This window comes from Podarcis filfolensis, assembly GCF_964270895.1.
Source record: "Podarcis filfolensis genome assembly, chromosome: 17".
In the NCBI taxonomy this organism is placed as follows: domain Eukaryota; kingdom Metazoa; phylum Chordata; class Lepidosauria; order Squamata; family Lacertidae; genus Podarcis; species Podarcis filfolensis.
In genome coordinates, this window is record NC_139621.1 from 24,240,461 (window position 1) to 24,312,549 (window position 72,089).

Genomic DNA, 72,089 nt, shown 5'->3' on the forward strand with positions numbered 1-72,089 from the left:
CTGTTAGAGCACAAAGCAAGCCATTGTGACCATGTTTTCATTTAAAAAATCGTGGGAGCTCTGTGGATAGAAACAATAGCATTGTCTACATGTCTGAACTAAAATGGATGAAAAGATAAGTCTCCAATAAATGGACAGCTCATTCTCTCCATTCTGCAGAATGTCTTTCTTATCCCATCTTCTGATCATCTCCTGAAATACTCCTGATTTTATTTTCTAGTGTGAAAAGCTGGATATGTAGTAAAGTACAAAGCAAAGTTCCTCTCCACCTTCTGCAGGTCTTCCTTTTGTCAATGAATCGATTCCTGTTTGTTGCAAAACACCTGCTGTCTTGACAGTAGGGGGGGGGGCATCTCCACGGTGGCCATGCTTTTGCCAATATGAGATAATCCCATAGCTTTTTATTTGCTTTGACTTCTGCATTCATCCTGATTTGTAATGAACTTTTTAGTGGCATCCATGGATGATGTTTGACATGGTGCCATCCTAGCGAGTGATGATGTGCTCTCAACAGGTTCTCAATAGGAAAATATGAACTTTGATAGCTAGGTACAAGACCTTTAGACAAAGGGAGATTTGTAAATTTAATCAATCATCACCATCATTTCATGGTAGATAAAAACTTAGGGTATACAGTCGTACCATGGCTCCCGAATGCCTTGGGAGTCGAATGTTCTGGCTCCTGAACGATCAAAAAACAGAAGTGAGTGTTCCGGTTTTCTAACTATTTTTGGAAGCTGAACATCCAATGTGGCTTCCACTATTGTTTCTGGTGAGCCTGTGCAATCAGGAACCAATCGGAAGCCGCGCCTTGGTTTCTGAACTTTTTGGAAGTCAAACACCAAGTGGTTGCTGAGACCATATAACACTGGTCCTGAAAGACCCACATTGGCTCCCAGTACGTTTCTGAGCACAATTCAAAGTCTTGGTGCTGACTTTTAAAGCCCTAAACAGCCTCGGCCCTGTATACTTGAAGGAGCATCTCCACCCCCATCATTCAGCCCGGAGACTGAGGTCCAGCTCCGAGGGCCTTCTGGCGGTTTCCTCACTGTGAGAATTGAGGTTACAGGGAACCAGGCAGATGGCCTTCTCAGTAGTGGCGCCTGAGATATCAAGGAAATAAGCAATTATCATACTTTTAGAAGACATCTGAAGGCAGCCCTGTTTAGGGAAGTTTTTAATGTTTAATGCTGTATCATGTTTTTAATATTCGGTTGGAAGCCGCCCAGAGTGGCTGGGGAAAACCAGCCAGATGGGAGGGGTATAAATAATAATAACAATATATTATTAGTTACAGATAGGTAGCCGTGTTGGTCTGCCATAGTCAAAACAAAAAAAAAAAAAAAAAAATTTCCTTCCAGTAGCACCTTAAAGACCAACTAAGTTAGTTCTTGGTATGAGCTTTCGTGTGCATGCACACGAAAGCTCATACCAAGAACTAACTTAGTTGGTCTTTAAGGTGCTACTGGAAGGAAAAAAAAATTTTGTTTTGAATATATTATTATTATTATTATTATTATTATTATTATTATTATTATTAAATGGACTCCGGAACAGATTCCGTTTGACTTCTGAGGTACGTCTGTATTTGTAACCTGCAGTTCAACACAACATTCATATAACTGCTTTCATTTCCAGATGGAATTTCCCTCCCCCCCCATGTTATAAGTTCTTTATTAAGCATAAAGCTTAAATGATATACACAAACAGATTATTCTACTTCTCTCAGTAGTGTATGTTGGGTGGTGGGCATACATGTGGTGGACATGTATGTGGGTTCAGATGCACATCTAGTAGCAACCCCCATATCTACCTTTTCTCCAACTTCCCAAGGTCCTTTTACTCCTTCTCCTTCTTCCCTAACCACCTCTCCATTTTTTTGGCCAATGTCTGCAAACCAACCTGCAGCAATCCAGGGCTGTCTCCAACCACCTTAGGTGACAGCCAGGTCTCCTTGAATTGGCTTGTTTCAGTTCAAGCTTTGGCTGAATTTAGTGCAAAGCCCTACTGATTAGCTCCTTCAGACAGATACTGCCTAACCACTGTAAAGTATGGGGTCTATGGCCCTTCTCTGTTAGGTTCATGTCAAACAAAATGTCAGGACCACCTCTGATACCTGACAAACCAAGAAGAAGAAAAAGCCTGGTCCTACTCTTTGGCTTTTTATTTTTGCCGTGGACCCTGCGAAGGAGACAAGCCCCTGGAACTTAAAGCCAAATTCCAACAGCAGCCAACTGTACCAATTCTTTCTTTGTTTTCTTTATTTTATTAGATATTTACCTGCCACTCACCACAAAGCCCCAGGGCAGGGTACAACGATGAAAGGTACAATTGTAAAACAAATGCAAGAGTTGCAAGCATAACACAAGTGCCAAAGCAATAACAGACCATTCCATATACAACACAATTAAAAACAATTCCATATAGAAAAACAAGAGGCTGGATTCAACTAATGAGTATCGCTAACAGCCAGTTCAACATAGCTTTCCCCACTTTTCTTCTCCTCTCCCCCTCCCCATTACCTTGGGGAAAAGTTGGGAGAATCTCTAGAACAGGGGATGCTTCTGTCTGGCTAGCTGAAATGCTGGTCCTGATAGAATGATTCTTATAGCGCTACGTTGAATTTCTCCCAGTATGAACATTTAAAAACTTGTCTGCATCTAAAAAGGCTCCACCCTTAGACTTTTCCTTTCAGTTCCTTTCAGCTTCTGCCCATTATTGTCCCAGCAAATAAACAGCATGGTAACTGGCCTGCAAATAAAGGGAGCAGGAGGCTTATTTTTCACGCGAGATGGTACTTTCTACAAAACTCAGAGCTGTGGCCTATCAAGTCTAATGACCACTTGCACCCACTGCCTGAGCCCAGGCAGGGCGATTCCTATCTTCACTTGTGAAAACTTGGAAAGTTCAGTGGTGGGACGCTGTTGACCAACCATGGATTTAATTTTGATCCTTTCATCTTTCAATCTCCCAAACATCTCTTATCAACCTCCTTGAAACCCTGTAAGTTCTTATGAACAGATCTAATCCTTTGCCTTCTCAAGGAAATAGCCTCATTCAAATCTCAGTCTAGCTCAGCTTTAAGCTCTGAGCAGCAACTGACTTTACCTGATGCAATCTTCCGATGGCAAGGGAGCAAGACACAGAGGCGTGTGCACAGTCCTCCTCTTTGATATGAAAACTGCTCATCCATCACCTCATATATCTATGAAGTCTAATTCACCTTCCCCCCTGTCTTTCTTCTTTTTATGACTAATGCCCTGTCAAAATGCCATTTTTCTGAATCAAAGCAATTTTTGAGCAATATGAATGGCCTGAAAGCTTCTCCTCGGATATCCTTTCATATTCAGACATAATATTTCTGTCTGCTATAAGGCTTAATTACTTCATTTTTAAAAAAATAAATATATAATAAAAATAAAATAGCAACAAAGGACTTCTTTCAAACAGGGAGGTGTGTAATGGAGGTGCTTAATGAGACAGCCTTAATGACATAAAAGGAGCTGTCAGGATAAAGTGGCATGGAACAGGCCAGATAATGATCCTGACATGAAGGCTTGGGTGAAATAACAAGAGAAATCACAGGGATGACAAGCAAGGCTGAATGAGCCAACACAAGTTCATTAATTAATCTAGGATGATGATGCCTCCTTCACTATTTGTGGCTCAGGAATCTGGGCATAGCCCATCTGCCATCAAGGCCTGGCAGACCCATTGCGATGGTGCACAACCAGGACTGGTTACTGAGCCATGCTAAGCTGGGGATCTTCATTCACCTTGAAGGATCAACAAGCTCTGGAGGTCCATCCTAGGTGCACGCACAAACCCAATTGTTTCAGGTTTGGAGAGTCTTTGGGCAAGATATTCTTAGGACATATCAGGGGACCTCAATTCAGTTTGAAGCGTCGGATGCTGTACAAACCTATCTCAGATGCTCACTCAGAATCAGTGCTTGTTTCTGGTTTGGGATGCTAAGAATCTTCATTCAACTTGAAGGTTGGCAACTGGTGTAGGTTTACCCCAGATGCATATTCAGATTAGTGCTTGTTTCGGGGGTTGCCCTCTTCTCCTAAGTGTGCCCACCTAATTTTCATCTACCTGGTTGCTGGCCACAGCTTATTTTCTTGGGCAGAGTTAACATCACCTTCCAGAGGAAGAGGACAAGCCATGAAGATGGGACAGCTCCTTCTCACTTGCTCATGGAAGGCAGGTGAACAGGCAGCCATGACAACTTTTTCTTTTTAATTCCTCCTCCCGCAGAAACTAAAAGTTTGAAAGAATGTTTGGCTCTGTTCAATGTACAAAAGCTCTGTATGAAGCAAAGCAGTAAACGGAGGGTGACATTAGTGCATGGATAACATGAATTCCTGTCTTTGACAACTCCCGTGAAATTGCAGGAACAAATGTTTCAGTCTGAAATTATGTAAACAAGAATAATCTAATCTTTTTATGGGGGGGGGGCTAAAACCCAGAGCACAAGATCTGTTAACATTGTTGCCCTTGCTGGTCTAGCAGCAATCAAAAGAATGGATGCAGCGGCCAGTGAGCTGCTTGCAATGTCAAGAGAACTCCCCGTATTTACGAGCCATATGAAAATGAATCTGACACGGCTTATTATGGAGCTGCTGAAAGGCAGCATGTGTGTTAGCAGAACAGCTCTGCCACTGGGCTCTGTGCTGATGAGGGCAAAACAGTCATACAAACGAAACAAAATAGAGGAGAATGGTTAAAACCCAATGTAGCACAAGTGCGGGTTTTCTACTTTCTGTTGTACGCCCTGCAGTCCACGCCCCACCCAGCAACATGAAAATATTCTCTGGGGGGTTGAGATCTGCTCTGTAGCAGGTGGGGAGGCTCTGGGATAAGGGAAAGAGAAACTAGAAGTCCCATTACATAGGCAGATTTCTATTGTGCAAGGAGTCAAAGAGTTATTGGATGTCACCCAATATACAAATATATTTTTTTCTGAGGAGTGAGTAATATGTAGAGGGGATGCAAATGTTTCCTGAGAATTGTCCATGGCAGGCATAGAGTCATTGTTCCTTTCCAGAAATGTGATCTCTGTAAGAAATCCAGAGTGCACATGTTGCTTTTCAAAGTTAAAAGCGGCATGAAAGAATAATTGTAATGTACATTAAATGTTTGCAAGAGCTGGTCAAAAGGCATTTCTTGAAAGTGGTTGTGTTTTGGAGAGTGGTCAGTTACTTCTTTCTTATAGTAAGCATAAAATGGGATTATTTTACACTGCTGCTGAGGAAGGCATTCCAGAAATGCATTGGAATTTCCTGCACCTTTTTGAACGTATTTCTGCTGTTTAAAAATGTGAAGATCCCTGCTGTGAGTGCACCTTGGCCATCCTGTGTGGTTTGTGACACGATGTAGCGAAAGCTTACCAAGCACTACCCTTCACACACCCTCTTGGGGAAAGCTCCATCAGCCTTCAGCAACCTGTCAACTGCCAGATTCTTGGACTGTAGCCCCATCTAGTAGGTGTTGGATGAAGCTCATATGAGCTGTGGTCCAAACCTGGAGGGCACCAGGCTAGAGAAGGCAGTCATAGATTTACAAAATGAATGCATAAACCAGCAGACTTTAAATATATAGATAATTATTGTAAACTTGTAAAGACACTGGCAGGACTGAGATAAATCATGCAGTGTTTATTGGAAGAAATTTTCTATTTTGTGCATCAAGTTTAGGATAAGTTAGGGTAAATGTAGAATTGAGATGGTATAAATGTGTGAAACTAAGATGTGTTCTATAAAAACCAGACAACAGAACGGAGGGAAGTCGAGTGGCTCAGTGGAGCTAAAAACGTATTAATGAGATATGATGTTATAATATTGTTAAAAATGGAAAATTAATTTTAATTATTATTTTTTAAGGAATTGTAGCTCTGGGATGGGAATCAGGGCCTCTAACCATCTTCCAGTACCCTTAACTAATTATACTTCCCAGAATTATTTTCAGGAAGTCACGACTGTTTAGAACTTCTATCATACTGCTTTAAATGTATGGCATGAATGTGGCCTAAAGCTTGTAATGAACTTCCATCCATGAGAGAACCTACATAATGACTCTGAGACCTTGAACTGACTGACGTACAATGTCAATGTGATGTAAATTCAATTCTGAATTACTGTATGCTTTCAAGAGAAATTGCTTGGCACTTGCCTATTTCTGAATTTCTCTCACTGTGAATGTTTTGAGTTCATTCAGCCTGTGTGCAATTCAGCAGGGAGCCTGAAATCCTACATGGATAGAAACCAAAGAAAATGCACTTATTCCTAAGAAAACAGCTGAGTTTTGCTCAGCTGTAGACAGCAAGTCTACCGAGAATTGTCAACATAGCATAGCTCCAATATTAGGAATTGTCTCTGAGGTTCATGGAATTTCACATAATTTAGTCAGACAAAGCATGAGAGCTTGACTGAAGATAATGCTGTGACTACTGAGATAAGTAAAACATTGTAGAGATTTTCTCAGAATGAATATTCAATTGAACTGAATTCTGATTGAATCGCTTTAGTTTAGGCAACCACGCTTGTCTGTGTTCAGTATTATTTGGGGGGTTATTGAAATAATGAAGTACTACTGTGCTAATAAAACATATACGATCATAGAATCATAGAACTGTAGAGTTGGAAGAGACCCCCAGGGTCATCTAGTCCCTGCAATGCAGAATACACATGCTCATAGAACTGTATGCTCAAAATACTACTTTGTTCCTTATAGCATGGGCCTGCAACTCAGTGAAACCAAAATAAATGTCCTAGCATCTATTGTACAGATTGCATGGAAGTGCAGAGAACATTGCAAATAGTCTGAATACCAAGGGCATTGCCAATTTCGTGGATTATCTTCTGATCAATCATAGTTCATTCTCAGTTTCACTATGTGACTCCGAGATGTGTAATTATTGATCAGCATAACATTGATTTAGAAACATTTAATTATGTGCAACATCCTTGAGTTGGAATCAACCACCTGTGTCACTAGTCTAGGGAATCCCAACCTACTTCATTCAGATAAACATCTGCCCAGCAATACTAAATACACTTTCCTAGAACTGCCATTGAACTCCAAGAGACTCAGGTCTAATTGACAGATTCATGTAGACATTTTTGGTTTTGTCTGCCATAACTTGCCACAAAAGTGAGCATTGAAGACAAATGGGCAAAGCATAGCCATCACTCCTTCCAACAATGGACCAAGGTGGTGAATGCTGACAGGATTGCATCCCAAAAATGTTGTTGTTATTGTTTGCTTTGGTATTCCAAAAGAGCAGGAAATGTATTAGAATGTACATCGATGAATGTAATAGTTGTGAATGAAAGTGCCTTTCCTGCTTTTAGGAACAGCTGAAAAACAGGTTAAAATGCGTGCATGTGTGTGAACATACCTTTGTGTGCAGGAGGCTATTGGGCATGTACCCTGTAATTTTGAGATCTCTTGTAACACACCTTGTTCTCTTATAAAGGCAATGGTGCCCACCTGAGAGGTTTCGGAACTGAGTTCCAGTGAGTTACAGCTGGAAAAAGCCCTGCTAACATCATATATATCAACAGAGATTTCAGTTCTCTGAATGTCAGTCCTTCTATTGCCAAACTGCACCATATGAACACAAGAGGGAGGAGCATCAGCAAACTTTGTCGAGCTCCAGTATATGCAGGATTCCAGGACACAATCCAATGAAAACTAACAAGGCTCAATTACTGTTAGTGAGGCAGGGCAGAGAGGGCAAACACCAGGTGGGAGAAGGAATGGAGCAGAACAAATAAAAAGATCCATCATGACATGACAATGTGTGTGTATCACACACCCACACACATCACTGTATCATAACAAACTGAAATGGTTTACAATAATATCTCTATATAATAAAAAGACTTGAACATTTAAAACCAGAGAACATCATCTAACTATTATGAAAATACATTTTCTTAATTGCTTGCATAGCCTGATGGCATAGAAGAACTTTCAGCAGGCGTTTAAAGGCTGAAACAGAAGGTGCTTGCTGAATCTGTACTGGAAGAACATTTTGAATGACTGGGGTGGTGACACTTAAGACACTATTTTGCGTTGATGACAAATGAACCTTGCTGAGTCAGGGGACAACCAACAACAACCCCATAGATGATCTCAGTGATCAGGCTAAGATATAAGGGTCTAGATCAGGCATGGCCAAACTTGGCCCTCCAGCTGTTTGGGGACTACAATTCCCATCATCCCTGACCACTGGTCTTGTTAGCTAGGGATGATGGGAGTTGTAGTCCCAAAACAGCTGGAGGGCCAAGTTTGGCCATGCCTGGTCCAGATGGTCCTTAAGATACACTGGGCCTAATTTGTTCCGAGTTTTGTATATTATTGCAATGACTTTGAACCTGGCTCAGTAATAGATAGGCAGCAGAAGTTTAAACAGTGGTGTTACATATTGTCAGCTATGTGCCCCCATCACAGTCTGCACCAAGTCCAAGGGCAGCTCCCTATAGAACACATTGCAGTAGCCCAGCCTCAAGATTACCAACGCACAAGCTATTCCTGTCCAGGAATGGCTGCTGTTAGCAAACTGGGCAAAGCTGGTAAGAGGCACTCTGAGCCACAGAGGACACTTAGCCTTCTAGTGACAAAGATGTATCCATAAGTACCCTCAGGCGTCATACTTGTGCCTTCAGAGGGAGTAAAGGTAAAAGGTAAGTAAATGACACATGGATGGTTAAGTCCAGTCAAAGGTGACTATGGGGTGTGGCGCTCATCTCACTTTCAGGCTGAGGGAACCAGCGTTTGTCCACAAAAAGCTTTCCGGGTCATGTGGCCAGCATGACTAAACAGCTTCTGATGCAATGGGACACCATGACGGAACAGAGCACACAGAAATGCCATTTACCTTCCCACCAGAGCAGTACCTATTTATTTACTTGCACTGGTATGCTTTCAAAGTGCTAGGTTGGCAGGAGCTGGGACAGAGCAATGGGAGCTCACCCTGTCACGGGGATTCGAACTGCCAACCTTCTGACCTTCTGAGCAGCAAGTCCAAGAGGCTCAGTGGTTCAGACCACAGTTGCTTATCTGCCAGACACTGGACCCACCCACCCAAAGAGCCTTCCCAGGATGCAAACACCATCAAATGGCCCTCATGCAGTCTGGCACTGCATTCAGACACTGAACCAGAGCTTTCAGAGCTTCTTCTGATTCAGATGTTATGGAGAAATAGAGTTGTGCATATATCAGGTTCATGTTACATTTGTTGCCTCGGCTATAGCAAAAACATGGGGTTTATGTTGTTGTCTGGCTTCCCTTTTGGATTAAGCAGGTGAATAAAATGTATCAACAATGGGAGCTTTCATACTTGGTTTCTAACAGTTCGTAGCCAGTCAGTGTTTCAGGTTTTCTAAAATAAGCTTAGATAAGTTATTCACCAGAGTGAATATCGCTTTGCAGCTGTATTCAAAAGGGATTTCCCCCCTCTCATTTCCAACATGCAGTTACATGATGAAAGAAGTAGCATAATCCAACACTTATCCCCAAACAGCAGGGGGAGGGAGGAAAGGAGGGAAGGGAAAATCTGACACAACTATACCTGATTTTCAATCTACTCCTCACAAACAGCATATGAACATAGGAAGCAGCCTTATACAATCAGGTCAGACAATTGTTCTATGTAGCCCAATATTGTCTCAGGCAGAGAAGAGTCTTTTCCATCATCAGCAACTTTTTAACTGGCGGTGTCAAGGATCAAATCTATGACCTTCTGAAAAACATGTGTTCTACTATGCTGGTGGCCCCTGAAGTGGAAAAACCTGTCTCTTGACTACAGTGGTACCTCAGGATGCGAACGGGATCCGTTCCGGAGCCCCATTCACATCCTGAAATAGAACGTAACACGCAACGGCGCATCTGCGTGTGCGCAGGTCGTGTTTTGCCGCTTCCGTGCATGCGTGTGACGTCATTTTGAGCATCTGCGCATGCACAAGCAGCAAAACCTGGAAGTAACATGCTCTGCCGCGGGGCGCAACCCAAACCACTCAACCTGAAGCACATTCAACCCGAGGTATGACTGTACAGTAGTACCTCAGGTTAAGAACTTAATTCGTTCTGGAGGTCTGTTCCTAACCTGAAACTGTTCTTAACCTGAGGTACCACTTTAGCTAATGGGGCCTCCCACTGCCGCTGCAAAATTTCTGTTCTCATCCTGAAGCAAAGTTCTTATCCCAAGGTACTATTTCTGGGTCAGTGGAGTTTGTAACCTGAAGCTTTTGTAACCTAAAGCGTTAGTAACCTGAGGTACCACTGTATAAGACTTCACACAGTAGGTGGGAACTGTGTACGTGCAGCTACTCACACAGAGGTTTGGCAGACAGCCAGAAGGTCATGTGATGGAGTAAGTCTGCCTGGTGATAACAGAGACATGGAGACAGCTCCCTGATTGGTCAAGCTCTCTCAAGGGAGTGATAATTAATGGCCTACTAACTGTTAGTTCAGTAGTTCAGAGTTCTGTGTGTCAGTGGGTGTAGGAGTTGTGAGTCGTGTCAGAGAGAGCTAGCTAAAGATCCGTGTTCTGTTCCTGTAAATAGTCCACTGTATATAATAAACACCTAACTACAAGTTCCTGGTTTCTGCTTCATCTATCCTGTCTGCAGCCAAGTTGCCAATTGCTTCCGTGGATTCTGCGTGTACTCTGCTAGGTCGGCTAAGGTCCTGCAACTAGTCAGAAAGTTGCAAAACACCAAATAGGTTTTGCCAATAAGCTCATCATCTTCATCACCAAAATCATCATCGTCATCATCATCATCACCATCAAACTCTCCCCACAGAGAAAACTAGCAAAGAAAGAGATGGGTTCTAGCACAACTTCAGGATACAATCATTTTCTACGTTCGGGGACTCTTCCTTGCCCCTCTCTGTGGTCTGAAACGGTACATCCCAGAAACTAATCTACCTCCTGCCGTTTTTGAGAACTTGGTCTCAAGCGGAGGAGCAGCATGAGCAATGGACTTACCTTTGTGTATTAAGCATTTCTTTTTGCACACCTGACTTTCACTCACGTTGGCTTTGGCAAGAGGCCAAATCTCTTTGAGAACACAGAGAGCGGAAATCAATAACACCATTCCTTTCCCTTGTTATCTCTATATTAGCACTAAATACACATCATCCCTGCCTCTCATGTAAAATTAAAATTAAAAAAAAGGTTGTGAATAAATGGGATGGCCAACTATGTAATGCAGCAAATAAAAATACCTAGGGAAATCCGAGAAAAACTCAGCCATCCCTTCTGTTCCCTTAGGAAAACTAAACACAATTTATTTAGAAAACTATAGCAGTTGATGTGAATGTAGAATTCAGTATCACTTTATCATACCTGTTTATCTATTTTATATATCCTGCCTTTCCATCATGGCTTTCAAAGATGCTTACAGTACTTTTCAAAGTGAAGCGCAAAATATAGAGCAATGAAAAATGAACAGCAAAATCCCATACATGCTTCCTTAGAAGATAGGATGGGTGAATCTGTCAATTCCTGTTACTTTCAGTTATTTCGGCCTTCCATTCAGTTTTCCACATCGGTATGTGTTTTGTTTTTAAAGAAAGCAATCATGAAAATTTATCAGGTTTTGTCCATGATCCGCCCCCCGCAAACATATGGATGTTTATATGCAAATATGCCAAAATACACAATTTTCCCATTTTGAATGTTCTTTTCATGAATACATATACACTTTATCTAGCACATGCATTTTTATACACATTACTGCAAAATTCAGAGAATTTCGAAAAGACGGCTGTGTTTCAGTATGCATGCTGCTTTGGAAACTCCATATTTGGTAGGTTCAACTTTAAATACAAACTGAATCCAATTTCTCCTCCATCCCTACTCAGGGGTATGTCCCACTTGTGTTCAGTGGGGCTTACACTCAATAAAGTATTATAGGATTGAACACCAGCAGAAAAATGAATCAAGCCAAATACCCAAACTTAATTGGGGAGGCAGCTTTATTGATTTATTTGTGTGGGGAATAACTTACGAACCAGCTCAGGTGCCAACAAATGTTGTACAATGCAAGATTTTGAGACAAATTTTAAGGTTGCTGTTCAGGAGGCAGACACCAGGAACATTGAAGGAGATGTAGCACCTCCTTTGTGTGCAGAAGGTGCAAAGTTCAGTTTCTGGCATCTTCAGGTAGAGATGGAAAAATGTCTTTAACAGTGAAGACGTGAGGTGAGACGGAAGCTGAGAGTTACCATGCTGTTATAGTAACAATTTTCAATTGTGAAACATTCCAATTTTGAGAGGGAGGGAGGAGTGAATGAGAGACAGGACTTGGAAAAGGGAAAGTGCTTACACCAGGGTTGGGGAGAGAGGAAGCATTATGCATGAAGAGGTGCAAACAACCATCCAACTGTTTGAATTCACTGAGCACAAAGAAAACTTACCAAAATGTGATTGTATGCTAATATGATAGCAATCCAATCTGCACAAGCTCCACAAGGCTACCAACAGATATGATTTGAAAAGGCCTCAGTGGAATATGCTGTTTGTGAGTCTTTGCATGCTTTATATTCTAGCATTCACCAAAATTACTGTGGGGGGGTGCTTTTTCAGATCAGTTTGTGAACATAGTGTAGAAAAAAACCAAGTATCAGGGTGAAGCACATACATCTGATTGAACTCCTTCTATGAAGAAAATATTGATGAATTAAAATAACACTCTGTGTGTTTGAACTGCCAAGAAACAGTGATTTGATTAGAAACACGAGAAGCTGGCACAGTAATTCAAAGGAACAGTTTTGCGAAATTGGTCTGCCACAACTTCGTTCCGCTAATATGTTTCATTGTTTATTCAACACGTTTACTCAGGAATGAGTCTAGCTGAACTTCTTCCACTGACATGTGAAATATCATAAGGGAAGATTGCCAGTTTCAATGGAATTCTGGGACTGGCTGCAAGTTGTACGAGCACAAAACAGATTCAGGCCACAAGGCACCATTCAAAACAAAGGGTGGACTGATTATCTGAATTTGGCAGCAGGACCATCACTGTTGGGCAACCACAAGTCCCCATGGCGTACTGCCTACCCTGTTGTTGTTTAGTCGTTTAGTCGTGTCTGACTCTTCATGACCCCATGGACCAGAGCACGCCAGGCACTTCTATCTTCCACTGCCTCCCACAGTTTGGTCAAACTCATGCTGGTAGCTTCGAGAACACTATCCAACCATCTCGTCCTCTGTCGTCCCCTTCTCCTTGTGCCCTCCATCTTTCCCAACATCAGGGTCTTTTCCAGGGAGTCTTCTTTTCTCATGAGGTGGCCAAAGTATTGGAGCCTCAGCTTCAGGATCTGTCCTTCCAGTGAGCACTCAGGGCTGATTTCCTTCAGAATGGATAGGTTTGATCTTCTTGCAGTCCATGGGACTCTCAAGAGTCTCCTCCAGCACCATAATTCAAAAGCATCAATTCTTCGGCAATCAGCCTTCTTTATGGCCCAGCTTTCACTTCCATACATCACTACTGGGAAAACCATAGCTTTTACTGTACGGACCTCTGTTGGCAAGGTGATGTCTCTACTTTTTAAGATGCTGTCTAGGTTTGTCATTGCTTTTATTTCCTACCCTGACTCTCACCCAAATTGCCAGCTACAACCATACATGTATTAAGGCAACACAACCAGTTCCCTTGTACAGCGTGCTGAGCCAAGGGGGCGCTTCCTGCCTCCTTCCCAAAGCCTAGTAAGTTGTTCCTTTGGGAAGGAGGTGTGATGGTTCTGACAGGGTTCTGGAGTCTTCCTTCCCCCTTCCCAAAGCCTAGTTAGTGCTTCCTCAGCTATGGAAAAGGGATGGGAGGACTCTAGGGCCCTGCCAGAGCTTTATGACTCATTCCCAAAGCACAGTACTTCACTTAGTTGACAGACAGGAGTGTGTGCAGGAGCCAGGCCCTGGGACCAGTAGGGCTTTGCAGGACTGGGGCCTTCCTAAGTTTGTTCTGGAGAGGCAAGGCGCGGCCACACAGGTGAGGCTGCTTAGTAACTCGCTGCGCCTGGTGGCAAGAGCCGGGAAGGGATATAAGGTCAGCATTTCCCTTCGGCTCTTTGCCACAGCAACACATTTCCTGCCTTGCTGCATTTGGCTTCTTGCATCCTGATCCTCAGACCTCGGCTTCTTGACTCCTTGCTTCTCAACCCTCAGATCCTTGACTTTGTGACTCCCTGCTTCCTGACTCTCGGACTCCTGGCTTCTGGACTCTCATTCCTGCTTCCACCCCGCCATCTTGCCCCCGGTCCCGACGTCCTCAGCCGAGACTTCGATCGCCCGTAGACCGGACCGTGACACTGACTTTCGGAAGGATGCACAAGGGCTGGGGGGAAGTGATTTTGGCTTCACACAGGATGCCGTATTACCAGAGTCCACCCCGTTCCTCAGCTCTAGAGCCCAGGTAGCTGTAGCTGCCATTTTGTAAAAAAATAAAGGTGATGTTGCTGATTTGAGAGTGACTCCAAATTAAAAAACTTAATAACTTGAAGGGCATTTATTTGTCTTGATTCGTTCACTGGGGCAATGAAAAAAGTAAGTACAGTAGCTGGTTTTGTTCAGTAGATCAAACCACATAGTGCTGTAATACCTTTATTAGGGCTAACTAAAATATCATTAAATTGTGGTTATCACTATCACTGGCATTTCAGCTAGAGTGAAACGTGGAGGTGACATTTCATCTAGAGTGAAAAGTGAAAAATTAAAGGCAACACCAAATATCTTCGGTCAAATTGGTCAAATTTATGAAGGGCATTCAGCATATTTTAAAGGCAATTTTTCCTAAAACAGAAATTGAAGGTTCCTTTTCAGATAAATGCCAGAGGAGACGAGGCCAAATTAATTTTGATAATATTAAATTCCACACATATCTAGTTTATGTACTATAAACAGGAAGAGAGACCAATGTTAAAGCGTATCATATTGCTTCAAATGGAAAATATTTAATGTGTCAATATGTTTTCTATCTTTGAAAGTTATTCGAGTATCCCTCCCTATCACATTAGTATGAATGAATTTACATCCAAGCAGCATACCCCACACGTAGGAGTTTGCTAAATTTCCACTTAATTACTCTATGCCACAAAATCACTAGGCAACTTCATCATGATTGCTAGAAGTTAATGGAAAGGCAATGAAGGGTCAGCAGGAGCCTAGAATTAGAGTATCAGGCATGTTGGATGTCTAGAAGTGCAAATAATGAGGTGTGTTGGCGGAACTGTGTGAGAAGACTTCCACAGCTTCAGTCAACTGTGCTGAAATTAATGTAATCAGAGCCAACAATTATGCAGTGCTTACAAATGTTAAATTCAGTCACTAAGGATTAGCCTGGGACAAACAGGTCCTTGGCTGCCTTTGTCCAAGATAGTCCAGCAGAGCTATCTCCTGTTAAGAGAGTTCCTAAACAGTGATGGACCTGGGCGTCTCAGTTTTCGAGCTCTTCTGAAAAGGAGGGAGCATTTAAGAATGACTCTCCATTTACTCTGATGAATACAGATCATGGTGATCAACTGAAAGAGGTTATTGCAATGCGGAGTTTCAGTAACATTCTGTAGCTCTCTGTGTGTTACTGGCGAGAATAGCTAGCCCAGCCATGACACTGGAAAGTCTGGCTTCGGCGCTGCTAGGAATGCAAGAGTTTCTAAGGTGTCTCATGTGTCTGTGTTTTGGTAGTGGGGATATTTTATTTATTAAATCTGTATAAATTTTGGTTACAACATAAAATCACAATACAACAGCAACAATAACAAACAACAACAACAACATAATAAATTTTATTTATACCCCGCCCTCCCCGGCCAGAGCCAGGCTCAGGGCGGCTAACACCAATAAAATCACAGTAAAAACATAATAGGGGGGGAAGAAAAAGAAAAAAGAGGGAAAAACCAATTTAAAATACAGGTTAAAATGCAATTTAAAATGCAGCCTCATTTTAAATGTACCCAGTAAATCAAGACCATAAGGGAAGGGAAACATAAGGGTCAGACTGAGTCCAAACCAAAGGCCAGGCGGAACAGCTCTGTCTTGCAGGCTCTGCGGAATGATGTCAAATCCTGCAGGGCCCTAGTCTCTTGTCACAGAACATTCCACCAAGTCAGGGCCAGTACTGAAAAGGCCCTGGCCCTAGTTGAGACCAATCTAAGCACCTTGTGACTTGGGACCCCCTCCTCCCTAACACATTTTAAAAGGACATTGGATGTCAATCAGCCAAAGGCCTGGTTAAAGAGGAATGTCTTTGCCTGGCAGCTAAAGGTGTATAAGGAGAAGGGGACGACAGAGGACGAGATGGTTGGACGGTGTTCTCGAAGCCGCAAACATGAGTCTGACCAAACTGTGGGAGGCAGTGGAAGACAGGAGTGCCTGGCGTGCTCTGGTCCATGGGGTCACGAAGAGTCGGACATGACTAAACGACTAAACAACAACAAAGGTGTATAATGAAGACCTACCCAGCCGCACCTTCTTGGGAAGAACATTCCACAGATGGGGAGCCACTGCAGAGAAGACCTGTTCTTGTGTTGCCACTCTCTGGACCTGTTGTGGAGGAGGCACATGGAGAAGGGCCTCAGATGATGATCTCAGTGTCGGAGATGCCGACGATAAGAGAATGGCAGATAAAGTTGGTTGAGTATGCTGAGATGGCTAAATTGACACACAGAATTCGCAATCAGGAGGAGAAAAAGTACCAAAAAGAATGGAGTAAATTTATGGTTTATATAAGGGAGAATTGTAGAAATATGAAAACGTTGGCAGGATTGAAATAAATCTCATGTCATGGTAAAATTTATAATTAAAGAATCTGTAAACTATAGAATGGATTAGGAAAACTGGTGGAAGGGAAGGACGGAAGCTAATGGATGTATGAAACACAAAGTAGGATACATGTAACAAGATGTGATATTTTGGTGGTGGGTGGTGGGGGTTGGTTGGTGATTGTAAATTTCAATAAAAATCATTAATAATAATAAAAAAGATGATGATCTCAGTGTCCGGGTAGGTTCATTTCAGAAACCTCAGAGTTTCATGATGCTTTGACAAGGTCCACCTTTGGGATGATTTGTGCATAGTAATCACAATTGTGCATGAAAGATTGGAAGGGTCTCACATGTCGGAGGGTATGGTGAGCCTGTTGGAGTCTGTTACTGCGACAAAGACGCCCCAAAAGTGCTCAGAAGTTTCCACATCCACCTGTCCCTTTTCACAAAGGAAACACGCTACGCGGACTACAGTCTTCATAATAAAAATAATAATAAAAGTGATATATAATTTGTCGTGATGCTCCACTGAGCTTTTGCTCAGAGCCTAACACCCAGCAGTGCAATGCCGTAGAATTGCCTTTGAATGACTCCCCAGTCCCATCAGTAACCATTGCCACCTTTTACTTTCCAGCACTCAATACAACATTCAGGGAGAAGAAAATCTTTTGTTGCTTTGTCACTCAGCGAGAGATTTAATGGCAGTGTCACATTGTTCAAGGGTGAATTGGCATATGCATAAGCAATTTCTTGCCCTCCACCAGAAGGTGGGCTTCTATAAGCATCTATCGCTGTGGCAGACACCAGAGCATGAAATAGTGCTTACAATGCTATTCCCCCTGGACGTTTGAAAGGGAATAGTTACATAGCTAAGCACCAGCTCATTTTCTAGATGGCAGCATCTTGGAGGTTCTATATTTTATTTACAGCTCACGGTGAGAGTGGATTTTTGATTGAAATATAATTTACGGAATGAAATATATTTCACTGCCAAGAGAAGGGAAGGTGAGAATATTCATAACAGAAAACATTTCTAAGGACAGAGAATGTAAAAGTTGCAAGGAGGTGTCAGCCCCCTCCTGTTTCTATTGTCTGCCCTACTCCTTAAAAGGAAAGAAAACATGCAATTCAAAATCATTGGGGGCTGTCTTGTGGTTTGTGTATATGAGGTCAATGATAAATAGATGGCTATTAAATAGTTAAGTGTGTGTGTGTGTGTGTGTGCGCGCGCGCACGCGCGCGCAATCTGCTCCCCAAAGGAAAGAGAGAGAGAGACTTCCAGAGTGGTTTAGAGGTCACTACAAACAAGGCAGTCACTGCGTTCAGACTTTCAATAAAAAAGACACACCAAAGGAAAATTGATTGGGAGGGAGGGTGAAGTAAACAAGCTCAGATATAAATTATTATGTTTGGGGTGATGGAAAATAATGTTAACATTTTGGAATGTTGACAGAGTTACCTTATTCGCTGAAGCTATCTGCAGTCTTGTTTTGGAGGTTATGGTCACCTTAATTGTGATATTTGTATTTGTTCATGCTGGGGTTTTAAAAAATGAAACTGGTTGCGTTGTTTTATATTTTTCCTTGCAACCTTCCCTGGGATTGGTGGCAATGAAGGGAAGGCTACAAATGTGCTAAGGTAATGAATGAATAAATAATTCTGGACCAGGTTAGCTCAAGGCATTTTGCTGCTTGGAGGCAGAACAACAAATTCGGGCCCCAGCCCTGAACTAGTACTGTGAAAGGAATGTGGCTGTACAGTCATACCTTGGGTTACAGACACTTCAGGTTGTGCATTTTCGGCTTGCACACCACGCCAAACCCGGAAGTACTGGAACGGGTTACTTCCAGGTTTTGGCGCTTGTGCATGCGCAGAAATGCTAAATCACGCTTTGTGCATGCGCAGAAGCGCTGAATCGTGACCCGTGCATGCACAGACGCAGCTTTGCGGGTTGTTAATGCTGTGGGTTGCAAACGTGCCTCCCGCATGGATCACGTTCGCAACCTGAGCGTCCATCCACTGTATCTGAAAAAAGTAGAAATCCAGGCTGTTCAAGGCAGCTTCAATGCACAACAGTCTGACTGTGCTGCCCTTACAATAAAGTACAAGAAAAGTCAAGTCAAGGTGTACAGTATTCACTGAAAAGCCAATTGTTGCCTGAGGATGTATTGTATACTCTGAACCAGAACATTTTCCAGCCTAGTAAAAGGCACTCATTTTGGGTGGTGGTTACTTGAGACTCCAGCAGCGATGGTTCAAGTGATCGCAAAAATGCTGCCCGTCTTGAATGAGGTTTTCGCATTTGTTCAGTCAATTATTTTTGTTCACTCAGCCACTGTTATTTTGGCGGGGTGCTTAAACAGAGCTAGAGATCTCAGTCCGCTGGAATTTCCACAGGGAGTTTTAAAAATGCCATTTCAATTCAGTGGTTTTTTTTTTCCCTTTTGGCCATCTTGTCATATTAATAAACATAGACAAAAAAAATATAACTTGGGTAATAATGAGCTTGGAAATCTATATGGAGACAGTGGACATTTCAGAAGGGTGGAAGTCAGGTGGCTTGAATTTGGAACATGGCCGCTACATTTTTATAGGATGGAAAAGCTGCCACTGTGTTTTGATATTTTGGATTTGGGTTTGTTTGTCTGTTTAGCCAATGCTACTATTGTAAAAAAAGAGAGAGAGAGAGAGGCCCTTTTTATTGGAATTTTCATGTCACAAATTAAAACATTTCCCATCCAAAGAAAGAAAGACAAGCTAAATGCTCTGAGGAGTGAACTGCTCTCAGCACAATTAGGAACTGAGTCAGTTGCAAACACCATCAGAGATCATTCTCTCATGTACAACAATCTCAAATATGCAGATGACACAAGTTTGATGGTAGAAAGTGAGGAGGAATAAAAGAACCTCTCAATGAGGGTGAATGAGGAGAGCGCAAAATATGGTTTGAAGCTCAACATCAAAAATAACTAAGATCATGGCCACTGGTCCCATCACCCCCTGGCAAATAGAAAGGGAAGAAATGGAGGAAGTGAGAGATTTTACTTTCTTGGGCTCCATGATCACTGCAGATGGTGACAGCAGTCACAAAATTAAAAGATGCCTGCTTCTTGGGAGAAAAGCAGAGACATCACCATGCTCATATTTTGCGTGAGATGAGCACGGCAAGTCCCCAGGATGAGGTAAGCTCATGACTCTGTAAGCATTAGCAACATAAAAGCCTACAAGCCACTGTGAATCATGCATTGGCAACCTCACAACTGAACTATTTCAATGTACCCTGTGTGGGACTTCTCTTGGGATTGGTCCAAAATCTGCAGCTGGTACAGAATGATGCAGCTACTGGGCCATGTCAGATGTTTTGTTGTTAACATTTAAAGCCCGGAACAAGTTAGGACCAGGTTATCAGAAAGGCCACCTGCTCCTGTGCAGATCTGTAAGATCACTTTGATTGTCTAGGGAAATTCAACTTGTGGCACTGCAATCTGAAGAATATCATAGGTATCAGACCCATAAGATTGGAAACAGTGTTATGTGCTAAAATACCTCAAATTCCGCTTTTATTTGCATGAATGTGCTTTTTGCAATATGTTTTTATAGTGCTGTTTTATTGGCCTTAGGTTGTGTTTTTCGTTTTAATGGTGTTGTTTGTTTTTGATGTTGCGTATCTCTAAAAAATTTTAAAATATTAAGTGGTTTATAAATGCTTGTAAATAAATAAATAAGTAAGTAAGTAAATAACAGCGTCCAGCTGCATATGCAGGAAGGGCAACTAAAAATGTGTAGTTCTCTTCCAAAGGTGAACAGGTGCATCTTCAGCTACAGCAGAAGGATTAGACTGTTGGTACCAGGTGCATTCCTGTGTCTGGTAGGGACAACATTGTTTTTCATCCTGCCCTGTATTCATTGCATGCAGTTCTGTTTCTGTTCTGCAGCAGCTCATATTCTGCCGAAAACTATATTATTCATCTCACTGTCTGCAGCAGTGACATTATGTAAATGGTGTGATGTGCATAATTAATTGCATAGTTATGTAAATTACGTAAGTTATGTTATCATTACGTCATTCCACCCCATTCATTTAAGCGCGATTGAAACATATTGCAAATGTAGGTGGGGTGTGTAATCAATTACTGTCAGGAATGAGCCAGCTCCGAGTGAAGGTTTTCAGCCACTGGCAGAAAGCAGCCAGAAACAGAGAGGCTTTGATATTAGTCAGGCTGGGGGGAGCTGGCAGCTGCAGACTTCAGCTCTTCCTGACCTTAATGGGCTGACTGATAAGGCAGTAGCTGAGAGCAGGCTAGAACACAGCCGAAGCTTGCAGGAAGCACAAAATGGAGCGAACGAACTCAGAAACAGCCTATCTGAAAACGAAGAGGTTGGAGCTGATCCAATCAGTCCACACAGTCAGTGAATGGGAGGGTTGCTAGACAGGAAAACAAGAGACGTAGGGTGCGAAAGTTCAATTTCTTCTGGAAGATATTATTCTGGAAGAAGTCTTCAGAAGGGTCATCTTGAGTAATGATGCCGGAGGCTTTTTTAGAGCCATCTGGAGTTATCTGTTTGTTTTCTTGCAATAAATCCTCCTTTTTAATTACCTACACTTACTGTGTTGTGTGTGTAGGTCCCCAGGCCACCCCTCAAATAATGTCACACATAACACGTAATTTTAGTTTTGGTTTTTCGGCACTATTTCGGCCACAACTTTATTAAAATACAAAATCAGTGAGTGGTTGTTTAGACATTGGTTATGACTATCTGTCCCCCGGCCTGGGACAGAACTGACATCCCGAGGTCCGATCGGTAGCCAGTAGAAGGGCAAGCCAAACTTGGGGATCATTTGAGCTAAGCGTTGGACCCACGCCGCTCACCCCAGCAGCTCTCCAAGGCTTGCCGGCCCTGGTCCCATGACAGGGATTGGACGAAATCGTGGCAAGCCCCAGGATTCCTTTAACGGAATTCCCTTCAGCGCAATAGGAGGGGCAGGCACAGCCTATCCTGACTCCTCCACCACCAGCATTTTATAACCAATGCCTAACCGCAACCTTACAAGTTGTGACGAATTGCTAAGTAGTAGGCAAAAACCAAATGGCACAGCCAATCACCAAATGGCAAAATTCCTACTAGGCCCCTGCACCAAGGCAGACGACCCCATGACAGGCAAAGCAAGGTCAACCGGAAAAGAGGGCGGGCGGGTGGCTGATCCGATGCACTCTGCAAAGAGAAAGAGAAACCAGAGTGCCCCAATATTTAAAGACTATGGTCCCACCCACCCAATTTGCAACATACAATTTGCCCCAGCAACCCAGTGATCCAATCAAAGTACCAGGCAACAACCATTAACTTGCCTGGCAACCATAGGGCTGGCCCAGCATCCTACACCACAACATGTGCTCTCATTTAATTGGAGAACGCGCTTTATCAAGCTGGGAACCTGGACTCCTGACCATTACATATTGTTTGCAGACTGAAAAGAACAGTGACAGCAAATACAGTAATGGTTATATTCACTGGATTGACTTCTGTTCCTGACCTAGGATGAATCATAAATACCAGTAATTGTTTCTCCCATTTCTGTTTTCATCAGAATTCTCCAGTATCCCTACTGCAGAGGCCTTCTTTTCACACTTGAGCCATTACCAACAGGGCATCCTCTGTCAATGGGCTCCACTTAAATCCATTGATTTCAGTGGGTCACCTCCAATTAATGTTGGATATGACTTCACACACACACATGCACGTTAAGTGAAATAACATTGGCCACTCCGTTAAAGGAAATTTCACCCAAGAATTGCCTGAAATAGGCACAAGCGCATTCTCCAGCTCTCACAGCACTATAATAGGTTGTAGACTGGCTATTGAATGATTAAGGGGGACAGAATAAAATGTGATCTGAACAACAGCTGGTTTGCTGCTCCTCTTAAAGTCACTGAGCAGAAACCCTCCGTAAATTATTATAGCCAGGGCCAAGGTAGCTGTAGCCCTCTCTCCATGCTGAAAGGATTCCAAGCTAAAAGGAGAATTAGTGTGCAGCCAATTAAACACACCTGGTGATAATAAATTTGCCTTTGAGTCAGTCTAAGTAGCTTTGTTTTCTATGGTCCCATTAATAGTTTATTTTCTGGTCAGGTGCACTATCGATTGTTCTGCACTGAAGCTATTTCTTCCTCATTAGCTTCCCAAACTTTTTTTGCCTCAATTTTCCTCAGATACAAAAGCTGCAGAAGATTATGTGAGACTCGTTGCTTAGCAACAATCCTATTCCTATAACGATAATGGCTAAGCATGGTGTGTCTCGCCTCCTTCGGGAAGAGGTCAGATTCTGGTCCCCCACCCAACCACACATGCACGCACGCACGCACACCACACACACACACACACTTTGCTTTTCTATGGGGTGGTTAATCAAAGGATCACTCTTGAAACAATATTGTGCTGAAATGGCTGCTACAGATTTGGCATAGCCATTTCTGGTTGTATGAAAACATGCCAATGCTTTTCCTTCATGGCAATGGAGAAAAAAAGGAATACTAATAAGTAAGTTAGACTACTGGCAAAAAGACTTGAACAGTCTCTGCCTGAGCTTCCTGTCTTTCGACGACTTCCAAAAGTTATTTTTGCACCCCCAAAGTGGGAGGCGGTGAAGAGTGACACTTCTGGCTATAATAGGTAATTTCCTTTGCTATGCCCTTCCTGGATTAAAGATCACAGAAGCTTTAAGGGGGCGGGAGAGAGAAATGCATGACTTTCAACATTGTTCAAATGCTCTAAGAAAACCTTGTTGAATTTTGGTTCCTCTTTCTAATGGCATTCTGCTTTCATTCCTCCTTTGTTGAACATCAAACTTTCATCTGCTGTTGAAACGATGATCAGAAATAAACACCCAGGACCTTTGTGACTGGATTGTGAGTTTTGAGACCTGAGACTCTCAACATCTTTAAAAAAAAAGAAAAAAGAAAAAAAAAAGATTGTGAAAGTTTCATTAAAATCCCATGGACTGGGTAGCCTCTTTGAAGATAAGGTCTTGAAGTGCTTTCACACTGAGGACATTTGTACGGATATATAATAGTAAACTCTATCAAAAAAGCATGAGTTGCAAAACTGAAACATATTTCTCAAGCAAATGCTCTATTCACATAGCAGTTTATTCCATTTCCTCAGTGTTTCCTTAACTGTTAATTTTTGTGATATATTTGAGCTCTCACATGACGTAAAACCCATTTCTGGAAAGTTAACAGAATATAGCATGTGTAGCACTCATTTCAATGTGACTTGATTTCAGGAGGGAAAAAATCCATTTACAATGGATTTGCCAGAAAAACATAGGAGTAAAGTGATGAGATTTGGGGTGGTATACTGTCATACTGTTCTTTTTTGCTGTTTTCATGGATGGGGTTGTGTGTGTCATGGTGGAACAGAAGTACGCATGTGCGAAAAGTGTAGGGAGCAGCAATGTTGTCCAATGACATTTGTTGTTGCGTCGCACAACCCCCACTGGTGTGAATGAAATTTAGTGTGATGTGCTGGTACATCAGTCAATAAACCACAGATCCATAATGCAACAGGTCCTGCAGTAGCATTTGTTAGCATTTGGATCCATGCCCCATATCGCTACTCCATGGAGCATCTGGGAAACCACTTTACCGGAAAAGATTTTCAACACAGGTTCTAGTAACTGGCCACCCAACGTAAAATAGAATTTCATTAATGCCCCAGAAACTTTCTGCGTTTTGAGTTTCGCAGCCTCGATATGCCCCTTCCATGATAGTGTCTCAGTGAAAAGAACTCCCAGATACCTAAAGAAGCGTATCTGCTCGAGATTCTGCTAGTCCATTTTCCATTTGAAACTGGAGCTACGCTTCCCAAAGACCAAAATTTTGGTCTTGGAGTAATTCACGACAAGCTCTTCCCGCTTGCAATACGAGCTGAAAGCTGTGAGCAGATTATTAAGACCTAATCGGGAGAGTGATAGGACCACCACATCATCGGCGTACAACAGACAGCATATCTTCCTACAGTGGTATCTCTGGTTAAGAACTTAATTCGTTCCGAAGGTCCGTTCTTAACCTGAAACTGTTCTTAACCTGAGGTACCACTTTAGCTAATGGGGCCTCCTGCTGCTGCCACATGATTTCTGTTCTCATCCTGAAGCAAAGTTCTTAACCCGAGGTACTATTTCTGGGTGAGCGGAGTCTGTAACCTGAAGCATCTGTAACCCAAGCTACCACTGTATTACTAATTGATGGAGCTGGGGATTGCTCCTGTTTTAGATGTGGCACCATATCATTTATATAAAAGTTAAAAAGTGTGGGTCCTGCAGTATGAAAGAAACATTTCAAAAAATGGGAGAGTAGTGCTATAATTATAATCAGGAAAGCAACACAACATTTCCCATGTCTGAATGCACTTGGAGGCCACCCTGTGCTCTGTGATGTAGTTACGTCAAGAATTAGCACTATTGGAGCAGAACTTTTCTCGTCATTCCCAATGCTGCTCTGGAGGGTTGGGGAAAACCCTGAATATATTTAAAGGTGCATTGGGGGCAGGGGAGGAGAGGAGGAGAATTTTGTTTCTTTGGAGAAATCCTTGCGTTGAAAGCACAATATTCTTAGCACTACCCTGAATGCAACCCTGTATTCTAATGATGTACTCTGGACTGCGGTAGCTGTTATTTTTTCTGTTGCGGTTTTGCCAGTGTTTGTGATCATTATTATCTTTTAGAATCTGGTTAGCAGGCTACATGTTAAACAAATCTTTTCCTTTAAGCCATGAATAATGTTCCGCTCTCTTAAAAAACACACACGCAGAGAGAGAGTGAGAAATGCAAAATTAGTCTGTAGGTTAGCCTCCTGCTTCCTCCTTCAGTTTCTGTAATTGGGTGCGTGATAGAAGATCCTCTGAGAGAGTTACGTGTAAAATGACTGAAGGGCCAGAGCCTAATGAAAGCGAGCAGAGAAAAAGACCCTTCGTATGTGTCTCTTCATCAGCTTCCCCGAAGCCTGAACTGTAGGTGCCTCTCTGTTTGCTCGCTTCAATTATGATACAACAAGCCCAAATAAACAATCTTCTTCTACAAGGCAAGCATCTACCTAAACATGCATGCACAAAGAAGGAAACTTTGAAAAAGAAGATGGAAGCAAGTGCAATGCTGCCCATTTGATGTATAAAACAAAAGACGACAGTGCAATGAATGAATGAATGAATGAATGAATGCAGACGGGCTTTTTATCCTGCCAGAATTTAAAACTTCGAAAATAACTTTGGAAGACACCCTAAAAATGCATGTGATTCAACACTACTGTAATGGGAATTGGGGTTGCTTGTGGGTAAATTCCAAACTGCTCCCAGCTGTTGGGGTAGCTAAACCTTTCCCTGATTTGACAGCCCTTACAAGGCGACTGTCTCAGTCACTGGCAGAATCCGTCAGTGGGCGTTCCCTAAACTTCTTCCAACATAAAAGCTGTTTGACGCCAAGTCTCCTCCTCGCCTCTCTGCGCGGAAGTCTCCTGCGCAGAGTGGGCGTGGCCAGCGGAGGTCCTGGGCTCTCCCCGCTGGACCCTGTGGAAGGGTCTTGGAGCCCTCTCTCCGAAGACCCTCCCTCCTCCCCTTCTTTTCTGGTGTCACGCTTATTTCCTTCCCCAATGGAAGTATTCTCCCTCCCCCTGCTGGTCCCTTCTCCTGCATCATCGGAGAGACCTACCTCCGCTCTGCGCTCCGATGTCAGTTCCCTGACAACTACCATTATGAGAATGCTATCTATAATACTAGGAAGATTATTACTGGTGCAGAGACATTTAATTGGGTGGATTTCAACTGCATTTCCCCCCTAACGCAAGGGGATTTCATTCCCCAATCTTCTAAGCGCACCCTGCTCTGGAGGGCTAAGGGGGAAACCAGAATATATGTAGGGGGCATGCAGGTGGAGGAGAGTGGGAGATGGTTCTGTAGCACAAGGAGAACTACTTGCACAAATAGAATGATCTAAAATTGTACAAAAAATATACGGACCACTGAAGAAGACCTAAATGTTTGAAACATGTATGCTTTTAAGCACAATTTATAATCTGTCACACCACTTTATTGATCAGGCATCCATGTGGATATATCATTTATTTATTAGGGTTTAAGCCTCTGCAGTCATTCCTTTATTTTATTCGAATGCATTTTCTATATTGTGGTATTAAAGCTTGTATATTTCTTTTTCCCCTGACATTTTAGCTGTCGGAAGTCTTATTCATTTTTCTTACCCGAATGCATTATGTGTGTTTTGCTTTGGGTATTAGGGCCAACTCATCCCGCTTTTGGTGTTTGGAAATATCTGTATTAAACCACAGAGCCTAGGACTTGCCGATCAGAAGGTCGGCGGTTCGAATCCCCGCGACAGGGTGAGCTCCCGTTGCTTGGTCCCTGCTCCTGCCAATTTAGCAGTTTGAAAGCATGTCACAGTGCAAGTAGATAAATAGGTACCGCTCCGGCGGGAAGGTAAATGGCGTTTCCGTGCGCTGCTCTGGTTCGTCAGAAGCGGCTTAGTCATGCTGGCCACATGACTCGGAAGCTGTACACCAGCTCCCTCGGCCAATAAAGCGAGATGAGTGCCGCAACCCTAGAGTCGGTCACAACTGAACCTAATGGTCAGGGGTCCCTTTACCTTTACCTTTATGCTTGAAAATCCACAGATTTTCTATAAAAGAAAGAAAGAAAGAAAGAACAGGCAAATGTGGGTTTATCTGAAACAGAAATGTTTTCCCACTGACTTTCAAGAGTGTTGCTATGAAATATCAACCGAAAATATGCCAGGTGTTAGGGGCTCAGAGGCAAAAGCTGAAAACTTCCAGAGGGGCACCTGTAAATGAATTATTACACTGCGCAAACCTCACCTCCATCTCACACCCTATGAGACTCTTTGTCTGGTGCTATTCATCTCTCAGCAGTGGCACACGTATAAGTTCATGTGCCTTGAATTAATTATCTACAGCGATCACAATCAGTGATTTAATCCCAGAAAATGTCCAGTAGCAGCCAGCATCACTCACCTGATATCCAGTTGATTGAATTGCTGTTCCTTACCAGGAGATACAGAGGGAAGACGAGGCAGTGTTGAGGTTGGCTAGTGCAAATACTCTGGTGAAGCCAATCCAGCACTTATTGCCAAGGACTGGACTGAGGAGGAATGGTGGAGATTGCCCCTCATCCTGAACAGTATAGAATTACAGTATAGAAAGAGGACAGTATAGAATTAAAACAGTGGTTTGCAGAAGGTCATAGTTCAGAGGCTGCAGAGTTCAGAGAAGCAGGGAAATGTTGGGAGAGGAGCAGGAAGAAGAAGCAGCACCAGGGGAGAGACAGCTGACAGACTCAGTGTCTTTAGAAAGCATGTCTGACTCCCTTCTCCCAGAACCAGGCGGGCATTGAGAATAGTAGAACAGAAAGCTCAGAGGCAGAAAGCACAGATCAGCTAACGCAGGGATGACATATAATAGGAGAGATGGAGCGGGTGGGACTTTACTCAGAGCAACACCTTTATCCAAGAGCTGCCATCCTACGTCTCTCTCTCTCTCTCTCTCTCTCTCTCTCTCTCTCTCTCTGAATATTGAATAAATACCTTGGTAAGAGCATCTTGGTTTTTCCACTACTGCCTGCCTGCTGTGAGGGAGGGGGATCAGATTCCCTTATGCTGATGAATCACACCACACCAGCCTTCCTGCTACCTCCCTTATACCTCCCAACAACCCACAGTGATGTAGCCTGTTGGAGCCTCTCTCTGTGCCTGTCTGGCCCATTACTCAGCAATATGTAACATCCTTCATGTTCTGGCAGTCGGTGGGGCCAGAGAGCCTTCAGCAGAGACAGTGGCGTAGCATGGGTTGTCAGCACCCGGGGCAAGGCAAGTAATTTGCGCCCCCTAACCCGTGGATTTGCGCCCCCTAACCCGTGGATTTGCGCCCCCTAACCCTAACCCCCAGATGTTGCACCCGGTGCGGCCGGCCCCCCCTGCACCCCCCACGCTACACCACTGAGCAGAGAGGCTGTCATGTTGGAGCTGCAGGAGAGCAACAGGGTCTGGCTCCCTTTGTTGCCTCTGTCGGAACCTGCATCCAAGCTGGAAACCTCATCACGCTGCCAGCAGCGAAGCTAGCTGCTCGGGCACCCAGAGCGGCACACATGCTGTGCACCCTGGGGTGGGGAGATCCACCTGGGGGTGCCAATCAGCATGGCAGCAATCTGCCGGGGGGAGGGGCAATCAGCACAGCGGTGATCTGCCCAGGGGAGCGATGGGTGCGGCGGCGATCCGCCCAGGGGGGATATTGTCACCCCCCTTCAGGGATGACACCAGGGGCAGACCGCCCCCACCTCCCACCTTCCTATGCCCCTGCATCTGCCATGTGCTGGGCCACCTGCCTGCTTCTGCCTCTCTGTGATCCCTCAAACTTCCTGCTTCTAGTACCTCCTAACTTATAGCACCCCTTCTCTGAAGTGTGGCTGGTATCCTACCACCAGGATCCGGGATCTAAGTCATCGCCCCCGGGAGGCTCTTGGGTGGGTGGCCCTCATTACTCTTCCTGATCCAACCAGTCCCTGATAGATACCATCAATGGGCTTCCAGTCCACCAGGGCTGTCTTTAGCATATACGCCGCTGGGGTGCAAAGTTCCGCCCAGCGCCCCCAAATTTAGCTTAACTCCCGAATTAACTTTTATTATGCTAATGTCAGACACCATGCTCACGCCTTATCTCTTGTTTACAAAAGAAGGGAGGAAAAAAGAAACAAACTTTTTTATTTGCTCGTTTATTTACAATACACCTATACTTAAGTATACAACACCGCCACACTTAAAATTATAAGTATTGTGTAGGGACCTACTTAGGAGAAACATCTGTCGTGTCAAAGGTGCCGCTGACCCTGCTGCCGCATAGCAGCTCAATAAAATACATAACATGATATTTTGATGTAAGAGTTAATTTCACCTGCATGGCGCCGTTGAGTCTGACAAGTGCTGCCTTTGTGAATGACAGCGCGTCTTTGATAAATGAGTGCACAAAGTCGAAAGTCCTTTAGTGAAACAGTAGGTATACATTTCAGTAATACCTAGGTATATATGTACTTTGTTTTTCTAGCTTGATCAAATATTATTTCATAACAGGTAGATAGTTAAGAGCTTAGGCGGCTTCAGCGGCAGGCGCCAGGCACCCCCCAGAATTCGGCACCTGGGTGCCCCGCACCCCTTGCACCCTCAGCTAAAGACGGCCCTGCTGCCCACCCAAAAGTGAAGACAGGTGGAAGGGGGAGATCTGTGCTGGTGGAGTAATGCAAGTGTCACTCCATTGGTGGGAACTGGTGGAAGTAAACAGAGGGATGCACCCACTCAGTCCAAGCCCCTCCTAACCTGGCAGAAGGGTTGTGAGTACATCACAGTGTATTTCAGGATCTTGGCACTGATCAACCTTTGAGGCAGGAACTTTGAGGGAGTATACTTTGCTCAACATTTATTTGATATCTTATATAATCAGTAAAAACATTCCACAGACTTCAAGGTTTTGTCCCACGCCTCTTTGCAACAAATGCGTAAACTCTCTAGTTAGGGGAACCCTCCTGATTTCACCATCCGTTTCTGCAAATTATGTCAATTTTTGCTACTTTTAGAGAAATGAATCAATCCATTGTTCATTCTCTTCTAATCTGATTCATAATATATCCCAGTAGTATTCAAGAAATAGCTTATTAATTTTTTTATTGTTCACTTTCCATATAATTAAAGTTCATTTTTAAACTTTTTTTCCCCCTCAGCTATTAAATTGTGTGTTTCCAGAGTGTTAAGTATCTATCCTTATCTCTTTGATAGTAGTATTTTCTCCCCTAGTCTCTGTAACAATCGTTTTAGTTTTAGGCTTTGAAAGTTTTAAAATCAGTTTTTTGTGTGCCTAGTATTTTCTGCATGCTTTATCCACTGGGATATCTCCCAACATACATTCTTTCCCCTTAATCTTTCTTGTCAATTCTTATTCTTTCAATATTTCTGCCTCTCTTATCATTAGAAAAGCTATTATTTTCTCAATTAAGTGTGCATCCTGAAAATCCTTGGCTTATTTCAATTGTGTAAATGCAAATGGCCAGCCATTTATTTCCCTGATTAAAAAAAAAAAGGGGGGGGGGACGACAACAGCAAGTCTGCAGAACTGAACTATTTAATGTTCTGATATTAGCTTTGTTTCACTTAAAGTGCAAGTTTTCTTGACTTAACATTGAAACTTAACAGTGGACATTTTGTATCTCCTTCCCCACCCCTGGCATCTGTAGAAAAGGAAAGTGTCATATAGAATGGACCACAGCTTACCAAGCACTGCTGCCAGAACAGAGAGCCAATATGCTGTAGTGGTTAAGCTAACATAAAAGGTAAAGGTAAAGGGACCCCTGACCATTAGGTCCAGTCGTGACCGACTCTGGGGTTGCGGCGCTCATCTCGCTCTATTGGCCGAGGGAGCCGGCGTACAGCTTCCGGGTCATGTGGCTAGAATGTCTAAGCTGCTTCTGGCGAACCAGAGCAGCGCACAGAAACGCCGTTTACCTTCCCGCCAGAGCGGTACCTATTTATCTACTTGCATTTGATGTGCTTTTGAACTGCTAGGTTGGCAGTCGCAGGGACCGAGCAACGGGAGATCACCCCGTCACGGGGATTCGAACTGCTGACCTTTTGATCAGCAAGTCCTAGGCTCTGTGGTTTAACCCACAGTGCCACCCGAGTCCCTTATGCTAACATAACCTGCTTCAAATGCTTACTCAGTCCTGAAGCTCACTGAATAACCTTGCAATCTCTTGCCCTAAGTAGCATATACCAGGCCAGACTGCTGGTCTAGACCAGGAGTAGTCAACCTTTTCATACCTACCACCTACTAATGCATCTTTCTTGATGGTAAAATTTCCTTACCGCACACCAGTGCTCGGCTCGATGGAAGGAGGGTTCAGCTTGTGCCTCAGAACCCCCCTACCGCCCACCTAGAATCCTGAAACTGCCACTAGTGGGAGGCAGGGACCAGGTTGACAACCGCTGGTCTAGCCAGTCCAATATTGTCCTGTTCTTACTGTTCTGCTCTCCAAATCCTCCATATTTGTCTGTCCTGCTATCACCTTGTTGGAACAACTTCACAGCTCCCATGCGGTTTTAGAATTCTTGTTCCTGATCTTGTACTTGTGAACTCTGTCCTGTACTCCTAGATCAGAGCCATCCCTGCAAACTATTTGCCTTCTAAGAGGAATGTATTGGGTCTTTCCATGCCACGGAGTCTGTGTTGTTAATTTTCTTTAATGAAGAAGAAGAAGAGTTTGGACTTGATATCCTGCCTTTCACTCCCCTTAAGTAGTCTCAAAGCGGCTAACAATCTCTTTTCCCTTCCTCCCCCACAACAAACACTCTGTGAGGTGAGTGAGGCTGAGAGACTTCAGAAAAATGTGACTAGCCCAAGGCCACCCAGCAGCTGCAAGTGAAGGAGCGGGGAAGCAAATCCGGTTCACCAGATTACGAGTCCACCGCTCTTAACCACTACACCACGCTGGCTCTTCCTTCCTTGTAAGTGCTATAGGTGAACCCACTGCCACTCTTTCAGCCAAGACACGCAGGGGATAAGGTACCATAGTCAAACCCAGGGTGATCTGGGGCTGCTGAATCAGCCTGATTCAGTCTGACATCTGGGATTCAAGCTGGATCAGATGCACAGCCCAAGCAGACCAGATGGGAGGGCAGTATGAAGTAGTTGTCCCACGGCAGTAATAGTATGGAATGGGAAGGAAATACTTTTCATAGTCTTCCCATTGCACACATGCCTGGGTTGGAACGGAGTCCTTACTGCATTGATCTGACCATCTCTGTGTGCCCTATCCATGCACCACTCACAGAACATAAGCAACAGCCCTAATTTTGTTAACAAAAACATAGGAATATGGAATTGCTTCAAAGACCAAGCTCATTCCTTCCTTATAGTGCAATCCTATATGTGTTTACCCACTGTTTACCCCCACTGGATTCAATGGGACTTGTTCTCAAGGAAATAGTGGATTAATTAGTATACAACTCTCCAATAAATACTTTGGGGGGGGGGGCTGTTGACAAAATCACTTGCCATTGTCATCATACAAGTGACTTCCCCCTGAATTTTCTTGCAGTGCCATTTTGCTTTTACTACCATGCACAAAATTTGAGACCTCAAGGCTTGCAGAATCCAGACCTCTACAGGGACATATAGCATGCCTGTTCTTGATAGGACCAAATGTTCAGCTAGTCTAGCATTCTGTTTTGTAACAGTGGTGAACCAGATACTTCTGGGATGCTTAGAAACAAGGAATAAGGGCAATAGCCCTCACCAAATAGTGATCAAGGTTTTTTGTTGTTTGTAGGCCTGCCTACCATATGACGATACGGTCACTCAGTGCAAAATTTGCCTATACCAATATTGCATTAATTTACATCACTTGCTAATATGCATTGTCTTGGCTTCTCAGTCAAGCACTGAAGAGAGTGCAGACTTCAAGAAGTGAATCTGCTTCTGTGATACCAGCTGCCAAGGAACTGTGTTTCCAATTGGACTGGTTTCAATGTAATAATCAGAGTGTGACCCCAGGCAGAGAGCAGGCTTTACAAGCTAGTCCTTTGGATTTCCTTGTGGGTTTCCATGCCAACCATTAATAATATGATTTCACTGAATACATAATAATCTCTCAGAGCTCGTTGGGTTATCAGTACAGATCATGCTGAATTTTGCATACCACGCCATACTCTCAGATTTACAAATATTTTTTCATCCTCTAGTTTGAAGCTTTGAGAATAGTGTAAGATCAGAAGGATGTGTGTTTCTGGATCCAGACAAGATCCCTCTAGGAAAGCATTATTTTTCAAATAGTGGATTATAGGAAAATCTTCCTTCATCCCTGTCTCTTTCATGTTCCTTCCTCCCATCTCCAATGAACACTCTTGATGTCATCCATTGCTTCCTTGTCTTCATGTGCCTCACCTGTTTCTGGCTCACAAGAGAACCACTCGTCTGTCTTGCATGCACTTCTCATCTGCTTCTCCCCCTCCTTCCTCCTTCTCCCCCATCCTGCTCTTTCTGTCTCTGTTGCCAGCTGCCTCTTTCTTGCCTTTCCCACCTCACTTCCCTTCCTTTTTTCTCCCTCCCTCACCTTTTCATTTTTGAAGGTATGCAACCTTGGCACCCAGGAGTAGCAGCAGGATGTTGTAGGGCTTTGCACCCTTGTTACCAGGTCTAAAATGAATACACACACACACACACACACACACACACCCTGATGAACAGTTTCCCTATACAGTGGTACCTCTGGTTGCGAACGGGATCTGTTCCGGAGGCCCTTTCGCAACATGAGCAGAACGTAACCCGCATCTGCGTGTCTGCGTGTGTGCGGGTCGCGAATCGCCGCTTCTGCACATGTATGTGACGTCATTTTGCGCGTCTGTGCATGCGCGAGCGACAAAACCCAGAAGTAACCCTTTCCGGTACTTCCGGGTCGCTGCAGGACACAACCTGAAAACGCTCAACCTGAAGCAAACGTAACATGAGGTATGACTGTATTTTACCGCTGAAAAGCCTGTAAGGCAATCCTCACCCTTTAGAAGAACTCGAACCAATGACTTCAAGTTACAAGCAAGGAGATTCCAACTAAACATCAGGAAGAACTTTCTGATGGTAAGAGCTGTTTGACAGTGGAATAGACTCCCTCGGGAACTTGTGGGCTCTCTTTCCTTGGAAGTTTTCAAGCAGAGGTTGGATGGTCATCTGTCATGGATGCTTTAGTTGAGATCCCAGCATTGCAGGGCAATGGACCCTTGAAAATGCTTTGATTTCAGTCGATCCACTCTGAGTACGACTTACTATGATACGAATCTACATGTGGAATGGAAAGAAAACAATGTAATAGCATTGTTTTCTGCACCACAGAAAACAAGAAGGTGAGGTCAGGTGTGGAGTACTGATAAAAAACTGAATGATGGTAAGAGAGGAGCACCTTAAGCTATTTTGTATTTTTCAAAAAGCTTTGACAGTGTTTTCAGAATGAAGGCATGCCTTTTTATCTCCCACTCTCTCAAGAGAGGAGGAACTCAAGTAGGGGTGGAGAAGAATTTCATTCCACCTGCATTTTCAAGTGAATTGACCTAATTTGTATCTCAGAACACAATTATCTGTCAGATCTTGTACCTTTCTGAATTTTGCGATATGTTTTTAAGTTCAGAAAGTGTACCAAAATGCATTTTTAAAATTGCATATTCTGGGATAAACTCTTGTTATGAGTTTGGGGGTTAGGCTGTATGATGCCTGAATCTCTTCTGATCCCCTGCAAGGGATAAAATCTAATGGATGATACACAATCGCTTTGAGGTCCTCTCCCCTAGCATGGAAGATGAAGAGCAGACTCCATTTGAGGATCTCTCCCTCATTACAGTCGATCAGGTATATGAAGACGAGCAGCAAAGTCAGTCCTCAGGGAATGTGCAGGCGACCTTGGAACGGACAGCTCACGGAAGAACCCCGACCAGACCTAAGAGGAGGCGTGTAGTGGTGATAGGGGATTCCCTACTGAGGGGAACAGAAGCAGTGATCTGTGGGCCTGACAAGATGTCTCGGGAAGTGTGCTGTCTCCCCGGGGCTAAGATTCAAGATGTAACTGAACGACTGCAAGGAATCATAAAACCCACTGACAAATACCCCTTCCTCTTGGTTCATGTAGGAACCAATGACACTGCAAGCAATAGCCTCCAGAAGATCATAAGAGATTACGAGGCTCTGGGCAGGAAATTGAAGCAATTAAATGCACAAATTGTCATCTCATCTGTCCTCCCAGTTGAACGACATGGCCCAGGGAGAGAGGGGAAAATAGTGGAAGTGAACAACTGGCTTCGCAAATGGTGTAAACAGGAACGGTTTGGATTCTTAGATCACGGACTGCAGTTTCTTGAAGATGGACTTCTGGCAAGCGATGGGCTGCACCTCACAACGGTTGGGAGGAATGTTTTTGCAAAAAATCTCAGAAACCTCATCAGGAGGGCTTTAAACTGACTAATGTAGGGGAGGGAGACAGTGCTCCTGAAGGTAGGAGTCTATCAATTGATGAAGATGATCATCCAAATGTCATAGACCGAATGGAGCAAACAGCACGCAGACCTAGTGGTGGGAGGAAAAAATCCTTAAATAAGAGACACGGGGGAATGATTAATGGACTTCAATGTCTGTACACTAATGCGCAAAGCATGGGAAATAAACAAGATGAGCTTGAGCTCTTGGTACAGCAAACTAAATATGACATAATAGGCATCACTGAAACCTGGTGGGATAAGTCCCACGATTGGAATGTAATAATGGAGGGATACAATCTATTTCAGAGAAACAGACCAGACAAGAAAGGAGGAGGAGTGGCGTTATATGTCAGGGATGTGTATACCTGTGAAGAGATCCAAGATTTAGAACCTCAAAGCCAAAGTGAGAGCATTTGGGTCAAAATTAAGGGAGACAAGAATAACAGTGACCTCATTGTGGGAGTTTACTATAGATCCCCAAACCAAACGGAGGACATAGATGATGCCTTCCTGGAACAGATGGCCAAGCATGCAAAAGGAAGGGAGATAGTAGTAATGGGGGACTTCAATTACCTGGATATTTGTTGGATGTCAAACTCAGCCAAGAGCATAAGGTCAAATAGATTCCTCACTGGCCTTGCAGACAACTTCATTGTCCAGAAAGTGGGAGAAGCAACAAGAGGAACAGCCATTTTAGATCTGGTCCTAACCAATGTTGATGACCTGGTTAGTGGGGTAGAAGTGGAAGGATCATTAGGCGCGAGTGATCATGCTCTTCTGAAGTTTACTATACAGCGGAAAGGAGCAGCCAAGCATACTAGGACTCAATTTCTTGACTTTAAGAAAGCCGACTTCATAAAACTTAGGGAAGTGCTGGGTGAGATCCCATGGACAGTAATACTAAAAGGAAAGGGAGTTCATGATGGCTGGGAGTTTGTTAAGAGGGAGATAGTAAAAGCACAACTTCAGGCAATACCAATGAGACGGAAACATGGAAGGTGCCTAAAGAAGCCAGGGTGGCTATCTAAAGAACTTTTAACTGAGTTAAGATTAAAAAAGGATGTGTACAAAGAATGGAAAAGGGGGGAAACCACCAAAGAGGAATTCAAACAAATAGCCAGCACGTGTAGACACAAAGTCAGAAAAGCTAAAGCACAGAATGAACTCAGGCTTGCTAGAGAGGTTAAAAGCAACAAAAAAGGCTTTTATGGGTATGTTCGTAGCAAAAGGAAGAACAAAGAAACAGTGGGGTCACTCAGAGGAGAAGATGGTGAAATGCAAACAGGGGACACAGAAAGGGCTGAACTCCTCAATGCCTTCTTTGCCTCAGTCTTCTCCGATAAAGAAAACAATGCCCGACCTGAAGAATTTGGAGCAAATGATTCAGCAGAGGAAACACAGCCCAGAATAACTAAGGAGATAGTACAACAATACTTGGCTAGTCTAGATGTATTCAAGTCTCCAGGGCCAGATGAACTGCATCCAAGAGTATTAAAAGAACTGGCAGATGTGATTTCAGAACCACTGGCAGTCATCTTTGAGAATTCCTGGAGAACAGGCAAAGTCCCGGCAGACTGGAGGAGGGCAAATGTTGTCCCTATTTTCAAAAAGGGGAAAAGAGAGGACCCAAATAATTACCGCCCAGTCAGTCTGACATCAATACCAGGGAAGATTCTGGAGCAGATCATTAAGCAAACAGTCTGTGAACACCTAGAAAGGAATGCTGTGATCACCAATAGTCAGCATGGATTTCTGAAAAATAAGTCATGTCAGACTAACCTGATCTCGTTTTTTGACAGAATTACAAGCCTGGTAGATGAAGGGAATGCAGTGGATGTAGCCTACCTTGATTTCAGCAAGGCATTTGACAAGGTGCCCCATGATATTCTTATAAAGAAGCTGGTAAAATGCGGTCTTGACTATGCTACCACTCAGTGGATTTGTAACTGGCTGACTGACCGAACCCAAAGGGTGCTCATCAATGGTTCCTCTTCATCCTGGAGAAGAGTGACTAGTGGAGTGCCACAGGGTTCTGTCTTGGACCCGGTCTTATTCAACATCTTTATCAACGACTTGGATGATGGACTCAAGGGCATCCTGATCAAATTTGCAGATGACACCAAACTGGGAGGGGTGGCTAACACCCCAGAGGACAGGATCACACTTCAAAACGACCTTGACAGATTAGAGAACTGGGCCAAAACAAACAAGATGAATTTTAACAGGGAGAAATGTAAAGTATTGCACTTGGGCAAAAAAAATGAGAGGCACAAATACAAGATGGGTGACACCTGGCTTGAGAGCAGTACATGTGAAAAGGATCTAGGAGTCTTGGTTGACCACAAACTTGACATGAGCCAACAGTGTGACGCGGCAGCTAAAAAAGCCAATGAAATTCTGGGCTGCATCAATAGGAGTATAGCATCTAGATCAAGGGAAGTAATAGTGCCACTGTATTCTGCTCTGGTCAGACCTCACCTGGAGTACTGTGTCCATTTCTGGGCACCACAGTTCAAGAGGGACACTGACAAACTGGAACATGTCCAGAGGAGGGCAACCAAAATGGTCAAAGGCCTGGAGGCGATGCCTTATGAGGAACGGCTAAGGGAGCTGGGCATGTTTAGCCTGGAGAAGAGGAGGTTAAGGGGTGATATGATAGCCATGTTCAAATATATAAAAGGATGTCACATAGAGGAGGGAGAAAGGTTGTTTTCTGCTGCTACAGAGAAGCGGACACGGAGCAATGGATCCAAACTACAAGAAAGAAGATTCCACCTAAACATTAGGAAGAACTTCCTGACAGTAAGAGCTGTTCGACAGTGGAATTTGCTGCCAAGGAGTGTGGTGGAGCCTCCTTCTTTGGAGGTCTTTAAGCAGAGGCTTGACAACCATATGTCAGGAGTTTTCTGATGGTGTTTCCTGCTTGGCAGGGGGTTGGATTCAATGGCCCTTGTGGTCTCTTCCAACTCTATGATTCTATGATTCTATGATTCTATGGACTTGTGTTTTGAAGCCACAGGTGTGCAACTACAGAGACTGTTTTGGGACTGGGGTGTGAGTTTGGAACCTCTGATCCGCAAACAGAGGAGAGGCCAAAGAGAAATCAAAGGGCTCCAGAAACATTGAACCTGTGATTTGAGCCCCATGGTAACTGCTGACTAGCTTGAACTGAGAACTTTGTAAAACAAACAAACAAAAAAACCCGCATGGCAACCGCATGGTGTGGAAGTAGAGATTATGCTTTGGGGGACTGTGTACTGATTTTTTGTTTATTTTTAATACTGTTGATTTGTGCTTTTTGCATGTTTATGGTGAAGGGAACTGTTTAATGATTTTTGAACAATTCTCTTGCCCTCCCCTTGCTTAGTGTCGTTAGGAGCCTCCTGATGAGATTTATTTTAGTAATCTACAGGTCATTTGATCAAGCTGAAGTACTCTTTGTTCTCCCTTCCCATGGAAAAAAGAAAGGTTATCTAGTCTATAGTGCAAGCATCTCTCACGCAATACTCTTCCTATGTTCCCCATTGCTCTGGCTTTGTTAAGCTTTTCGGGTGGGGGCATATCACAACACTATGCAAACAGAAAACAGTGCTTAACTATCCTTCCTTTGACATTTGCACCAGCAGTCATGCGATGGCCACCTTGTGTGCCACAACTCTTCACAATGATCAAACAGGCTTTCAGCAAAGCACAGCAGAACCTCACTCTATGCTGGCACTTCCAAATTCTAAAAGTAAGCCATTTCGTTTCAATTACTGGTTCCAATGCTCAGGTAACAGTTGTAAAATCTTGTAGAATGCCTATACTCTGTACTTTTTTACTGGGGTGATATCATGATCACACAGTTTAAATTCTACATCTTCATCTAAAAAAGTTTTCTTCAATTCCTCTTTTTGTACAGCAGTTTTCTTCTGGTTAAAGCTGTGCTGAACTGCTTAAGAGCCAGTGTGGTGTAGTGGTTAAGAGAGGTAGACTCGTAATCTGGTGAACCGGGTTCAATTCCCTGCTCCTCCACATGCAGCTGCTGGGTGACCTTGGGCTAGTCACACTTCTCTGAAGTCTCTCAGCCTCACTCACCTCACAGAGTGTTTGTTGTGGGGGAGGAAGGGAAAGGAGAATGTTAGCTGCTTTGAGACTCCTTCAGGTAGTGATAAAGCAAGATATAAAATCAAACTCCTCTTCTTCTTCTTCTTCTTCTTCTTCTTCTTCTTCTTCTTCTTCTTCTTCTTCTTCTTCTTCTTGGATGCACAAGAATAATACTTCCCGAATCAACTGTTGCTGTATCTCACAATGGAACAACTGACAGGGTCATTAAAACAGTGTGCTTTTAAAATGAATGTGCATTCTGGGAGGGCGTTTGACATTTGGTGTGGTTCTGTTGCTCTCTTTTGAAACTTGCAAAAAGATTAGGCTGCACGTTTGCACAGCTGGATCTATAAAGGGAAAGGATCAATTCAATTTGTAATGAGAAGATTTACTGATTGTAATCAATAGCCCTATTTCACCCAGGAATATGCTTTGGTTATGAAAAACAAGAAGAAAGCCCTATTCTCATGAATTCTCTCTCTCCCCGCCCCCTTGTCTATTAGAGCAGGGTTAGCCAACATGGTGCTCTCCAGATGCTGTTGAACTGCAACTCCCTTCATCCCCCATTATTAAGCATTTTGGCTACGGCTAATGGGAATTGTAGTTCAACAAAATCTGGCGGGCACAGAGGAGCTGTGGATATATGTTTGATATATGTGAGGGTTGTTGGGAGATCAAACTGCTAGGTTGGCAGGAGCTGGGACAGAACAATGGGAGCTCACCCCGTCTCACGCATTCATGCTGCCGACCTTCTGATTGGCAAGCCCAAGAAGCTCAGTGGTTTAGATCTCAGCGTTAACCTAGCAGTCCGAAAGCACACCAGTGCAAGTAGATAAATAAGTACCTCTGCAGCGGGAAGGTAAACTGCATTTCCGTGCACTCTGGTTTCCATCACGGTGTCCCGTTGCACCAGAAGCAGTTTAGTCCTGCTGGCTACATGACCCGGAAAGCTGTCTGCAGACAAATGGTGGCTCCCTCAGCCTGAAAGTGAGATGAGAACCGCAACCCCATAGTCACCTTTGACTGGACTTAATCATCCAGGGGTCCTTTACCTTTTACCTTAGCAATAGATACACAAGTTGTGGTGGGTGGTAGTTCTGACCCCTCTTCCAAGCTGTCGCTTGATCTGAAAGGCTGACTCTACACAATTCCCCCCAAAAGTAGGGGTGTACTTTAGCGGTTCAAATCTCATCTCTTGCATAAGCAGCCTCGGGCAAGTCATTATTCTCACATTGTCAACCCTGCGCCTCTTTATTTATTTAGAATATCTGTAGCCCACCTTTCTGTCCATTAAGGAGCTGCAAGGTAATTAACAACATCGATAATGACTAATTAAAGCCATTACAAATTAAAATGGTGGATACACAGCCAAACAAGAAACTCTGAGAAGTGGGGAGTGTGTCAAAAGCCTCATTAAATAATAATAAAAATGCTCTATTTCTGTGTCCCCCCCCCCCAGTTTCTATTTCTATAGCTATGATCACCCTCCATTGTTGCAAGCAGCAAGTCTCTGAATACCAGTTTTTGGAAACTAAGTAGAGATAGTGCTGCTGCACTTAGGCCCCAGACCCCCCAGGGACAGTGCTGGATTTACAGAAGCTGCTCCAGTTTCTGATTTGATCACAAAATGTCCTGCTTTTCCTTAGGACGTCCCTGTTTTCATCGGAGAAATGATGGAGGATATGAGGTCCTGCCTGCAGTTCTTCCCCATTGGGAGAACAAGATGCTGAACTATATGGGTTTTGGACCTGATCCAACACAGCTTTCCTTGCATTATAATAGAAGTGTAAGAGACTTATCATTTCAGTTCTATGGAAATAACAGTGTCGCCTGTTATGATTCTATCTAGCTCTCTTCAGATTTACATACAGTGGTACCTTGGTTCTCAAACGCCTTGGTTCCCAAATGCTGAAAACCCGGAAGTAAGTGTTCTGGTTTTCAAACATTTTTCGGAAGCCAAGCGTCCGATGCGATTGCTGGCAATTGTTTCCGGGGCGCCTGCACCAATCAGAAGCTGCGCCTTGGTTTTTGAATATTTCAGAAGTCAAATGGACTTCTGGAATGGATTAAGTTTGGTGCTTTCGTTTTTGCTATTTATTTTGCGTTTTTGTTTTTGGGGATTTTCCGGTAATTTGTTTTTGTGACAGTATGGAACCCAGTTCAGCTACTGATTGACTGATTGTGTGGCTGTGGAAATGGATAAAAGCCTCCCATCCAAACAATGACTATCATCATTGCAGGTAAGAACAAAATTTATTTTTTAGTTTCATCATCTACAATACTGTCTTATTTATTTTATAGTACAGCACATTGACTATTGCTTTCATTTTATGGATAAATGGTCTCATTAGATAGTAAAACTCGTGTTAAACTGCTGTTTTAGGGGTTGTTTTTAAAGGTCTGGAACGGATTAATCCATTTTGCATTACTTTCTATGGGAAAGCGTGCCTTGGTTTTGGAACGCTTTGGTTTTGGAACAGACTTCCGGAACAGATTAAGTTTGAGAACCAAAGTACCACTGTATATTCAACCAGTGTGACTGTGGAGAGGAGCTGCACTGACCATTCCTGCCCCCTGGTGTACATTCATATACCACAAACCATGTGAGGTGCTCTTTATAGAAATTTTTTATAGGAGGCACAGTTGCATGCCATGTTGGTGACCCCTGCTTATAGTCTTGGCTAGATTAATTTATAGGACTGTTGTTACTTGCACAGGTTATAGCAAGGAATTTCCCCATGCTCATAATTTAGCCTTCCTTTTAGAAAACCACACTGTTTGTAGCCGAAAGTAATGAGCTCTTTACAAATCAAAGAACAATGGCCCCTCCTTTTTCTTTAAAAGTACTAAAACTGGAAGACATTTGATGATGAATAGAGGGAAAATAAACATAATACAGAGAAATTGCCACTTAACGGAATTGATCTTACCCTGTGGTTTTAAATTGCTATTTATAACTCAGGCTAATCAAATTCTGTCTTTCTCTTTCGGATCATAATTGCATTCTCCTCCCCTTTGCCTCATGTTTGTCTACTGGGGGTTCTGTGTAATGTGCTGCTATCCTTGTGGCACACTTGTGGGAGGGGCACAATTTAGCTGTTTCAGTTAAAGTACTGAGCATAAGTGTGTGGGTGGTGGTGAGCGAGGGGGGGGGACAAATGTCCTCAAATGCATAATTTCACCACAAGTGTGAATGACAGCCATTCAACAATAGAGACAGTACATTCAGAATTGCCACCAAAGGGTTAAATATCCTACTTCCCCCCCTGGTAACACCAGCCATTGGAGGCCTGTTTTTTTGTACACCTAGATCCGGAGTAGCTATGTTTGTTCCATCCTGTTTCTGCATTAAGACGCCTAAAGAAATATCCGAATGAAAATTCTTTTAAAAATTGGTATTTTAATCACCGTATTTTATCACCGAATATGTGCTTAAATAGGAGAAGAATCATGGCTAAAACAAGCCATACCTAAAGGGAAGGCAATCTGCTGCTCTTTTAGAGCTGGATAATGCCAATCAAATCTGAAGTGCCTCGCTGGCTTTTCCAGGTGCACGAGAAACAGCAGGCAGAAAGCTTCACCATGTTTTAACATGGAGTGAATCCGTTTGCTTAACTCCAGGGTAATTTATAATACAAGGTAAGTATCTATTAAGGTATGGAATCAACTCAGAAAGGGGCTGATCCGCTAAAGACTACAATACACTTAATTTCTTTTTTTTTCGCTGTTGGAGAAATCATCAGAAGCAATTGCACCCCAGTCATTGTAGAATTACTGGGGGAAGAGGGTAGTAGCTAATAACTGAATGACGCTTGCAATCAAGAATTTTCTGGCCCAGTCTTCAGTTTCAAATAATAAACAAGGTGCATTTTCATTTGGGGGAAATCTGTATTTTGGCAGGATGAAAATGAAGCCAAAAGTAGTGGACAAACAACTGAAGTGCCTTTAAAGCAGTGATCGGCAACCTAAGTCCCATGGGCCACAAGCGGCCCACGGGGGTCATTTTCCTGGCCCACAAGCTGCTCCTGAACCGAGCCGCCCGCTTGGCGAGTCCCCGTGCACTGTGCTAAACCGGCGCAGTGCGGTGCGGGGACTTGCTTCCGTGGTGCTGGAAATCACATCTGCGCAGATGCACACACCCGAAATTGCAGGGCTGTGTGGTCATGTGCCCCTGCGATCCGGCCCACAGAGGGGTTCCGTGGCAGTGAACCGGCCCAGGCAAGGTAAGCCTTGCTGTCCCCTGCTTTAAAGGCTTCTGCTGGTTCCCTCACTGCAAGAAGGAAAGTTACAGGGAACCAGGCAGAGGGCCTTCTCTGTAGTGGCACCCACCCTGTGGAACACCCTCCCTTCAGATGTCAAGGAGACAGAAAAAACTACACAACTTTTTGAAGACATCTGAAGGCCACCCTGTACCGAGAAGTTTTAATGATTGATATTTTATTATGTGTTTATATATGCTGTATGAGGGACGCGGGTGGCACTGTGGGTTAAACCATAGAGCCAAGGGCTTGCCGATCAGAAGGTTGGCAGTTCAAATCCCCACGACTGGGTGAGCTCCCGTTGCTCGGTCCCTGCTCCTGCCCACCTAGCAGTTTGAAAGCACGTCAAAGTTCAAGTAGATAAATAGGTACCGCTCTGGCGGGAAGGTAAACGGCATTTCTGTGCACTGCTCTGGTTCGTCAGAAGTGGCTTAGTCATGCTGGTCACATGACCTGGAAGCTGTACGCCGGCTCCCTCAGCCAGTAAAGTGAGATGAACACTGCAACCCTAGAGTCGTCCACGACTGGACCTAATGGTCAGGGTTCCCTTTACCTTTACCTATATATGCTGTAAGCTGCCCAGAGTGGCTGGGGAAACCCAGCCAGATGGCCAGTGTATAAATAATACAATTATTATAATAATTATTAAATAGAGATTTAATTTGTGTTTATGGGGGGGCTGAAGACAAATTACTATTTCTATAGCAGGGTCAAAGCTGGGTCCCTATCATTAGTGGCCTACAGCCCCTACTCGCATAAGCATGAAATTGGATATATATATATATACCCACTAAGAATAACTTCAACTTAAGTCACTGTGGGGAAAAACACTGGAGCACTCAAAATCATTTGCCCATGCATATGCACACAAAAAGAGTAGATCTATGGAAATCTGCACTGGTCATTGCAATGCATCTTTAATTATAACTATTGCGGAATTAAAATATTATTGTATAACCCTAGATGGTTTTATAATCTTAGAAGGGAGTTTGGCTGTGAAGGGTCATAATTGTGACTCTCTGTGAGGGAACATTACATGTCTGAATTTGCCATTACGCTACTGGAAATAAGAGGTTGTGGTCAGAAACAGCTGAAAAAGCCCTGGTGTCTATGTGAAAGTCTGGTTTTGAATTCCAGCCCTGCTGCATAAATTGGTACTGAAAGAGTGACTTGCTTTTATAAAAAGGACTCTCCCAGAGACCATTCAAATCTAAGAACGAATGTGCTGTGGATTGAGAAAGACATTCGCTGCAGTTTCCCTTCTTCTCTTGATACTTCATGCGACCTAAGCGAGTCTCTTTTAAACTCAGCAAACGTTTGTCACTCAGGGGATTGCCAGGGTATGAAAGACAATGTTGAAGCGCTACAACAGGATAATGGCCTCCCGCTGCAGTAGCCACATCAAGATGTGTATTTTCTATGCACAAAACCATTATATAGAGATCTCTGAGACACTGAGCTCAACCAAAGTCGGTGTTTCTGTAATAACACACTCCTTGAGAAAAGCAGTGGGAGCTCTGACCACCCAATCAGAACCAGACATTGTCTGATAGATGTCTGGGCTGTACATTGAGGCTGCTTGCTCACTGTACCATAGTAGAACATTGCTTTTCCTTATTCTTTTTAACTTACTTGGAGGACTTACCTTGTGCTTTGATTTACTCCACTACACACGGGCTCTCGCACGTCGAGGGGAAAAAAGAATGACTCCGGGAGTTGGTAGCGTTTCTTCAAAGGGAAAGCAAAAAATAAGAAGCTGAGAGATCATTTAGTAGCATGAGAGCCCAAAGCTTGACTCATGGCAGGGAACAGTCAATATAATTGTCGTAAGGATAAGATTGTCCTCTACCACTTCAAGTATGACAACTGGGATCGACAATAAAATGTTGTAGCTTGCAATGTTTCCTGTTAAGGATTCCAGCCATTCCAATTTGACTACCCCTCTTGCCTGGCTTTCCATTTCATACAGAGAGAAAGAAGAAGAAGAAGAAGAAAAAGAAGGAAAAGAGGAGGAGGAGGAGTTTGGATTTGATATCCCGCTTTATCACTACCCGAAGGAGTCTCAAAGTGGCTAACATTCTCCTTTCCCTTCCTCCCCCACAACAAACACTCTGTGAGGTGAGTGGGGCTGAGAGACTTCAAAGAAGTGTGACTGGCCCAAGGTCACCCAGCAGCTGCATGTGGAGAAGCGGAGACGCGAACCCGGTTCATCAGATTACGAGTCTACCGCTCTTAACCACTACACACACTGGCTAAAACTAAAGGGACTCACAGAGCATGGTCAGTCCTCACTAGACTGATTTGCAGCCTTATTCCCCCTAAAGCTTTCTCTGTGGGTACATGTGGGTACTTTTGCAAACCTCAAATAGCCTGCTCCAGAAGTTGCTGAACTACAACTCCCAACAGTCCCAAAAAGCAATGTTGATGGTAAGCATTGATGGGAGCTTTAGTTCAACAGCACCAAAAGTTTCCCACACCTCCCCAAGACTGCAAGAGAACATTTTTAGCTGCCTTCGTAACAGCTGAATATTTAAATTCCTTGGGCACAATACACATATTGTGGGATACCAAATGCTACCTATTAGCACTTAACAAGAAAAACATGTTACTGTAAGAAAACATGCACATTTTAATGAAAAGAGCGTTCTCATCATGCAATAAACTACAAATGCCTTGGGAAATGTTTAAAATGAAGAAGCAACGACTTTCATTTGAATTTGTATAGTGTCACTATAATAGTGGGGGAGACTTGAAAGATGGGTGTGAGGTTGGGGGTGACGTTAAGATGGTGGGCATTTTCATTTGGTGGAAATATGTTGGGAATCTTGAATATATAATTAAATCTATTACCTGGAAGTGAGTCTCACTGAATTCCATACTATTTACTTGCAAACATCCCTCCCCCCATAAAAAACCTAATTTGGTTGAAAAGAAAGGGGAGTGACATGACGAAATGTAGAATATTCCCATGGTGTTGTGTATGATTGTGCTTTGCTTTTAACCTTTAGCAAGATGCAGTAATGCATAAATCATAACAATGTTGTAAAGGTTAAAGTGAAAATCTCAAATTCCCTTAAAGGATTGTCAGGTTGTAAATGATTTTTCTGTCCTGAATGCTGTGAACATCCAATTAGACAATGAATTTTAGAGGTTAAAAAAAAAAAGTTGTCCTTTTTCTCTGGCATGAATCTTGAGCATCCAAACTATAAATTGCCCAGGTAAACATGAAACATTTATGTCTGCTTGCAACCCTCTGTGTGTACATGTGAAACCATGGAAGGCTGAAAACTGTGATATTAGGCAAGGTAGGAGAGCTAAAAATGGAAAGAAGGTTCTACCTTGGGCTGTTGAGTATGTCCTGATGTCCCCAAATTCTGTAAATCCTAGTGGTGAGTAGGGATGCCAGAGAATTCTCATGAAAGCAGAAACAGGAGTGGAAATTGCCAGTACTTACTTATTTGTCCCATGTCCAGAATGGAAATCAATCCAGCAAATAAAAGTTGTATTTGCTGATGTTGTTACTTTCAGTCTGTAAATGACACATAATTGATGTCGGAAGGCTTGAATTCCGACAACTGGTAGCAGACGCCGTTGGTTATCTGATCCAGGGGAATCAGATGCCTTTATTTCTGTCTTTCCAGCAGTACAGAGAAAACGTGTCTGCACTCTCTTAACATCAACAGCAGAGAGAGAATGACTCCTACCAGTACAGGGTCATGTGACACTCTGAGATAGCATCCGGTGCTCAGTGCACATAATAGACTGTCCCTTGTTCCCACGGTACAGTCCCAAAACATCAACATCCTGTTTGGCTTTCCAGCCATCTGGAGAACTCAGCTGCAGCATTGCTCCTTTTTCGTAACATCCTCCCCCAAAAGAATCAATGCGTGTTGCGGCAAGCAAAGCGTGATCCAGAGAAGAAAACAAACAGTTGTTATACACATAACACTCCCCTGTTGTTACAGTTCCACCCTTGGAACTCCTCGCCACTGGTTTCCCCAGTGTACCTCTCTGGTTGTCTGGCTTCCAAGGAATGAGTGCATCTGCATTACCTTGGCTAGCAACTCTCTGTTGTGTCTTTGTCTCTGACTTAGACACAGCTCCAACCTGTCCTCGGTTGTGTACAACAGCAACACATGCAACAGCTGAGTTAGCAAACTCTTTTGAGTACCTCTTACGCAGCCTTCAGTCAGAGGAATTGGCCACTCTCCAGGTGCCCGGCTTGGATTCCTTGTTGATCTCCCCCGTCAGCGACTCCCGGCAAGACAAGGCGAGATCTCTATCGGCGATTCTTCCCAACGTGAGAAGAACACACCATCCCTCCTCCCCTGCCATTCCCAGGGAGGGGAGAGAGACAGACAGAAATATATTTACATGCCTTTATTTCAATTGATTGCTTCCCCCCTCCCTTTTGCATTGTAGTGAAATGAATGGGGTGGAATAATGCAACTTATGTAATTCACACCACTAACTTGACATAATTTTGCCACGGTAGACAGTGCAATGAATAACATAGTTTGGGGCAGAAGTCAAACTGCAGTGGAATGGAAACAGTAGTGAAGAAGCAGAAGCAGGGGGAAAACATCCACACCCACCCCTTCTTAAATCTCTAGTGGTGAGAACATGACACATGCATATTTGCTCATGCTGTTAGGGAACACCCCTAGCAGTAGAGATGAAAGCATATGCTATAGAACTGTACCCACCAGTGAATGCAGATGGCACTGGCTGAGGGGAATTAATCTTGTTTCTCCCCCAGCCAGTAAGCCTACATTGGAAGTGCCTGGTGGGCTACCATTAGCAATGGAGAAGAAATTCAATTCAATTCACATTTAAAGGTGACTCAACCTCATTTGCACTTTCTGAAACAATATGCAAACCAAAAAACAATTCTCCACTGTTCTCCAGCCCAGTAACATGTAAAAAAAATACATATACTAGTGTACAGTGCGCAGAAAAACATACAAAGTGGTGAAAATAGGACGCAAAAATGCATTACTTCACAGGAAATTGCTTTGAAAAAAGGTGTACATTAGGAGGAATTCAAACTAAAATGCTGATGTATTGTCACAAGTACATAAAAAAAGTAAATCACAAATGATTGCAGAGAATTAAATTTAAGATTGGAAAAAAATGAGATACTGAAGGAAGGCAATTCCCTAACTACCTCTACCAAATATGAGGAGCTTGCTGCAACTATCACTATGCCTGTGGCGGCAGCAGAAGCAGGCAATGAATTCCTTTGAGGCTGCATCTGCAGCTCCTGTGGATCCTGTCATCTGAGGTGGTCTCCTCACCTTGCCTTGGGCGGGGTGGGACTGGCCCTTCTGAAAGGGTGATGGTGCAGGAGAGGCTGAGTAGCAAGACAGTGGGGTGGGCAGAGGTGAGAGGAACAAGGGAGGTGGCAATGCAGTGAGAACACACATACAGTGAATGAGTTTCAAGGGGGAGCGCAAAATATTTACTTTAAAGGGATCTGGGTGTGTGGATCTTGTCCGAAGCCTGGGTGTGGGCTAGGGTCATGCCATGACCCCATTGGAAACCCTGGGGGAGCTCTCAGTTGTACACCAACAGGTCTCCTCCTACTGGTGGTTGACCCTTACTCCATGGTGGGCAGGAGTCAGATATAGTTGGCTCAATACCAGTGCCTAAGCCAATACCACTCACATTCTGTAACCAATAAAGTTGTGGCCTTAATTATCCCATTAACCAAAAGCACTGGTGTCCATGTGTTTTATTATTCAACAAATGGGGGAGGGCACGGGGCCTTGACATGCAACACACATGCAGTAGATGTGCTGCAAGGGGGAGCGCAAAATATTTGCCTACTTTCTATCACCCTTTCAGCTGCTTTACAGTTCACAATGAGTAAATCAGGAAGAAGAGCCTACACTTCATCTAGGTAACAGTGACATGTAGGTGATGTTTTCAAAGCATTTGAGAAGATTTTAAGTGCTGGGTATTATAACATAGCTTACCTGACTCGTATACTAATCTTTGCCAGCAGCATGCTGTGAAGTAGTTTATTTTCACATCTTTCAGTTTCCTTGTTAGTGTTCCCCCCCTATCTCCTCCGAAGATTATTGTGATGCGAACAACTCTCTCATTACAGCAACACATCCCACACCATCCCTTTAAACCCCTTTAATTGAGGCCCTATAATAGGTTTCCCCCGCTGTAGCTCTCATAGCCCCTTAAGTCTTTCCAGAGGTTTTGTTTTTGTTTTTCAAAGTACACTCCTAGATTCTATATGTCTAAACAAGCAGGTGAATTAATACTGGCCTGGCATTGTCATTCAATGGCTCCCACCTGGCAAGTGTCTAGGTAGATGCAATTGTCAAGGCACCAAAGGTGGTTTGACGAAAGATGGGCAGATCAATCTCTTTCCTGTATGTTTAAGTTTGCCATGTGCTCATTGCAAATTTGTCCCATCCGATTTCTGCATCAACCTGTCATTTAAAAAAGCATTAAAGGGTGGATCTATGTACAGTGGGAAAAACACACTATAAATAAGTCAGAAATTAAATCGTTATAACAAAAGAAAAGAAAAATGCTATGGAAAATTGCATAGAATACCACCGCCAACTGGTGTTGCATGTTCATAATCCATTCAAAGCACTGTTGTTTTTTTTACAAATGTAGCTGAATCCTTTGCTTTATTTGTATATATGTTTTATCTTAAAATGTGCTTTTTTGTACACATTTTATACCCCAAACTCATTCTATATTTTAAAAAATTTGAAGACCAAATTCAAATATGTGTAAAAACAAAGGGCACCTACATTCTGAACTGCAAATTAGTCCAGGGCGCGTGACTCAGCTCACTTAAAGATGCAGACAAAACAAAATCCCTTCTGTGTTGTTGTGACCCATGGGCAATGAAATCCTTCAACTACAAACCTACCTTTAAAAAAAAGGAGATGGTTCAAACCTGTTCTCTGCTATAATAATAATAATAATAATAATAATAATAATAATAATAATAATTTATTATTTATACCCCGCCCATCTGGCTGGGCCTCCCCAGCCACTCTGGGCGGCTTCCATAAAAACCAAAAATACAGTAAAATATCACACGTTAAAAACTTCCCTGAACAGGGCTGCCTTAAGATGTCTTCTGAATGTCAGGTAGTTGTTTATCGCTTTGACATCTGCTGGAAGGGCGTTCCACAGGGCGGGCGCCACTACCGAGAAGGCCCTCTGCCTGGTTCCCTGTAGTTTTGCTTCTCGCAAGGAGGGAACCGCCAGAAGGCCCTCGGCGCTGGACCTCAGTGTCCGGGCAGAATGATGGGGGTGGAGACGCTCCTTCAGGTATACTGGACCGAGGCCGTTTAGGGCTTTAAAGGTCAGCACCAACACTTTGAATTGTGCTCGGAAACGTACTGGGAGCCAATGTAGGTCTTTCAAGACCGGTGTTATATGGTCTTGGCGGCCGCCCCCAGTCACCAGTCTAGCTGCCGCATTCTGGATTAGTTGTAGTTTCTGAGTCACCTTCAAAGGTAGCCCCACGTAGAGTGCATTGCAGTAGTCCAAGCGGGAGATAACCAGAGCATGCACCACTCTGGCGAGACAGTCTGCAGGCAGATAGGGTCTCAGCCTACGTACCAGATGGAGCTGGTAAACAGCTGCCCTGGACACAGATTTGACTTGTGCCTCCATGGACAGCTGTGAGTCCAAAATGACTCCCAGGCTGCGCACCTGGTCCTTCAGGGGCACAGTTACCCCATTCAGGACCAGGGAATCCTCCACACCTGCCCGCCTCCTGTCCCCCAAAAACAGTACTTCTGTCTTGTCAGGATTCAACCTCAATCTGTTAGCCGCCATCCATCCTCCAACCGCTTCCAGACACTCACACAGGACCTTCACCGCCCTCACTGGTTCTGATTTAAAAGAGAGGTAGATGCTATGCATCAGAACCATCTCTGCAGAAGACCCATGGGAGATATTGCAGCTATTACCTGAGCAGTGGTCAGGTGAAAACAAGCTACCAATATGATTCCATGTGGTCATCTAAGACTGCTGACTATGGCTGCTTTATGTGAGCAACTCTAGTGTAAACTGAGCTATTCTTGGACTGTCCTTGCTTGTCCACCTGCTCACTTGACTGACTGCTTCTTGGTTCAGCTACCAGCGTTCCTCCAGACCACTAGCCATGACAGGTATTCAGTCTTGATGTACACTTGTGACCTGCCCAGCACACTGAGAATGAAATGCTTTCTACTTGCTAAAAAAGAAAAAAAAAGAAAAAGCATATTTTCAGGGTAAGAGAAGAGGTTTCAGTCCTTGGAGGGTGGCAGAAGTTATTTATAACTCAGCAGTCAACAAGCATTTATTTATTTATACATACATATTTTAATTGCTGTGTTGTTTTAATGGGTTGTCTATTTTGATTGTGGATGTTTATATTTGAATGTTTTTGTAACTGATTTGTATACCTTGCAGACTATTTAGAAGTCTAATTTGGCATGAACTAGTATATAAATTGATAAATAACAATAGGTATGGGTTATCTCCAACGAAGTTCTCCTCAGAGCCTCTGTTCTTGAGACTCATATCATAGGGATTACAGAGTGGCAATCCTGGGCAACTCTGAAGAGAAGGTTGGAATATAAGTTTAATAAGTAAATAATGAATAAAGCAAATAAGAACATTGAAGCTGTCCTTCTACAAATACCCTTATTGATATTCTGGAGGGAAAGCCTTAATAGTCTATGGCAGCCACAAATAACCTGATGGCTTTATTAACAAAACTTAATATTCTAGACTGCAATCCTATACTTTCTTACCTGGGAGTAAGTCCGTTTGCCCCTTCTCGGGCAGGTGGCATTGCGGGCAGGCCCTGGGCCTCCTCTGTGAACCAGCCTATTTCAGCCGTATCATCCTCCTGCTGTCATATTGGCCAATGGCGGCAGGAATCAGAGGGTGTTCCCCTGGGCATGGGGCCAAATGACCAAAAGTGGCATTTGGCCCCATGCCCAGGGCAAGGATCAATTCCCAGCCTGCAGAGGCTTTCAGCTTTTTTCTCGCCATGCCAGTTCATGAAGTTAGCTCCTTGTTCCTGCCTGAGCCTCAGGCTTCCTTCCACCAGGCCTTTTTTTCAGCCAGAACTCACTGAAACTCAGTACCGACACCCCTTAGGTGGGTGCCATTGCCATCATAAGAGAACAATGGAGGCATTCATGGTGAGTTCCAGCACCTGCTGTTCTATAAAAATACCGTATTTACTCGTGTTCACCTTTTTTGGCCAAATTACGTTGCAAAAATTAAGGTGCGCATTAGATTTGATGGCACATTTACATTTGCCAACAAATATTTTCTTTTGGTTTCAAGGTTCTGAAAACCGAGGTGCACATTAGATTCGATGGTGCATTAGACTTGAGTGAATAGGTTAACACTGCTCTCCACCACCCTAGAGCTCCTGAAATGTGGAGGCATATCTGCCTCTAGAGCTAATGCAAAATAAAAGCACGACAAAAATTAACTACATAAAGATATGCCATTGAAAAACACACACAAGAGCAACAACAAATCAAATCATGGTTTGCTATGTGGAATGCAAAGGACAAAGACCTTTCTTTAACCAATTCACATCAGGATGGAAACTGACACCAAGTTACAACCCTATTCCCATATCACACAACCTGGATGCTCTTTTAGGTTGACATAAGTCTTACTGAATGGTCCTCATTTTTTGTTTCCTGGGGAGAAATGTTATCTGGATTTTGTGCTAGTGGTAGCCGTGGTCAGTGCAATGTATTGGCCTCGGCTGAAATAGCTCTGTCTTCAATTCAAATCTCCTCAGATCATTTTGTCAAAAAGAAAACCTCACACAGTGATTTCACTTTGAGCCAAGCTGTGGTGGGACATCTTACTAACACATTACACTAATACATTACACAGTGGCTGGAGAATCATTAGGCACATTTCTGCCAATATATTAGAAGGCCAAACATTCCACAAGAACAAAACACGGAAATCATGATTTTTCATACCAGTTTGCCTCCGAGCCTTGCGTGCTTTTAAAACTCCAAAATAAGAATGATAAAAGCTAAGTTGAAGAAGGAAGAAAACTCTCACATTATTAATGAGTGGCTGAGGGAGGAGAGTTGAATATATATGTGTGCACATGTGTGTGTGTTTTGTTTTTGATAATCCTTTCCCCCATAAATGAACTTCAATTGTCTGAGTTGTGACAATGCCTGCCCTCAGTGGCATCTTTTCAGTACTGTGAATTTTCTCACATATATTTTTTGTCATCTTTTTAGTCACCCTTGAGAAATATCTGTTTCCTTAGAAGAGATGAGATATGAATTCACAGTATATCAGCGAGGTTCACATGCTGTGCTCATGATAAAAGGGATTTTTTAAGAGTGGTAATAAAAGTAAATGGCCTCTTTAGGAATTGGTGGGGGGAGGGGGAGTGCAAACTAATTTTAGTTAGCCAATAGGAGGAAACGCTGCCATGAGCATGGTCAGCCTACAGAAGACAATATAAAGGAAGACATGATAAGGATGTTCAAACGTCTAAAGGGCAGTCACACAGCATATAAATGAGAACTGTCCTTTGCTCCTCCAGAAGGCAGGACTATGACCAGTTTGTAAAATTTGCAAGTAAGCTGATTGCAGCTAAATGTTAAAGAGACATTTCCTAATGTCAGGAGAAGGTTGTGAGTAAAAAAAAAAGATAGAGAGGTAAAGGTAAAGGACCCCTGGACGGTTAAGTCCAGTCAAAGGTGACCATGGGGTTGTGGCACTCATCTCACTTTCAGACCAAGGGAGCTGGCGTTTCTCCACAGACAGCTGTCTGGGTCATGTGGCCAGCATGATTAAGCCACTTCTGGTGCAACGGAACACTGTGACGGAAACCAGAGTGCACGGAAACACCATTTACCTTCCTGCCACAGCAGTACCTCATTATATACTTGCACTGGCGTGCTTTTGAGATGCTAGGTTGGCATTAGCTGGGACAGATCAATGGGAGCTCACTTTCCATCATGGGGATTTGAACCGCCGATCGGCAAGCTCAAGTGGCTTGGTGGTTTAGACCACAGCACCACCCACATCCCTGGTGCTGACTCATGGGAGAGGTCCCTGGTGCTGACTCATGGGAGAGATGGACTCTCCTATGTGGGAAGTTTATGCCGACATTGGATGACTGTCGGTCAGGGATGTTGTAGCTGCATCCTGCACTGAACAGGGAGTGGGACTGGAGGACGTCTAAGGTAAGGTCTCTGCCAACTCTCTGATTCTAGAATATGTAAAATGTCTAAAAAAGAAAGAACAAACTTCAGTAAAACTTCAGCTCTTTTGTATTGATGGGAAGATCTACACACCGCCCTAGAGCACAGGATGTGTGCATCAGATAATGTAGGAGTGATGTTTGAGCTCATATATAGCACTGTCTTGCTCAACATGCACCTTGAATGCTGAATATGATGGGGGTATATGTGCATAAATGCATCCCCAAGAACAACTCACACATTCCAGGACCACAGACCACACAATCACAGAGAGTTATAGGGCTCGGTCTCCATGCTCCTTGGAATGCAACATGTTTTTGCTTGAGTTTGGTAATGAGCTTTTTCCATCCTGTTTTCTGCAATTGGGGAAAATGCACCCAAAAAATGCATCTCAATTATCTGCCTTTTACTCTAAAACATGGGTTTCAGCATGCACTTCTCTACAAAATGTGTCTGATTCTGGCTGAGAACTGCATCATAAAATTTGGAGAAGTGTGTGGTCCAAATGACAGCTGCAATCTGGCCCATCTCTTGATCTAGAAAGGGAGAATTAGATTGGTTTACTCAAAACCATGGACTGAATGAAAATTTCCTCCATCTAAACTATAGGGGGGTGTAATGAACTTCAGAGGTAGGTTTAACACCTTTGAGGAAGCACAGACTGAGAGATGCTAGCCTCTTATCTGAGCAAGAGTTTCCCAGTTCCCAGGGCAAATAGATAAAATTGGTGTCCTCAAGTCCTGGCAACGAAGCCATTAAAAATAACCCTCATTTTAACAAATGGCTTTTAAGACTACAATAAACATTTCCAATAAAACAAGGGCAGTAGAGGGAGAACATTTTCAGAAGGACACAAATTAAATACTTTGCTAGAGAGACTGCAACGTAATAAAACCAAAGTTGCACCACAAATAGGCCCAAATGCTCTTTATTTGAGTATCTGCTATTGCTGTTTGCGTGCACAAAGGTTTTTAATAAGTTATGAATCCAAGTGACCAAAATGCCAGTTTGAAGCCATGTCTAAGTAAGTATGTCACTTCCAAGTCTCCTAGTGCTCAGGTGGGAACAGAACAGGTGGGGTGACAAATAAGGAAAGGTCAATGAGAAATAATAACAGAAAAGCCAAAGTTTTGTGGAACAGCTCCAGGCTGCAATTTTGTTAAGTGTTTATTCTTAGCTCCCCAGAGAAATAAATACTGGAAGTGAGGGGAAGAGGATTTCCAGGAAAAGTATGGAGGAAACATATCCGGCAACCTTTTAGCTGGGCAGAGACCTAACTGCATCTCAGAGCCAAATTCTACATGATGCAGGAGATCTATGAATAAAAAATAAAAGATTGCCACCTTTGGTCGGGCAAAATAAAGGACAGGGACAAAATATAGGACATGTCAGGGGGTGGTTTGCAGGGCTAAAAATTATGTTACCTGGTGCAGAAATGACTTCTCCTGGTGAACCTGGAGTGGGGAAGAACAAAGTGGGGCTTGGCCAAAGCATCGGCCCCTTTTTCCCTGGCCCTGGCCCCACCCCCAGCCGGCAGCCCATTGTCCTGCCACATTGGGGGCGGGACGACAGCTGCCCTATACCAGGAGGGTGGCCCTCGGCAGGTAGTCTTGCCTGGTGTCGCAAACCCCACCCATCCATTGAGAGGGGTTGGGCGGAAATTGCAGGGCTAAAAATGATGCTACCTGGTGCAGAAATGACTTCTCCCACACTTGACCAGGCACCTGCAAACATCCTCTCTTACTCTCCGCATACAGAGTCACTACAAAGAAGGCTCTTCCATCTGCCCGTGCCTTGCACCACCATGAAGGCCTCCTCAACTTGAGAAAGCCCTATTAAGTCCATTTGCCTTCTAAGGTGGGCGGCTTTGCAGGCAGTCCCCAAGCTGCTCTCATGAACAGGCAAATGGCAGGCTAGATCTTCTGCCTGTCACCAAATTGGTCAATGGCGGTAGGAGCTTGTGGGTGTTCCCACAAGCACTTGGTGGCACTCAGCCCCACACCTTCCCCTCCACAGGTATCCTGTTAAAAGGATCCGGGAGGAGTGGTTCCGACACCCAGGTGGGGACTAGGGCCATACCACACCTCCAACATGGACCACTTAAGGGATGCCCCGATTTGATGTAGGTCATAGGACATCCCCTATTGGCTAGTTTCACCCTTAGAGACAATCCAGCAGAAGGGCTAGAGTGGTATTTGCGGTAACTTATCCCAATGTCTATGACCAAACCTTCACTTCTGTAACCAATAAAGTTGTGGTCTTATTTGATCTCATAAAAATCAACATTCTGTGTATTGTCTAAATTAATCCCTAGGGAATGGGGTGGTCTTGGGGTCTCAGAGAGCAGCTCAAAGAGTTTGGCACTGGGGAAATTGGAGTGGTCAATCTTTTCTACTGTGAAACGTTTCCAATTAAAGTTGTTCCCTCACCCTGGTGCACTTGCCAAACCTAATAGACACCACCGAGGTCTCCCAAAGTCAAGGTAGGATGACCAAAAAGTGTCGCTAAGGCAACAATGTCTCAGGCCCTTACCCTACCAGATCTTAATTTTTTACTTTCCTGCCAAAAGCTAAATAAAATAATTTAAAAACACCACTCCAAGGTCTCCCAGCAGTATAGAGTAGTCAAAAAAGAGGAGACCAGTGGCCAATCAGGGGCTTCCTCAAAAATTCATAATCAGCCACCAAACAGAAAAAAGGAGGAGCAGAAGGCACCACAAAAAATAAAAGTGAAGAATTTAGGGAGGAACCAGCTTATAAAGTCAGGCTTCTTCCCCTTCCCGATTGTCCAGCAGGTAACCCTATGCCTACATCAGCTCCTTCCCGGGGTCAAACCAATCCAAGTCTTCTTCCTAGGGAAGTTGAGCTGTAGCAAATTTGCCTACACTTAAGGGTGGGAGTGGCATTGGATGACAGTTTTATGTTGTTTTCATACTGAAATTATTTATCCATTTCTTATGTTTTCTCCAAGGTGAGATGATGTTGGAAGCCACTGCTGTGAGTTAGGGCTTTTAACTTCTAACAGCATTTCTACAGAGCCTTCATTGTAATTCTGTGCAGGGAGGTATTCGCAAAACAGTGGATTCCCATCAAAAATTTGAATAGCATGTAGAAAGAAGCTGACTTCAAGAATAAAGGAAGGTTGGTGAATCCTGTCTGTACTTCTGAGGAAGCCTGTAGGAGTAGCAACAGGCCATGACGCCATTAGCTCACATCACTGGCTAGAATCTCTGCCAGTGAATCATCCCCATAATTATTGCTACTACCAAGATATCCCCCTTCCTTCCTGGGTATTACTTCTGCTCTGTCTGAAAATTACCTCTTGGTGAAGCATCCATTACATGTAGGATAATTTGTCACACAACACCTGGATTCTCGTAAACAATCCTGTTTTTCAGCTGCATATCTTAACTGCAACATTTTTGAGTGAAGAATGCATGTGCAGAAACACTCAGGAGCTTCGCAATATTAAGCATTCCAGCCAGCAGTGGCTGGTCCCCCTTGAGACTAGTAGGGGGAAGGCAGAAAAAGCAACTGTAGGTGAAGCAATGGCAGGCAGCACCAACCAATTCCTCCTCTGTGATGTGTCCTACAAGGGCAACCATAAGACAGAAGAAGAGGAAGCTATAGTTGGTGCCACCTCCATGGAGTGGTTTGTAAGACAGCAAGCAGTTGGGGGCACCTTGGGGTTTGGTAGGCAGTGCCTCATTCACTCTAGTGGACCACCCTCTGCTGATACAGGTTGCGGGTGCTCTCACACCCTTCAGCAGCAAGAGCCCAATCTAATCTATGCAATTGTCAACCACAGCAGACGCTTCTAGGCCCTGGTGCATGCCAATGCTGGCAAGAGCATGAATTTATGCTTTTAAAGACTGTCTAGGTATAAGTGAAGGAAGAAAGAATGGTCAGCCGATGCAAGAAATAAACAATACAACCTGGGGCAAATGTGTGAGTATGAAAGTTTGCACAAAGCTGGAGACACCTCACATAAATCAAAACGCACCAGCCATTGTTAAATCACACATCTATTAATTAGCACAGAAACTATTCCATTAGCCATCAGCATATGGCCTCGTTTTATTGTCCTTTGTGTGTGGAACTTTTGGAGTGCAAGCATGAAAGCAGTATGTGGGTAATTGTTTATTAATTAAGATGGGACGTCTCCCAACTGTTCCTACAAATGTCATACAAAAGTTCTCCTGGCCTCATTTACACAGATGGCGAGAATCCTCTGGGGATCTCACATTAACTTGAAACTCTTTGGAGAATATGTATGTTCTGGTTCATCGAGGCTTAGTGGCTGGTCTGCAGCCCTCCATTTTACATTCTGTTGAGAGTCTGAGCAAAGCTGAAATGAGTCTCAAATCATTGTTTGTCCTGCTTTTTTTTTTAAAAAAAAATCCACTGTTTTTGACTGCAGATAAATGTAGCAAGCATCACTGCCTTCCTGGTGAACAACTGCTATTTTCATCTTCAAACTCAAAACATATGGCTGGCATATTCTTCCTGTCCTCATTATTTCCATACTTGTGTGCGGAACATCATTACAATATGAGAGCATTTTGAGTCTGAACGGTGGCTATGCTAGCTACACACGAGAGCCAGTGTGGTGTAGTGGGTTAAGAGCAGTAGTCACGTAATCCAGGGAACCGGGTTCGCGTCTCTGCTCCTCCACATGCAGCTGCTGGGTGACCTTGGGCCAGTCACACTTCTTTGAAGTCTCTCAGCCCCACTCACCTCACAGAGTGTTTGTTGTGGGGGAGGAAGGGAAAGGAGATTGTTAGCCGCTTTCAGACTCCTGAAGGGGAGTGAAAGGCGGGATATCAAATCCAAACTCTTTTTCTTCTTCTTCTACTATTGAGTGCATAAATATCACTTTTGTCATGTAATTCGTTTACCAATAGATATTTCCTCCTGAAGGATAAGATGAGATTGGTACAAGAAGAAGAAGAAAAGGGGGAGTATGCTTTGTTTACTTAGTCATCTAATGTGTTTGTCCAAGTCCTTAGGCAATGTCAGTACAATCAATGTGAAAGAGTCAATGACAATAATCCATGTTGGTGTAGTTGCTGCACCAGTGAACCATTTCCTAGAGGATTTGAGAGCTGTGCAGCAACTGGAGAATGAACAGTGTTCATTTCTGAAAACATGTGCTGCCATTTTCCATTAATGAAGCATTTCAAAGTATGCACTGTTATTACTTAGGACCAAACAAGATATTGGCTTAATAAGAAGCATGCAGATACATCTCATCTCTTCTCTTCAAGTGAAAGATCTTTCAAGTGAAAGATCTGCTGGATCTCTCAGTGGACTTTGATACCATCAAAACATCCTTCTGGACTGTCTAGAGGGGCTGGGAACTGGGGGCACTGTAATACAGTGGTTCCACTTCTTCCTCCTGGGCCATGTCCAGAAAGTGGGGGTGGGTGGGTGAGTGACTGGGAGCGGCCTCTGAGACCAGTACGTTTCCAAGCACAATTCAAAGTGTTGGTGCTGACCTTTAAAGCCCTAAATGGCCTCGGCCCAGTATACCTGAAGGAGTGTCTCCACCCCCATTGTTATGCCTGGACACTGAGGTCCAGCTCCGAGGGCCTTCTGGTGGTTCCCTCACTGCAAGAAGCAAAGTTACACGGAACCAGGCAGAGGGCCTTCTTGGTAGTGGCGCCCACCCTGTGGAACACTCTCCCATCAGATGTCAAATAAATTAACAGCTATCCGACTTTTAGAGGACATCTGGAGGCAGTCCTGTTTAGGGAAGCTTTTAATATCTGATGAATTATTGCATTTTAATGTTTTGTTGGAAGCCGCCCAGAGTGGCTGGGGAAACCCAGCCAGATGGGAGGGGTATAAATAATATATGATGATGGTGATGATGATGACAGGAGAGAAAATTTGCTTTCCCAGGTTCAATCCATGGCATGTCTCAAACCTCCTGCCAATCAATGGAGATCTAGGCAGATGAATGGTCTGCGTAAGTAATTGTCAATTTCCTGTGTTCCCTTAAATGATTATAAGTATGTGTGTGGTGGGAGTCCAATTCCTACTTGGAAGGCAGGGGTCAGCAAACTTTTTCAGCAGCGGACGGGTCCACTGTCCCTCAGACCTTGTGGGGGGGCCAGACTATATTTTGAGAGAATATATATTAATGAATTCCTATGCCCCACAAATAACCCAGAGATGCATTTTAAATAAAAGGACACTTTCTACACATGTAAAAACACGCTGATTCCCAGACTGTCTGCGGGCCGGATTTAGAAGGCGATTGGGCCGGATCCGGCCCCCAGGCCTTAGTGTGCCTACTCATGTTGGAAGGCAAACCACAGGAATGGGTGAAATATCTCTTCTCTCTTCCAATATGATCAAAACAGACATCACCCCCTGCCTCCATAGTTGGTGCATATGGGCTGGGCCAGATTTAGGTACGATGAGGCCCTAAGCTACTGAAGTTAATGGGGCCCTTTATATGTTCAGCTGTTCTTTCTCAACAACAATTTGTCACTGTTTTCAACACTGTGTGTTGAATATATGATATATGGTAATTTATGGACCTAATAGGTCCATACACAACACAAAACACTGTTGCTATATGTAGGTTTTATTTAGTTTTTTTTTTTAAAATCTTATATTTTGGAAATGTACATCCACTTGTTGTTTTCTTTAATCTTTTTTGGGGGGGACCCAAGAGAGTGGGGCCCTAAGCTATAGCTTGTTTAGCTTATACTTAAATCGGGCACTGCATATGGGCTGGATTCAGCTAAATACAGTGGTATATCAGGTTACATACACTTCAGGTTACAGATTCCGCTAACCCAGAAATAGTGCTTCAGGTTAAGAACTTTGCTTCAGGATAAGAACAGAAACCGTGCTTCAACGGTGCGGCGGCAGCAGGAGGCCCCATTAGCTAAAGTGGTGCTTCAGGTTAAGAACAGTTTCAGGTTAAGAATGGACCTCCGGAATGAATTAAGTACTTAACCCGAGGTACCACTGTAGTTGTACCTCTATGAGCCAGCGCAATGAGTTCCATTGTAGCAAAGTTCCCTTCCCCTTGTACACCCCCAATTGGTTCTGGGGACTCAGGAGAACCCACAGAACATCACATAGATGAAGGGAAAGGAAAGCAGGAACGCTTGCGCTGATAGAGCAACCGTCTTAGCTCTAGGTTGGATTCCACCCAATGTTTCCTTGTGATTGCCGTACCTTCCTATTAATGGTTACTTAATAACATTTCCTTTCCTTGCACATCTTCATAAACTATACTGCTTTCAGATTTAGCATTCATAAGAATAAGATGATGAGAAGCCACAACAACAACAAAAAATACTAGTGCAAGCACAGGCACTTTGTGATTAAAATGTACTATGGTCAGGAAATTGCTGTGGATATTGCTGCAGTTAGCTGTTTCCTATAAGCTTTATAAGCTATAGGATTTAATTGGAAATGATGCATGCTTCCTCTTATTATGAATATTTAAAGAGCAAGAAAAAAGTTTGTGGAAGTGTTTAATTGCTTTTTGGAAAGGTGCATTTTTCAAAACAAATAAATAAATAAACTGCTAGTACAAATGGCAACTCTTTCATCGCCTCTATATAGCTATTTACTCCCATTAGCTCTTAATGGGACGGCGAGTACACATTTTAGGCATAGGAAGAGACAGCGAGATCTCAGTATCCGAGATCTGGGACAGAAATATATATTTATGTGGAGCATTATCATTATTACCTGTAATCAACATCATCTTTTCAAGCATTTGATTAGCAAATTTGCTATTGGGCCCAGCACGGTACAGCACATATAGTATTGAATTTAGATATGGAGGACCCTAGATGAAAACCCTGTAGAACTATGAAACTAAATGGATTTTGTGGACCATCTACCTTGCAGGGTATTTCTGAGCATAAAGATAATGAGAAGGAAGATAAAATGCTCAGCATTTATATAACATGTGCCAAGTGTTCAAATAGTTTCAGATACTTGCTGAAGTACATGCATGATGTATTCCTGAAGTTAATTTGACCCACTTGGCCTTTTAAATTGCTAAATTGTGAGACCATCCAGGAACCATACATAAGCTACTCTGAGCTCTTGTGAAGGAAAACCTGATGATTTTACTGCATCATTACATATACGTATCTTTAGAATTGAATTATTCCCTACATACGAAGTGTGTAGTGTGGAAATGAGCAATGATAATAAAATGAGAGTGGACAGAATGTGTCAGCAGTTTGAGTGTCCTGGTGGTAACTTCTGTGGTAACAAAAAAATAACAAAATTTAAAAAGTGGGGCAATTTGCATATCTGAATCAAAACCCTGCCCTTGTGATGTGCTGTCATCTTCCAATTGGCTATGTTTGTCCGCCTTTAATTCCCATGGCTTGAAGTGTAAGAAAATAGCAGAATATATTAAGAAACATGTTAAAGAGAATGAAATTAGATAGGATGAAACCTTAAAACACAATGGTATGTAATCTGGGTTATAAACATTGATGCTGGGTGAGCGGGATGTCACTAGTTTTGTTGAATTGGAATATAATTGTTAAGTAACAAATGTAACTTTATATATGGAAAAAGAATAAATTATTATTATTATTATTAAAAAATCATGTGGCTTGTTAGGTTGCGCTATGTTCCTTACACTTAGAGTCAAAATATACATAAAGTTTAATGTGACTTTGCATTTTACATGTGGGATAAAAATGCAAATAATATCTGCTGCAGAGGGTGATTTTATTTTTATTTATGTATTCATCAACATATTTGTATACCACTCTTTTTTCCTCTTTTTAAAAGAGAAACAAAAGCAGATTACATACATGCAATAAAACTACATAAACATTTAAAATCGGAAATCACCACTTATTACGGAAAATTAATTTCATGTCTGCCTGCATAAGCTTTGTAGCACAGAATTGTTTTCAGCAGACATTTAAAGGTTAAAATGAAAAGGACCTGCTAAGTGGGATCAGAGCAGGCATGGAGGGGTGACTGTAAATAGAGGTGTCACCTTCTCCAGAAGATTGAAGGCCCCCAAACACAATGTCACATAATGACCAGATGTCATACAGGGGCCCCTTTTAACATTGTGGGGGCCCAGCCCCTTCAAAAAAAGATAATACATAATGAAATGAAAAAAAAAATGTTTAAAATAACTTTTGTTAAAAAGCCAGAAGCTTTTCTATTAGGAATTATAGATACAGTGGTACCTTGCTTCTCAAACTTAATCCGTTTCGGAAGTCGGTTCCAAAACCAAAGCATTCCAAAACCAAGGCACACTTTCCCATAGAAAGTAATGCAAAATGGATTAATCCTTTCCAGACTTTTAAAAACAATCCCTAAAACAGCAATTTAACATGAGTTTTACTATCTAACGAGACCATTGATCCATCAAATGAAAGCAATAAACAATGTACTGCAGTCACAGTAACTCAATCAATCAGTAGCTGAACTGGGTTCCACACAGTCACAAAAACAAAACACAACAAAAAGCCACAAAAATGCAAAATAAATAGCAAAAACAGATAGTCCTCGGTGTAACACTCAAAACGGAAGTGTGGCACTCAAAACGGAGCATGTTCAGGTTCTGAAAAAGGTTCGCAATCCGGAACACTTACTTCTGGGTTTGCAGTGTTTGGGTTCCAGGTTCTTTGAGTGCCAATGCATTTGAGAAAGCCACTCCCGAATTTAGGAGGGGGGGGTGTTGCGGGCTCATGACCCCGCCCACACGCACTCTCGCGGGGCTTGTGCCAGCCCCGCGGGAACCAGGGATTCCCTTTTATTATTCATCTCCTGCAGCCTCAGCCAATCGGCTGGCAGCAGGGGCGGGCCGACCTAGGGGCACTTAAGGTCGGGGCAGCCCTTGGCTCGCCCCTTTTCCTCCTTCGCTGCAGCTGTGTTTTCCCACCCACCCGCCCTTTAGGTTTAGCATTCAGACTTTGCTATGGGCTTTGGCTGGTCGCCGCAAGGGGCCTGGTAGGAGTTTTTCCATTTGGCTAATTGGCTGGAATTTTGAAGCCACTTGGTTTTTTCGCCTACCTCGTAGCAAACGTCACAACTTCTTGGTCTTGGCGGTTAGGCATTGGCCGGGGTATTGTTATGCAAATGAGATCGGGGGGGAGGAACGCCATCACCTCCCCCACTTCTTGAAGGGTAGTTCGTTAAAGGACTCCGAGGGGCGTCGCCTCGTCCGAAACCTACGGAGGCTAGGGCCTAAAGCGCGCTCCCGAGCGGTAACCCCTCGGGGAGCGCCTAGGGATGTGCATCTCGGGGGCTCCCCCTGCTGGTGTTTAACCCTTCCCGGTTAGAACCGGATAGTGTGTTAGGGCCAATGCCTAAGCCAATACCGCTCTTTCCTGTAATCAATAAAGTTGTGGCCATTTTCCGCCCATTAACCTAAAATCTGGTGTCCTGTGTCTTTATTTACTCCATCTGTGGGAGGGGGAGGGAATAGCCACGCAACCAAGGGACCACTGTACCGACATTCCAAAGGAGCATAAATGACTTTTTACGTATGCAACAACAGTGGCTCGGATGTTACTAGCCCAGAGATGGAAAGAAGAAAGGGTCCCTACCAGAGAGGAACAGCAAGCTAAACTGATGGATTATGCCGAAACGGCAAAGCTGACTGGAAAGCTCAGGAACCAAGAGGACCAAAACTTTTTAAAAAAGAATGGGGAAATTTTATAATTTATTTAAGAGACCACTGCAAGCAGATGGAAACACTAACATGATTTTAATCTCACTTGTAATGTAACAAATACTATGGATAATATGGATGGATACAAAACATAGACTACAGAACACTATGCAGCTGAAAATTATGACAATAGGACACATGGAAGGGTTGGGGGGAAAGTTGTGAGATTCATATGGATATGGATTTCGATTGTCATAAACTTATATTTGTAAAATCAAATAAAAATGATGTTAAAAAAGAAAGATTGAGGCCCCCACAGTGCCTGGGCCCCTAGGAGCCAGCATGCTTGATTGTAACCCATTCTGGTCCAGTGGTGCTCCTGGGGAAAATCACACACCTGAATTTGCATCAGAAGGGAAATTCTTCATTGGCACCAGAAAGTTACACAAGAAGTGACCATGAGATGGGCTCCTTGACCTAGTTAGTGTGTTGATTAGTAGAGCGATCTCTCTGCCCACACATATTTCATCAGACCTTGAAGATATCAGGTGCAATTATCTGATTTTCCCCTACATTTTAAATGGGAATATCCTGCAAAGTGACTTGTCAATAATATTGGAAAGCAGGAGACCATCAGATAGCGAGCTGGAAAAATTGTCCACTCCTGTCTGGTCGTGTTGGCCTGAATCATCCGTTTCATTTTGTTTGCATTCAGACACATGATGATGTGCAATCATCCATCAAAATCACCCGAGCAAAGCAATCCCGAGGCTTATCTAATGAATGTAAATGACTGTCCCATTGAAAGAGCAGAGAAACCGTATGTCATTGTCATTTTAGTGGAGGTAACTCAATCCATGTTTAATTTAATTAGCTCTGGCAATTAACACAAAGTTGAAAATCATATACATTGAGAGGAGGGGAAAATCTGATGGACTAAGGCGTGTGCCAGAATCATAATGAACAATTACCATCGGAAAGCATTTGATTAAGAAGATTAAAATCAATCTATGGCTATAGAACGAAATTTAAATGGAGGACAAAGGTAGGCCCAAAAAATTTAAGTTAACAGACAGCTAATAGGGTTGCCATATTTTGAAAAGAAAAAAAAGAAAAAGGACACATTTGCTGACTTTTACATACCCATGAAAAAGAGGACGTGTCCTGGAAAAAGAGGACATATGGCAACTTTCCAAAGGTACAATGATCTGATTTTACCATAGTTGCAACCCAAGAGGGAAAAGGATTAGCCCTTCCAGTGGGTGGTCATACTAAGTATGCAGTCCCCATAGATTAGAGTTTAGGGAACCTCTGGCCCTCCTAATGTGTTGGATTGCAACGTAACTCAACTCCAGCTTATATGACCAGGGCTCAGGGCTGATAAAAATTGTAGTTGAAAGCAGACCCTCTATGTGTCCCTATTTTCCAGGGACAGTCCAGATTTACAGAAGCCATCCCGGTTTCTGATTTGATCCCAGCTTTTCCTTAGGATGTCCCTGTTTTCATTAGAGAAATGTTGGAGGGTAAAGAGTTATGCAACCCCTGAGCCAAGGAGATAAGTAACTATACAACCTTTAGAAGACCTCTGAAGGCAGTCCTGTATAGAGAAGTTTTTGAAATGATTCCCCCCCCCATTTTAAACTTTATTTAATTCTTACAGTATAACTATACTGCAATAATGTGTGACAAATTCACATTCAACATACATATATCCAAATTTTGCTTATTTTTGAAATGTTTTGTTATTATTTTTATATATGTTGGAAGCTGTGTGGAGTGGTTGGGGAAACCTAGTCAGATGGGCATGGTATCATTATTATTATTATTATTATTATTATTATTATTATTATTATGGACATCCCAATTTTCATCGGAGAAATGTTGGAGGGTGTGCATCTGAAGGGACGTGGGTGGCTCTGTGGTCTAAACCACTGAGCCTAGGGCTTGCTGATTGGAAGGTCGGCTGTTCGAATTCCCACGATGGGGTGAGCTCCCATTGCTCGGCCCCTGCTTCTGCCCACCTAGCAGTTCGAAAGCACATCAAAGTGCAAGTAGATAAATAGGTACCGCTCTGGCGGGAAGGTAAACGGCTTGGACAGCTTGGACTGCCTAAGAAAGGAACTATCTGACATTAAGGCAAACATTCTCATTCTATTAGGCCTAATTGAGCTGGGGAACCTAATAACAGTTCCTACTGGCACAACCCAATAAATCAAACCAAGACTGCATCAATAACAATTCTAGTCAAGATTGCCCCATCAAAGTAAACAATAATTTAAACAACTCTGAGAAGTATTGCGTGTCGAGGTTCCCAAGCCACCCCAAATAAAATACGATTCACACAGAATTTTTATTTAAGGTTTTTGGCATAATTTTGGCAACAACTTTATTAAAATTCAAAGAATGTGAGTGGTTGCTTAGGCATTGGTTGTGACTATCTGACCCCACACAGGGACAGACTGACATTCTCACGCCCGCAAAGTCAGAAAGGGAAAACATTTTGGGGAGAGAGATGGAGCTGGGTACCATGCTCTCACCTCTCCCCAAATGCTCCCAGGGGCTCTTGCGTGGCCCTAGCCCCTTGACAGGCGTTCGGGCAAAAGCATGGCAAGCCCCTGGATTCCTACAATGGAATACCCTTGCTGCAGTAGCATTGGAGGGGCATGCACAGCCAATCCATACCCCTCCACCAACCAATTCATAAAACCAATGCCTAACTGCAACCTTACAAGTTGTGACAATTTGCTACACAGTAGGCAAAAACCAAATGGCACCAGCCAATCTGCCAAACGGACAAAATTCCTACCGGGCCCCTGCCCCCAAAGCAGACAACCCCATAACAGGCATAGCAAGGTCAAGCGAACAACCCTGAAAATAGGGAGGGTGGGCGAGTGATCCAATGCGCGCAGCGAAAAGAGGAAGCTCAATGCTGCGCGCAGAGAATATATAGCTTAGGGCTGTCAATCACAAAATGGCAACATCAAAATCTCCCCAACAACCTGCCACTTCCCCAAATTCTTGAATCTTTTCTATTACCTTAGGGAGTGAAGTTTCTGGGTCTTCCACTGTTATCACTAAATCATCAGCATATGCTTTTAATTTAAACTCACTTTCCCCTGTTTTAACACCTGTAATCTCTTTATCTGCTCTTATATTTTTGGCAAGCACTTCCAGTACCAGGATGAACAGCAATGGTGATAATGTTTAAATGTCTTTCACATGGCTAGGACTTTTTGCAGGGGGGGGGGGGAATCATGCTGGCATGAGTGGCAGGACTCTAGAGGTAGTAGCAGTTCTGCCACTACCGTTAACCTCTACTGGAGGGTGTGGACTGTGCCCTAAGTGCATCCAGAATTGCAACTTAATTGTTGGCTAATATTTTTTAAAAAGTGGAATCAAAGGTTGGTGTGCTATGAATCACTGGATATTTATAATCTGCCCATAAAGGGTGATTAATTAAACCAGATCCAAAACACAATAGAAGTTGTTATGATGGGAGATATATTTTCAGAAACTTTTTACTACAGTAAGTGTTGGCATTTGCAAGGACAGCTTTCTTGGAGGAGGGGATACAAACCTGGGAAAGGATGGAAATAAGTTCCTGGAATGGCTAAGGTGGCATGTGCTTTCATTCCTGGAGAAAATACCACCATGTGGAAAGTTAAGAAAGTGCTTAAGTAAGTAATGCATGAATGACAGAGTGTAGTGCCAGTTTTTAAAACCAGCAACTTGGTAATTCCAAAGCACTATACATCTCCCCAGATCAGAATGAATGGTTTCATTTATTGGATGCAGTTCTCCAATATTTTCAACATCCACTTTTTGAATGTAAATTAAATCAAAGTGCTTACTGAAGAAATGCACTTTTGTTGAAGGATGTGCTCAATTGGGCAGTGTATGTACCCAGCAATAATCATACCCTTTTTAAATTTGCAAGCTGAGAGGAAAAGCTGTTACATTTCCTCCTTGTCACTGACATTGTTCCAACCTAAAGTTATTCTGATTTTCCTTGGTGGTTGTTTGGAACACTCAATATCAGGGCCGCAGGCAAGTGTGTGCATAACTTCTCTCGTTTGATGTGCCCTCCAGGAACACAGCAAGCAGGCATCAATATTCCCTTCAGAGTGCCTGATCCTGCCAGCCTCAGAATAGCAGCTACCTTTGCTTGGCCCCTTACCATGTGAGGGCCAGATTCATTATTAGGACCCCCTTTGGGTTTTGCTTTGCTAAATCGTGTCCTCCATCATGGAGAGCATGCGTTGTGGTGAGATCACCAGAACTGCCTCCTTGTTGTAGGGCAGGACCGTTTGGATAGCCACATCACCCCATTGGATGCCCCTCGGTTGCTGGGGCAGAAATTTGGCCGGTTGGGTTGTTTATTGGCTGCCAGGGGGCTATTTAAGCTGCTGCACGTCGCTGGGAACTTTCTCTTTCTTGTGACGTGCACCGGATTACCCTCCCTCCCTATATTTAGGGCTGTTCTTTTGGCCTTGCTATGCCTGTCTAGGGGTCATCTGTTTTGGAGCAGGGGCCCGGTAGGATTTTTGCTATTTGGCTGATTGGCTGTTGCCATTTGGTTTTTGCCTAGTAAAGGTAAATGTAAAGGTACCCCTGACCATAAGGTCCAGTCATGGACGACTCTGGGGTTGCGCGTTCATCTCGCTCTATAGGCCAAGGGAACCGGCTTTTGTCCGCACTCAGCTTCCGGGTCATGTGGCCAGCATGACTAAGCCACTTCTGGCGAACCAGAGCAGTGCACGGAAACACCATTTACCTTCCCGCCGGAGCGGCACCTATTTATCTACTTGCACTTTGCCGTGCTTTCAAGTTGCTAGGTGACAGGAGCAGGGACCGAGCAATGGGAGCTCACCCCGTTGTGGGGATTTGAACAGCTGACCTTCTGATTGGCAAGCCCTAGGCTCTGTGGTTTAGACCACAGCGCCACCCGCGTCCCTTCCATTTTTGCCTACCGTGTAGCAAATCATCACAATTTTGTAAGGCTGGTGGTTAGGCATTGGTTCACTGTGTTCAGAGGGGAAGTGGTTGGCTGTGCCTGCCCCTCCATTGCTGCTGCTAGGGAATTCCGTTAAAGGAATCCAAGGATTCGCCTTGCTTTTGTCCGAACCCTGTCATGGGCCATGCCAAAGTCTCTGGGAGCGTCTGGGGTGAGCTGTGAGACTGAAGCCAGCTTCGCGGTCCCCCAGACTGCTTTCCCTTATTGACCTCTGGTGGTGCCCAGTTGTCAGTCCTGTTCCTGCCATGGTGCAGGTTCAGGTAGTCTGGAACCATGCCTAAGCAACCACTCACATGCTGTAATCAATAAAGTTGTGGCCAAAAATTATTGCCAAAAGACCTTAAACTAAAATTCCGTGTCTATTGTGTATTTATTATTGGAGTGGTTTTGGGGGTCTTCACATGCAAATAGTAGTCCATTTAACGATCAGGTACTCTAGGAAAAAAATGTTTAACATTTTCTTGCTATTAGTTCCACGAAGGAAAAGTACAGGATCTGCATGATATCCCTAAGCTAGCCATCCTCATTATCATCCCTGTTTCACATACATTAATTTCCATAATATTAGACTCAGAAGCAATAATTACAGGGACTGTCACACACCTCCTGTCTTCATTAGTGTCAACAGGGCCTGAGGTCTAAGACCCACATAATGACTCATTTTGTGTGTCTCAATATTACTTTTGGTGCTTTTGAATTAAGATTCACTTTTATTGATCTAACTTTCAAATTCTGAGAAATTCTTAATCAGTATGGTAATATAATACGAGCTGAGGAAGGGTTGGGGAATCAAGTATTAAATGAGAAAAGAAGAAAGAACAAGGAACTTCTTTTAAATAATGTATTGGTACACAAGCTTCAGAACATGATAAACATGTAAATGATTAATATCAAATAAGAATAAGAACTTCAATTTGCCTCAGAAAACTTTGAGGATGCCCAGAATAATTTTAAAAGCATCTCAGAGAAGGAAATGCTTTTCCTTGAGAGCGTGGTGTGAAAGATTAAGTCTG